General features: G+C 42.6%; 2 protein-coding genes across 3 annotated transcripts in view; both read right to left on the reverse strand.

The window, feature by feature from the left end:
• Positions 1 to 13,329: 13,329 nt before the first annotated feature.
• LOC109900319 (cGMP-dependent protein kinase 1-like) lies at positions 13,330 to 57,843 on the reverse strand. Of its 2 annotated transcripts, XM_031837543.1 has the most exons (22): positions 57,540 to 57,843; positions 57,179 to 57,190; positions 47,946 to 48,035; positions 47,766 to 47,828; positions 47,505 to 47,637; positions 47,230 to 47,396; positions 46,974 to 47,087; positions 46,722 to 46,827; positions 46,550 to 46,613; positions 46,377 to 46,454; positions 39,565 to 39,653; positions 39,370 to 39,435; positions 39,231 to 39,278; positions 38,966 to 39,125; positions 21,787 to 21,923; positions 21,470 to 21,559; positions 20,643 to 20,784; positions 20,222 to 20,385; positions 19,985 to 20,101; positions 19,813 to 19,875; positions 19,635 to 19,710; positions 13,330 to 14,404 (listed from the first exon to the last, which is right to left on the reverse strand). In XM_031837543.1, the coding sequence occupies exons 3-22, from the start codon at positions 48,031 to 48,033 to the stop codon at positions 14,318 to 14,320; spliced, it is 2,052 nt and encodes a 683-aa protein (XP_031693403.1). In that variant the 5' UTR covers positions 48,034 to 48,035; positions 57,179 to 57,190; positions 57,540 to 57,843; the 3' UTR covers positions 13,330 to 14,317. The 2 variants fall into 2 exon arrangements, with proteins under 2 accessions (XP_031693403.1, XP_020351600.2); XM_020496011.2 differs by lacking the exon at positions 57,179 to 57,190.
• Positions 57,844 to 66,051: 8,208 nt separating this feature from the next.
• The window catches only part of LOC109900320 (estrogen receptor-like), an 18,170-nt gene continuing 12,132 nt past the window's right edge, over positions 66,052 to 72,089 (reverse strand). The window contains exons 7-9 of the mRNA XM_020496012.1: positions 69,580 to 69,713; positions 66,746 to 66,929; positions 66,052 to 66,425 (exon numbers count right to left, since the gene is read on the reverse strand). Coding sequence (XP_020351601.1) covers positions 66,158 to 66,425; positions 66,746 to 66,929; positions 69,580 to 69,713 — 586 coding nt within the window. The 3' untranslated portion in view covers positions 66,052 to 66,157. The remainder of the gene's footprint in view (positions 66,426 to 66,745; positions 66,930 to 69,579; positions 69,714 to 72,089) is intronic.

A 72,089-nucleotide genomic window follows, 5' to 3' on the forward strand; every position in this document is an offset into this window, starting at 1 on the left:
GTACTGGGAGATGGTCTGGACCATGAGCATCCTCTGCTGCATCAAGTGACCCAACATTATAGGGACCTCCACCCTCTGAGAGAGAGAGACCATACTTGTGTTATGATATAGAATTCATGATGTATCAGTGTAGTAACAGTTTGGAGAGTAACAGTGACCCACCCCAGTAAAAACATTAATCTCAGTGGCAGAATACCCCGTACCTCGTTGTGCTCAAGGCAGCTGATCATGAGTTTGTTGAGGATAAAGACCCCGGTGCAGGCAACGCCAGCTCTACAGTGGACCACCACAGGGGTGTTAAGGCTCTTGGAGGTGTCCAGCATGCTGTTAGTGTGTCTCCTCAGTGACTGGATCTCCTCCAGGTATGCTGGGGGAGGGACGGGGGTTAGTGTCATCCTGTATCAATCAGAGGAGGCTGGTTGGAGGAGCTAAAGGAGGATGGGCTCAACGTAATAGCTGGAATGGAATAAACCCCGTTTGACTCTGATCCATTAATAGCGTTCCAGCTATTACAATGAGCATATCCTCCTAAAGCTCCCCCATCAGCCTCCTCTGGTATCAAATTTGAGGCATATTAATTCATACAGCTCCCTCATTTAGTTGACAGCAACAATGCACATTAATCAACATTCACATCAATATTCTAATTTAAGTTAGTTAAGTACTTTGGGCCACTACACAGGGCAGAAGCCTTATTTTCTACCCCATTATCTTTGTGGAATTAACTACACAAAGTAAATCTACAGTTATTCAACACTTTTAAATACCAATTAAAGGCATTTAGGTGTGACTCACAGAAGAACACGTGAACGTATTTGGGGCAGCCGTGGTCGGGCCTGTCTGTGTACTGCAGGTGCCATACAGCGCCCTCCTGGCCCGACAGCAGGTGTTTTACCTTTAACTCTGTGATGGAATATGTTCAGGGATTTAGCCGATAACATTTTGGAGTTACAGCATCAGTCACCAGATTCATTAAGTGCATCGACAACGTCATCCCCACAGTGACCGTACGTACCCCAACCAGAAGCCATGGATTACAGGCAACATCCACACTGAACTAAAGGCTAGAGCTGCCACTTTCAAGGAGCGGGACTCTAATCTGGACACTTAAAAGAAAATCCCACTATGCTCTCTGACGAGTCATCAAACAGGTAAAGCTTCAATACAGGACTAAGATCGAATCCTCCTATGCCGGCTCTGACGCCCGGTGGAAGTGTCAGGACTTGCAAACTATCACAGATTACAAAGGGAAACCAAGCCGCCAACAGCCCAGCGACACAAGCAAACTAGACCAGCTAAACTGAACCATGTATGAGAGCACCAGCTGTTCCAAACGACTGTCTGATCTCGCTCTCCGTGGCCGACGTGAGTAAGACCTTTAAACAGGTTAACATTCACATGCCCGCAGGGCCAGATGGAATACCAGGATGTGTACTCAGAGCATGCACTTACCAGCTGGAATGTGTCTTTACTGACATTTTCAACCTATCCCTGACCCGATCTGTAATACTAACTTGTTTCAAGCAGACCACCATAGTCCCCATGCCCAAGAATGCCAAGGTAACCTGGCCAAATCATATTTCACATCTATAGCCATCTTTTTGACCACCATCTTTTTGCAATCGACATTCCTTTTCATTTAATTCCATTGTCCTCCATGTGTTGCTGAATCTCCTCTCCACTTCAGTTTATCACCAGAAAGCGCATCCTCCTCAGATCCCCTAAGTGTTTCCCCCCACGTTGGTTCAACATAATTTAATAAAAATTACGTGGAAACGATGATTCAACCAGTGTGTGCCCAGTGGGTTTGCTTTATCTCCTGCAGATTACTTCTCTCTCTGTCTCTCCTGAGATAAGGCTAGTGTTCTGAGTGAGTAGACACATGAATAGAGCAGGCACCGTGCTGCTGTATTCGCTAGGCAGCAGGCTGGGATCTGACAGGGCAGTCACGTACAAAGACTACTGAGTGCCCAGTCACACCTAACACACAGTTATCACATAAACACACCACCACGGAGTGGAATGCCAACCGACCACCTGGACCAGACTAATATGCGAATATGCCCAACTGCTGTTTTCTCTGTCACAATTATTCATGATTACCAATTTGTGTGACTTGATTTGTGTCTTTAGAAGTGGCCAGATGAGATAGGTGTCTAAGAAACCAGTTCAAATCTACACCTTGACTTATTCCATATGTTGTTGTGTTACAGCCTGAATTCAAAATGGATCTTGCATCTACACACAACACTCCATCATGACAAAGTGAAAACATGTTTTTAGAAATGTTACAGCTGTGTCTTTTCTAGATAAGTCTCTAAGAGCTTTCCACACCTGGCTTGTGCAACATTTGCCTATTATTATTTTCTCAATACTTAAAGCTCTGTGAAATTGGTTGTTGATCAATGCTAGACAACCATTTTCAGGTCTTGCCATAGATTTTAAAGTTGATTTAAATCAAAACTGTAGCAAGGCCACTCAGGAACATTCACTATTGTATTGGTAAGCAACTCCAGTGTAGACTTGGCCTTGTGGTTTATCTTATTGTCCTGCTGACAGGTGAATACCCATAAGCATACCCATAACATGATGCAGCTACCACTATGCTTGAAAATATGGAGAGTTGTACTCAGTAATGTGTTGTATTGGATTTGCCCTAAACATAACACTTTGTATTCGAGACAAAAAGTGAATTGATTTGCCGCATTTCTTGCAATGTTTACTTTAGTGCTTTGTTGCAAACAGGATGCATGTTTTGGAATATTTGTATTCTGTAAAGGCTTCCATCTTTACACTCTGTCAAATAGGTTAGTATTGTGGAGGTACTGCACTCCAATGTTGTTGATCCATCCTCAGTTTTCTCCTATCACAGCCATTAAACTCAGTAACTGTTTTAAAGTCACCATTGGCTTCTTTCTCTCGGGCAACTGAGTTAGGAAGGACACCTCTATCTTTGTAGTGACTGGGTGTGTTGATACACCATCCAACGTGAAATTAATAACTTCACCATGACTAAAGGGATATTCAGTCTGCTTTTTAAAAATTCTACCAATAGGCGCCCTTCTTTGCAAGGCGTTGTTTAAACTGTGTTTGACATTCACTGGTCAACGGAGGGACTTTACAGCAATTTGTATGTGTGGTTGTACAGATATGAGGTAGTCATAAATTATTGAACACAGAATGAGGCTTATTATGTGACTTGTTAAGTATTTTTCTCCTAAACTTATTTAGGCTTGCCATAACAAAGGGGTTGAATACTTATTAACTCAAGACATTTATTAAATGTAATTCCATTTTGACATTATGGGGTACTGTGTGTAGGCCAGTGAAAAAAAATCTAAATGTAATGATTTATAATTTCAGGCTGTAACACAACAAAATGTGGAAAAAGTCAAGGGGTGTTCTCACGCCCTGAAATCTATGTCTATATTTATTTGTTGGCCGAGTATGGTTCCCAATCAGAGGCAGTTCGTCTATCGTTGTCTCTGATTGGGGATCATACTTAGGCAGCCCTTTTTCCCACCTTCTGTTGTGGGATCTTGTCTTTGTGTGTTGCATGTGTTGCACTCCTAGCTTTACGTTCATTGAGTTGTTTATTGTTTTTTGGTGGAACATTTCAAATGAAAGAAAATGTACACCTACCACGCTGCACCTTGGTCTTCATTTAACTACGGACGTAACAGAAGATCCCACCACCAATGGACCAAGCAGCGTGGTCAGGAGGACTGGACCTGGGAGAGAATCCTGGAGGGAGCAGGACCCTGGACAAAGGCCGGGGAGTATCGCTGTCCGAAGGAGGAGATAGAGGCAGCGGAAAGGCGACAATACGAGGAGATAGCTCAACGAAGCAAGCACGAGAGGCAGCCCAAAAAATGGTTTGGGGTGGGGCAATCGGGGAGATTGGCGGAGTCAGGGTTCAGACCTGAGCCAACTCCCCATGCTTACCGTGGGGAGCGTGTGACTGGTCAGGCACTGTGTTATGCGGTGATGCGCACGGTGTCTCCAGTGAGCATTCACAGGCCGGTGCGCTCTGTGCCAGCTCCCCGCATTTGCCGGGCAGAAGTTGGCATCCAGCCAGGAAGGGTTGTGCCAGCTCTACGCTCGAGACCTCCAGTGCGCCTCCACGGCCTAGTGTATCCGGTGCCTGCTCCACGCACTAGGCTTCCAGTGCATCTCCCCAGTCTGATGAGACCTGTTCCGGTTCCACGGACCAGGCCTCCAGTATGTCTCCCCAGCATAGTAAGCCCTGTGGCAGCTCCACGCACCAGGCTTCCAGTATGTCTCCTCAGTCCGGTGAGACCTGTTAGGGCTCCACGTACGAAGCCTATAGGGATGATCCATGGCACGAAGCCTCCAGTGATGATCCATGGCCCGGAGCCTGTAGTGATGATCCATGGCACGAAGCCTCCAGTGATAATCCATTGCCCAGAGCCTACAGTGATAATCCATGGCACAAAGCATGTAGTGATGATCCATGGTCCGGAGCCTGTAGTGATGATCCATGACCAGAAGCCTCCAGTGATGATTCATGGCCCGGAGCCTGAAGTGAAAATCCAGGGTACGGATCCTCCGGCGACGATCTGCAGTCCGGAGCCTCCAGCGGTGGTTCCCAGTTCAGAGCCTCTGGCGATGATCCACGGTCCGGTTCCACAGAAGCTGAAGGATTAGCATAGGGAGCGGGGGCTACGTCCCGAACCGGAGCCGTCCCAGAGGGTAGATGCCAACCCGGACCCTCCGCTATAGGTTCAGGTTTGCTGCAGGGAGTCCTCACCTTTGGGGGGATGGGGGGGTACTGTCACGCCCTGTCCTTAGAGGTCCTTTAAATTCTCTATTTGGTATGTCAGGGTGTGACTAGGGTGGGAAATCTATGTTTATATTTCTTTGTTGGCCGAGTATGGTTCCCAATCAGAGGCAGCTGTCTATAGTTGTCTCTGATTGGGGATCATACTTAGGCAGACCTTTTTCCCACCTTCTGTTGTGGGATCTTGTCTTTGTGTGTTGCATGTGTTGCACTCCTAGCTTTAAGTTCGTTGAGTTGTTTATTATCTTTTGGTGGAACATTTAAAATTAAAGAAAATGTACGCCTACCACCCTGCACCTTGGTCTTCATTTAACGGCGGACGTAACAGGTGTGAATACTTTCTGAAGGCACTACTACCGATAGACTATGTACAGCTGCAGCGATCGGTTAGCTGCTCAGATAGCAGATGTTTGAAGTTGGTGAGGGAGATAAAAGTCTCCAACTTCAGCGATTTTTGCAATTCGTTCCAGTCACAGGCAGCAGAGAACTGGAACGAAAGGCGGCCAAATGAGGTGTTGGCTTTAGGGATGATCAGTGAGATACACCTGCTGGAGCGCGTGCTACGGGTGGGTGTTGCCATCGTGACCAGTGAACTGGGTGGGTGTGGTTATATCCTTCCTGTTTGGCCCTGTCCGGGGGTGTCATATCTGTTTGTTATATCTGGAGTATTTCTCCTGTCCTATCCGGTGTCCTGTGTGAAATGAAGAATGCTCTCTCTAATTCTCTCTTTCTTTCTCTCTCTCGGAGGACCTGAGCCCTAGGACCATGCCTCAGGACTACCTGGCATGATGACTCCTTGCTGTCCCCAGTCCACCTGGCCGTGCTGCTGCTCCAGTTTCAACTGTTCTGCCTGTGATTATTATTATTTGACCATGCTGGTCATTTATGAACATTTGAACATCTTGGCCATGTTCTGTTATAATCTCCACCCAGCACAGCCAGAAGAGGACTGGCCACCCCACATAGCCTGGTTCCTCTCTAGGTTTCTTCCTAGGTTTTGGCCTTTCTAGGGAGTTTTTCCTAGCCACCGTGCTTCTACACCTGCATTGCTTGCTGTTTGGGGTTTTAGGCTGGGTTTCTGTACAGCACTTTGAGATATCAGCTGATGTAAGAAGGGCTATATAATTTTTTTATTTGATAGAGGCGCAAGATCAGAAAGCATACTTGAGTTTGTTGTCTTCCTGTATTGAACACAGATCATCCCATTTTCAATTTTATTGATTATTTACGTTTAAAAATAGATATTTTATAGTGACGTTGGTCAAGTTGGAACCAGTGTTTTTCTGGATCAAACGCGCCAAATACAGTGGGGCAAAAAAGTATTTAGTCAGCCAACAATTGTGCAATTCTCCAACTTAAAAAGATAAGAGAGGCCTGTAATTGTCATCATACAGTGCCTTGCGAAAGTATTCGGCCCCCTTGAACTTTGCGACCTTTTGCCACATTTCAGGCTTCAAACATAAAGATATAAAACTGTATTTTTTTGTGAAGAATCAACAACAAGTGGGACACAATCATGAAGTGGAACAATATTTATTGGATATTTCAAACTTTTTTAACAAATCAAAAACTGAAAAATTGGGCGTGCAAAATTATTCAGCCCCCTTAAGTTAATACTTTGTAGCGCCACCTTTTGCTGCGATTACAGCGTAAGTCGCTAGGGGTATGTCTCTATCAGTTTTGCACATCGAGAGACTGAAATTTTTTCCCATTCCTCCTTGCAAAACAGCTCGAGCTCAGTGAGGTTGGATGGAGAGCATTTGTGAACAGCAGTTTTCAGTTCTTTCCACAGATTCTCGATTGGATTCAGGTCTGGACTTTGACTTGGCCATTCTAACACCTGGATATGTTTATTTTTGAACCATTCCATTGTAGATTTTGCTTTATGTTTTGGATCATTGTCTTGTTGGAAGACAAATCTCCGTCCCAGTCTCAGGTCTTTTGCAGACTCTATCAGGTTTTCTTCCAGAATGGTCCTGTATTTGGCTCCATCCATCTTCCCATCAATTTTAACCATCTTCCCTGTCCCTGCTGAAGAAAAGCAGTCCCAAACCATGATGCTGCCACCACCATGTTTGACAGTGGGGATGGTGTGTTCTGGGTGATGAGCTGTGTTGCTTTTACGCCAAACATAACGTTTTGCATTGTTGCCAAAAAGTTCAATTTTGGTTTCATCTGACCAGACCACCTTCTTCCACATGTTTGGTGTGTCTCCCAGGTGGCTTGTGGCAAACTTTAAACGACACTTTTTATGGATATCTTTAAGAAATGGCTTTCTTCTTGCCACTCTTCCATAAAGGCCAGATTTGTGCAATATACGACTGATTGTTGTCCTATGGACAGAGTCTCCCACCTCAGCTGTAGATCTCTGCAGTTCATCCAGAGTGATCATGGGCCTCTTGGCTGCATCTCTGATCAGTCTTCTCCTTGTATGAGCTGAAAGTTTAGAGGGACGGCAAGGTCTTGGTAGATTTGCAGTGGTCTGATACTCCTTCCATTTCAATATTATCGCTTGCACAGTGCTCCATGGGATGTTTAAAGCTTGGGAAATCTTTTTGTATCCAAATCCGGCTTTAAACTTCTTCACAACAGTATCTCGGACCTGCCTGGTGTGTTCCTTGTTCTTCATGATGCTCTCTGCGCTTTTAACGGACCTCTGAGACTATCACAGTGCAGGTGCATTTATACGGAGACTTGATTACACACAGGTGGATTGTATTTATCATCATTAGTCATTTAGGTCAACATTGGATCATTCAGAGATCCTCACTGAACTTCTGGAGAGAGTTTGCTGCACTGAAAGTAAAGGGGCTGAATAATTTTGCCCGCCCAATTTTTCAGTTTTGATTTGTTTAAAAAGTTTGAAATATCCAATAAATGTCGTTCCACTTCATGATTGTGTCCCACTTGTTGTTGATTCTTCACAAAAAAATACAGTTTTATATCTTTATGTTTGAAGCCTGAAATGTGGCAAAAGGTCGCAAAGTTCAAGGGGGCCGAATACTTTCGCAAGGCACTGTAGATACTTGCATGCTCAGTCAGATTATATGCAACGCAGGACATGCTAGATAATATCTAGTAATATCATCAACCATGTGTAGTTAACTAGTGATTATGATGTATTGTTTTTTATAAGATAAGTTTAATGCTAGCTAGCAACTTACCATGGCTTACTGCATTCGTGTAACAGGCAGTCTCCTTGTGGAGTGCAATGAGAGAGGCCGGTTGTTATTGCGTTGGACTAGTTAATTGTAAGGTTGCAAGATTGAATCCCCCGAGCTGACAATGTGAAAATCTGTCGTTCTGCCCCTGAACAAGGCAGTTAACCCACTGTTCCTAGGCCGTCATTGAAAATAAGAATGTGTTCTTAACTGACTTGCCTAGTTAAATAAAGGTATAAAAAATATATATATATTTTTTTAAATCGGCAAATCGGCGCACAAAAATACCGATTTCCGATTGTTATGTAAACTTGAAATCGGCCCTAATTAAATCGGCCTTTCCGATTAATCGGTCGATCTCTACTCAGGACATATGGTTTCCAGTTTGCATGAAGTCCAGTGAAGTTCCTTGAGGGCCGTCATGGTATTGGCTTGAGGGGGATATATACGACTGTGACAATGACAGGAGAATTCTGTCATGTTGTTACAGGAGTTGTTGTATGGTGTTACAATTACACCATGAGTCTTGAAACATACACCCTCACCCCTCTTCTTCCCAGAGAGATGTTTATACCTGTCGGCACAATTTACAAAGAATCCAGGTGGCTGTACCGACTCCAACAGCATATCCAGAGAGAGCCATGTTTCCGTGAAACAGAGTATTTTACAATCCCTCTGGAAAGCAACCCTTCTCCTAATGTCGTAGACCTTGTTATCTAACCAGCCCTAGTGAGGACCATGAGCCTCCTAGGTTTTGAATAAAAGTCCATTTACACAGAAGAGGACAGAAAATAGCTTTCCTCTGGCTACACCATGGTACACCACAAAGAGTGCTGTTGACTGTAGACATTCATTGTAAAACAAATCAAATCAAATCAAAGTTTATTTGTCACATGTGCCGAATACAACAGACCTTACAGTGAAATGCTTACTTACAGGCTCTAACTAATAGTGTAAAAAAGGTGTTAGGTGAACAATAGGTAATTAAATAAATAAAACAACAGTAAAAAGACAGGCTATATACAGTAGCGAGGCTATAAAGGTTGCGAAGCTACATACAGACACCGGATAGTCAGGCTGATTGAGGTAGTATGTACATGTAGATATGGTTAAAGTGACAATGCATATATGATGAACAGAGAGTTTTTCCCCTCTGGTTGCACATTTAACATGTGCAACATGAAATTTGGTAGAACTGATTTAAGTTTCCCTGCATTAATGTCTCTGGCCACTAGGAGCACCGCCTCTGGGTGAGTGGTTTCCTGTTTGCTTATTTCCTTATACAGCTGACAGAGTGTGGTCTTCGTGACAGCATCTGTCTGTGGTGGTAAATAAAAAGCCATGAAAAGTATAGCTGAAAACTCTCTAGGCAAGTAGCGTGGCTTACAATTTATCACAATATACTCTACTTCGGACACGCAAAATCTAAAGACTTCCTTAGACTGTGTGTTTTAATCAGTTATTTTGTGATGTGAATATATACTACATGATACTAATGTATGTGGATACCTGCTTGTCAAACATCTCATTCCAAAATGATGGGCCAAATATGGATTTGGTCCCCCCTTTGCTGCTATAACAACCTCCAGTCTTATGGGAAGGCTTTCCACTCAATGTTGGAAAATTTTTGAGGGGACTTACTTCCATTCAGTCACAACAGCATTAGTGAGGTCGGGCACTGATGTTGGGCGATTAGGCCTCGCTCGCAGTTGCCATTCCAATTCATCCCAAAGGTAATTTATGGGGTTGAGGTCAGGGCTCTGTGTAGGACAGTCAAGTTCTTCCACATCTATCTTGACAAACCATTTCTGGATGGACCTCGCTTTGTGCACAGGGGCATTGTCATGCTGAAAGAGGAACGGGCCTTCCCCAAACTGTTGCCACAAAGGTGGAAGCATAGAACTGTCTAGAATGTCAAGTATGCCGTGGTGTTAAGATCTCCCTTCACTGAAACTAAGGGGCCTAGCCCGAACCATTAAAGACAGCCTCAGATGATTATTCCTCCTCCACCAAACGTTACAGTTGGCACTATGCATTGGAGCAGGTAGTGTTCTCATGGCATCTGCCAAACCCAGATTTGTCTATTGGACTGCCAGATGGTGAAGTGTGATTCATCACTCCAAAAGAGTTTGTATACTCATACCTTGCTAATTTAAAATAAAGACCATAAAATATATTCTGTGTATATATATATTTTTATTGAGGAGTTACAATAATTCACCAACAATAAACATTTATCCCTTTGATATTTCTGAAGAAATTAGTGTTTTTGAGTGTTCAAAGTTTCCACGAGCACAGTGGTCTCCATCATTGGGAAATTGAAAAAATCTGGAACAACCCAGACTCTGTCTAGAGCTGGCTGTCTGAACAAACTGAGCAACCAGGCAAGATGGACCTTGGATCAGGGAGGGGACCAAGAACCCAATGACCAGTCTGACAGAAGTACAGAGTTTATTGGCTGAGATGAGATAAACTGCCAGACAGACAACAGTCTCTACAGTGCTTCACGGATCTGGGCTTTATGGGAGAGTGGCCTCTCGGAAGCCTCTGCTGACAAACAGGCTAATGACAGAATGGCTGGAGTTTGCAAAAAAAGGCATGTGAAAGACTCTGAGATCATAGGGCAAAATATTATGTGGTCTGATGAGACAAAAATTTGGCCTGAATGCAAAGCACTATGTCTGGAGAAAACCAGGCACAGCTCATCACCCATCTAACACCATCCTTACCGTGGTGCATGGTGGTGGCAGTTTCATGCTATCGGGATGCTCTTCGCTGGGAGACTGTTAAGGATAGAGGGAAGAATGAATGGAGTCAAATAAATGCAACTCATTGAAGAGAACCTGATTTGACCTTAGACTCGGGTGAAGATTTATGTTCAAACAAGACAATGACCTCAAGCATATAGCCATAGCCCAAACTGGGCTACATTCCAAACACTTAGAAGCCACACCCTCTCCCCTCAGCTCTCAAATTAAGTGGACATTTCTGATGACGTATCATGATGTTTGACAAGTTGACACTTGCAGGGCAAGGGAAGAATGAATACATTTTATATTGACCGCTCTTGCCCGGAAATGTGTCACTAATCCCACGGTTGTGTTTTCAGTCATCATGGAACTGTTGTGTGTGCCTTACATCCTACTATATCAAGTAAATTGAAAATGACAATGTATAAGTGTGATGTCAGGGAAAGCTATGTGCACAAGCTAATGTTTCCAAAAGCTAACCAAACAAACACATAATCACTTTTATGAGACGTCATGTGCATTAGTAGCACAATTTCTAACTTATCTACATTCGTTTTTACTTACACTTGTATAACTTGCTTTCTTCTCAAAATGATAGTTGGTTTTCATTTTGGGAGTTTTCTTAGCGGTTGTACAATCCTCGTGAATTGAATTATGGGGTATTTCAGGCTCCAGAGTGAACATAATTGTACCCTCGCAAACTCAATCAAAAATGGGGGCTGAGAGGCTTACATTGCCAACTTCCCTTGCTTGGCTAATAATTTGGACAAATTTGGACAAATTTGGACAAAGATGGCTGCGGGGATTCCCCCTAGGGCATATGGTGAGGGTAAGAGGAGGAGGGTGTGTTTTTTTTATAAGTTTGAAACGCAGCCCTGGAATGTCTTGAGAACAAGAATGTGAGTCGCCCAGCAAAAGCACAGATTTGAATCCTTTTGAAAATCTGTGGAAAGACTTGAACATTGCTGTTCACCACCGCTCCCGATTTAACGTTAAGGTAAATCGGGAGTGGTGGTTCACAGCAATCTTCAAGTCTTTCCACAAAATAAAAAATTTGCAAGGAGTAATTGGAGAAAATCCCCAAATCCAGATGTGCAAAGCTCATATAGACATACATAAAATGACTCAAAGCTGTAATCAGCGCCAAAGGTGCTTCTAAAAGTATTGACAAAGGCATGTAAATAATTATGTAAATGAGATATTTCTGTATTTCATTTTCCAAAAATGTGCAAACATGTTTCACTTTGTCATTATAGGGTATTGTGTGTAGACAGGTGAGAGAGAAAAAATATATTTAATCCATTTTGAATGCAGGCTGTAACAAAACAAAATGTGGAATTAAGTCAAGTGGTATGAATACATTCTGAACGCACTGTATTTATTTATTTAACGTTTTTCTATATGCATAGTCACTTTAACCATATCTACATGTACATACTACCTCAATCAGCCTGACTAAACGGTGTCTGTACGTAGCCTCGCTACTTTTATAGCCTCGCTACTGTATATAGGCTGTCTTTTTACTGTTGTTTTATTTCTTTACTTACCACCTTTTTTGCACTATTGGTTAGAGCCTGTAAGTAAGCATTTCACTGTAAGGTCTGTTGTATTCAGCGCACGTGACAAATCAACTTTGATTTGATTTGATTTAACCAGGTGAGTCTTAAGAACAAATTGTTATTTATACTAAATAAAAATATAAATGCAACATGCAACAATTTCAAAGGTTTTACTGAGTTACAGTTCATATAAGGAAATCAGTCAATTGAAATAAATTAATTAGGCCCTAATCTATGGATTTCACGTGACTGAATACAGATATGCATCTGTTGGTCACAGATACATTAAAAAAAGGTAGGGATGTGGATCAGAAAACACGTCAGTATCTGGTGTGACCAACATTTCCCTCATGCAGTGTGACACATCTCCTTTGCATAGAATTGATCAGGCTGTTGATTGTGGCCTGTGGAATGTTGTCCCACTCTTCTTCAACGGCTATGCGAAGTTGCTGGATATTGGTCGATCCAGAGCATCCCAAACATGCTCAATGGGTGACATGTCTTGTGAGTATACAGGCCATGGAAGAACTGGGACACTTTCAGCTTTCAGGAATTGTGTAAAGATCCTTGTGACATGGGGCTGTGTATTATCATGCTGAAACATGAGGTGATTGAGGCGGATGAATGGCTAGACAATGGGCCTCAGGATCTCATCACGGTATCTCTTTGCATTCAAATTGCCATCAGCAAACCGCTCGCCCACACGACCCAATACACGTGGTCTGCGGTTGTGAGGCCAGTTGGACATACTGCCAAATTCCCTAAAACAACATTGGAGGCAGTTTATGGTAGACAAATTAATATTCAGTTCTCTGGCAACAGCTCTGGTAGAATTCCTGCAGTCAGCATGCCAATTGCACTCTCCCTCAAAACTTGAGACATCTTTGGCATTGTGTTCTGTGACAAAACTGCACATTTTAGAATGGCCTTTTATTGTTCCCAGCACAAGGTGCACCTTTGTAATTATCATGCTGTTTAATTAGCTTTGTGCCTCACCTGTCAGGTGGATGGACTTTCTTGGCAAAGGAGAAATACTCACTAGTAGGGATGTAAACAAATGTGTGTATTGAAAATATCTGGGATCTTTTATTTCAGTTCATGAAACATGAAACCAACACTGTTTCATTTATATTTTGTTCAGTATACAAAGATGGCCTGGAAGATATACACAAATCAAAAACAGTAGTAACAAACACTGGAAGCTGTCCTTGGCAGCATATACAACATATTTTTAATCATAATAGTAGTATTGTCAATGGCAATTTGTACTCCACTTGTACCAAACATGTTGATCAATCATCCAGTTCGTTTTTAATCCAACATAAATCAGATGTACTTCAGACTACCATCACAGATTAGGCATATTGATTTGTTGTTTTGTTATTCCCTCCTGATAAGAGTTGTTTGTCCTTAGAGGTCTAATGACTTGATTGATTCACCACAGTCAAGTAAAATAGCTTAAGTCAAGCTAACAGACACTGAGGAAGTGTGTAATGATGTTCAAATACTATATAGTACTTGACGTCATACCAAACCTGTGCTCTGTACCAAACCACAGTATAGGATTCTATTTAGAACAGACTGCATTCCTGTTCAGCCTCCACCCAGCAGTGTTGACATGTACTGAAGCACTTTTTCTCCTCTATGTATACATTTAAGGGTCATTGGTGACGTATACATTTATTTTAATGTGAAACACATACATTGAGTATTCTATACAGACAGTATATGTTACAAGCAACAGAGACTAACAATAATGCCATCCTAAATTACAAAGTACAATGAGGGTCAACGGTAAAACCATATCTTTGTCCAGCATGAGACATTACATCCAAACTTTTTTTAAATTAATTCATCTTTCTTTTGGGCACAACACACACATACAGCTTTCAATGAGCACACGTGTCCCTACCCCTACATTGCGTTCAGAGTCTTAAAGGTAAGGGGTAAACCAATGTCACCAAGAAGTAGTCTGATCTGGGTAAATCTATCAGTGAACCCGTGACCTCTGAACTCTGACTCACTTGGACTGGTTCAGGTTCTGGTTCAGAGATTTTTGTCCCAGCCGGAGAACTCCTCATCAGCCAGAGCCTGGTCGAAGGGGAAGCGATCAAAGTTGATGTAGCACGGACCCTGGAGGAAAAGATGGGGGGAGGGGAGCTCATATCATTGGCTGCCTGGGAATGACAGTCACACTGGATATGACAGTTAATAAATGGCAGCTACTTAAGGGCAAAACACATTTACTGAGGTCCAAAATAGGGGAGGATAATCAAACATATTTTTTTTGCTTTGGGGAAGGTTGTGTTTTTTTTTATTGGGCACAGGGGAGTGTGTGTCTTTTCCCTGGTTTACATTAGCTCTTTTGTGGATTTCTTATATACTTTCTTCCATCCTAGCCAAATTTCCTCATCTGCTTGCATGCACCTCCCATATATTAATGTGCACTATGCTTTTCCACACGCTAACTTTTACTATACCATAATATTGTCAACCAGTCTAACTGTCTATCCTGCCCTCTATCCACCATTTGCAGTGTCACACCTTGATCTGTTTCAACTGTCTTTGTGCTTGTCTCCAACCCCTCCAAGTGTCACCTATCTTCCCCATTATCCCCAGTGTATTTATACCTGTGCTCTCTGTCTGTTGCCAGTTAGTTTTGTTCGTCAAGCCTACCAGCAGTTTTCCCCTTGCTCCTGTCTTTTTCTAGTTTTCACGGTTTTGACCATTATGCCTGCCCTGACCCTGAGCCTGCCTGCCATTCTGTACCTTTTGGACTCTGATCTGAATTACTGATCTATTCCTGCCCTTGACCTGTCGTTTTGCCAGCCCCCTGTTCTATTAATAAACTTCTGTTACTTCGACACTGTCTGCATCTGTGTCTTCTCCTGAAACTTGATACATAGTGACAATAGTGGTAGGTGGATCATTTGTCCAGATCTGCAGTAGGCTAACTAGCAATCATACCACGCATAAAAGCATTCAAAGCTGCATCAATTATCATTATGAATCCACAAGAACAAATAGGAATAGCTGATATGCGGCCAGGTGCATCAATATATGCATAAAAGAACAGTGAAGACATGATACATGCAGCTCAAAAAGCTCCCCTATTGATCTTGTACAATTATCCTGCCTAGACTAGCCTTCCACACCAAAATGCTATGAATTATTGCATTATTGTTTTCAAATGAGTACAAAATTCTACTCTTGGTTGCAGTGAAAATGCCCTAGCACCATGGCCTGATGACTCCTGGCTGTCCCCATCCCCAGTCTAACTGGTCCATCTGGTCGTGCTGCTGATCCAGTTTCTGCACTTCTGCCATTGGCTATAAAAGCCTGACCTGTTTCTGTCTAGGTTTCTTCCTAGGTTGCTGCCTTTCTAGGAAATGTTTTCTAGCCACTGTTCTCCTACATCTGCATTGCAGAATGTGTGTATATGCATTTTTTAGGACAAATAAAATCTATCAATCCAAACTGTGTAACGGCCATTTGATGAATGGAAAGAGACATCTGTTACAAAATAACAAAAAGTTTAATGACATTCAGAGATTGTCAACCCAAGTCTTGGATACTAGGTAGGCCTACAAATACAAAGTATTTTCTGTTTGTCGAGATTTACATAGTCTATTTCAAATCAAATCAGATTTTACTTGTCACATACACATGGTTAGCAGATGTTAATGTGAGTGAAGCGAAATGCTTGTGCTTCTAGTTCCGACAGTGCAGAAATATCTAACAAGAAATCTAACTATTCCCCAACAACAACCTAATACACACATCTAAATGGGTGAATGAGAATATTAACATATATGGATAAGCGATGGCCGAGCGGCATAGGCAAGGTGCAATAGATGGTATAAAATACAATATATGCATGTGATATGCGTAATGTAAGATATGTAAACATTATTAAAGTGTCATTGTTTAGAGTGGCATTGTATGAAGTGACTAGCGATCCATTTATTAAAGTTGCATTGTTTGGGTCACAATATAGGCAGCAGCCTCTCTGAGTTTGTGAATGCTGTTTAGCAGTCTGATGGCCTTGAGATAGAAGCTGTTTTTCAGTCTCTCGGTCCCAGCTTTGATGCACCTGTACTGACCTAGCCTTCTGGATGGTAGCGGTGTGAACAGGCAGTAGCTTGGGTGGTTGATGTCCTTGATCTTTTTGGCCTTCCTGTGATATCGGGTGCTGTAGGTGTCATGGAGGGCAGGTAGTTTGCCCCCGGTGATGCGTTGTGCAGACAGCACCACCCTCTGGAGAGCCTTGCGGTTGAGGGCGGTGCAGTTGCCGTACCAGCCTGACAGGATGCTCTCGATTGTGCATCTCTAAAAGTTGGCAGGGTATTGGGGGACAATCCAAATTTCTTCAGCCTCCTGAGGTTGAAGAGGTGCAGGTGCACCTTCTTCACCACACTGTCTGTGTGGGTGGACAATTTCAGTTTGTCTGTAATGTGTACACTTAGGAACTTAAACTTTTCCACCTTCTCCACTGCTGTCCCGTCGATGTGGATAGGAAGGGTGCTCCCTCTGCTGTTTTCTGAAGTCCACGATTGATTTAAAATGTTTTACTCACATCAGCCACGGCTGTATTATCCTCAAAGTGGGCAAAGAAGGTGTTTAGTTTGTCTGGAAGTGTGACGTTGGTGTCCGTGACATGGCTGGTTTTCTTTTTGTTGTCCTTGATTTCCTGTAGACCCTGCCACATGCGTCTTCGTGTCCGAGCAGTTGAATTGCAAATCCACCTTGTTCCTGTACTGGCATTTCGCTTGTTTGATTGCCTTGTGGAGGGAATAACTATACTGTTTATATTTAGTCATATTTCCAGACCTCTTTCCATGGTTAAAAGTGGTGGATCGCGCTTTCAGTTTTGCGCGAATGCTGCCATCCATCCACGGTTTCTGTTTAGGGTAGGTTTTAATAGTCACAGTGGGTACATCTCCAATGCACTTCCTTATAAAAGCACTCACCGAGTCAGCGTACAGTTCGATGGAAAAGCACGGTGGTGGAGCCGATTCCGACAACATATCCCGAGAGAGCCATTTTTCCGTGAAGCAGAGAATGTTACAATCTCTGATATCTCTATGGAAGGCAACCCTTGCTCGAATTTGTGGTGTTGAAAACACAAACCAATATTAAAGTGCTCGAAGACGGTATGCTTAGTTTATTGTTTGTGCATTGGCACAGAAATCTGTTGGTGAAAAATTCATTGCATTATTTTATATAATTATAAACATGGCATCAGAATCATTGTCTGCTGCCAGCTCTGATCGTAGTGTAATGAAACAGGCAGGAGAGTGAGCCCGTCCGTGGTCGGTGAACCCTCATCTTTCTGGCCCGTAGCCCTGCATGGCATCAACTGTGCCACAAAAGCTTGCTGTGGCAAAGTCAATATCCACATTTATAAACACAGGGTCGCTACAGTTATTTGTATTAGTGGTCCCCACCCCCACCAGTACATTTCTGACTGTCCCTTACCACTCAATCTGTAACATGAATGTCACTTGATCTTTATAAAGTGTGAAAACCTATTGCTGGAAAAATGTGTTCAGCTGTTGAAAATACATTTGGGTTGACTCGCGGCTTTTGGGAAACTGTAGGGGTAAGAGTCCGCTGTGGTGTTCATATGTCGCTGCATCAAAACCTTTCTTGCGGTGGTGGACGGCTGTGTTATAGGGGCAAAAACTCCTGGTTCAAATCCAGCCGGTATCACAACCGGCCGTGATTGGGAGTCCCATAGGGAGGTGCACAATAGGCCCAATGTTGGCCATTGTAGGCCATAAGAATGTGTTCTTAACTGACTTGCCTAGTAAAATAAAGGTTACATTTAAATATATATATATAAATACAAATTGTAGATTCTTCTAGCCCCTTCATATTAATGGTATCTGTTGCTTTTATATAAGTCTTACTTACCCTGGCCATAGAGAGGCTTTTATTCTCTATTTTGGTTAGGCCAGGGTGTGACTAGGGTGGGAATTCTAGTTTCTTTATTTCTATGTTTTCTGTTTCTATGTTTTGGCCGGGTATGGTTCTCAGGGACAGCTGTCTATCGTTGTCTCTGATTGGGAATCATACTTAGACAGCCTGCTTTCCACCTTAATAGTGGGTAGTTGACTTTGTTAGTGGCCTGTATAGCCCTAGTAAGCTTCACGTTAGTTTTTGTTCTTTCTTGTTTTTGTTGGCGACATTCAAAATCAAAATAAATGTACGCTCACAGCGCTGCACCTTGGTCCGGTCATTTCCCTGACGACGTTCGTGACAGAACTACCCACCACAAATGGACCACGCAGCGTGGCTAGGAGAGCAGCATTTTCTGGAGGAATGGACATGGGAGGAGATCTTGGAAGGTAAGGGACCCTGGGCATAGGCTGGAGAGTATCAGTGGCCAAGGGAGGAGATAGAGGCGGCGAAAGCAGAGCGGCGACAATACGAGGAGGTGGCACAGCGGAGCAGGCACGAGAGGCAGCCCCCCAAAAAAATTTGGGGGAGGCACACAAGGAGATTGGCTAAGTCAGGTTGGAGACCTGAGCTAACTCCTCGTGCTTACCGTAGGGAGCGTGGTACTGCGCTACATTCCAGCTCGCCGCATCGGCAAGGCTAGAGTGGGCATCCAGCCAGGACGGATGGTGCGGCACATCTGGCCTCCAGTGCGTCTCTACGGCCCAGGATATCCTGCCTCCTGTATGTCTCCCCAGCCTGGTGATGATGGTGTAGTACTAGTACTACCAGTAGAGTTGGTATCTTTCTCTATATAGGCAGGCCTTACTTTTTTGGACCATTTATCCAGAATGAGCAGCATCTACGTTTGGCTACATACAGACCGTTATTGGAATTCCCATGAGAGAGTAACAGTTAATGTTTTAACCTTTATTTAACTAGGCAAGCAATTCTTATTTTCAACGACAGCCTAGAAACAGTGGGTTAACTGCCTTGTTCAGGGGCTGAACAGCAGGTTTTTACCTTGTCAGCTTGGGGATTTGAACTTGCAACCTTTCGGTTACTAGTCCAACGATCTAACCACTAGGCTACCCTGCCGCAATGTGATTGGATGTTAATTACTTGACTAGGCTACATATTTGACCTAGGTGGTTTAATTTGAATTTTTTGGGGCAGTGAAACGAGGCTACTCAGGCGAGAAAAACAAATCTGAATTGACTATTTGAAAATTGACTATTTGAAAATATCAACCACATTTTTATTTGGCATACCCCGGCGGATTGTGCTTACTTACACCTGGGGGTACACATACCCCAGTTTGGGAATAGCCGTTATAGACCATAGAGTGTACAAACTAATGTCCCTAAAAATGATAAAGTATTCATACCCATTTATAAATCCAACCTGCTGTGGCTAGACTGACCTTGCGTATGAGTCTGATTGTAGGAGCCTCCACCTGGCCCACACGCAGCTTGTGCCAGTTCATACTGCTGAACCACCTAGAGTGGAACACAGGAAATGGGGAGCGGGTGAGAGTCCTCAGAGAGAGAGAGACCAAATAATGGGTCATACACACTGGACGGTTGGGTCATCATTGTTACCTGTGGTGGCGTACATCTTTAATCCCATTCTTGGTGTTTCCCAGCCTCTGACCCGGTCGAGGCCTATGGGCCATAACACAACATCAATAACCAATCAAAACACTTACACTTAACTGAGACATAGTTAGAACAGCACTTAACACCCCAGAACATAGGGTGGCCCATCTCTCACCTGCACAGTTTACTGATGAGGGACTTGGCCCCCTCGCCCATGTAAGGTGGGAACTTGAGCACACCGTCCAAAATTTTAGGGTAGATCTTCGCGGGCTCAGAACTGGAGAATGGAGGGCTGAAAGGTAAAACAGTCTGAGGGTAAAACAGTATTTTAGATAACAATTCTTCATTTTTGTAAACTATTAACTGAAATATCTAGCTGCTTTAAATCTTTCTGTGTGGATGTGTACAGTACCTCCCCACCAGCAGCTCATAGACTAGGATGCCCAGGGACCAGAAGTCAGCAGCAAAGTCATGTCCCTGGTTCTGGATGATTTCTGGGGCCATGTATTCCGGAGTACCACAGAATGAGTAGGTCTTATTACCGTGCACTAACTCCTTAGCAAAGCCAAAGTCCACCTAGGTGTAAAAACACACACATTCAAACCCCCACACATATCCAAACACAGAGTTATGAGTGCATTAACTATTTGGCGTCGCAAGTACATAGTCTCTTGTGATATACATTAACGTTCATAGCTGGACAGTTCACATCCAAGCAAGATTTACTTCTGGATGCCGAGATTAGAAGGCACGTACACAGAAACATGTGACAAGAGATAAAAAGTACAAGAGATTGAAGCAATGAAAGAGGGAAAGCGTAATGTAGCACTTACCAGTTTAACGTAGCCCTTGGCATCCAGCATCAGATTCTCAGGCTTGAGGTCTCTGTACATGATGCCCTTTTTATGGAGGTAGGCGTAGGCCTCCACTACACAGGCAGCGCAGAATACAGCAATGGGCTCATCAAATCGTCCACTGTAAAAAACAGAGACAATGCAGACAATACAATTTTGATCTTAATTAAATGTCTTGAAGAATCCACAACCTCAGTTGTGTTTATCTGAATGAGAAGACTTAGGGGGATTTCACTCCAAAATGGTTTGGTTGTTTTTTTTCCAAGCTCTGATGCATTTACCCCCTTAGTTCGGCACTTGGGAGCGCACTAAACAGTGCATCATGGTTCATTCAAAAACGGTGGTCTCGGTCCAATTTAATTCGTACCGTGGTGTGGTTCGGACCAAACACAGGAAAAGAACCAGTCGCACATTATTATTGGTTGTTGAACTCCTAGCATCTTATGAAATGCACACAGCATCATAACTTCAGATCTCTGAAACATTATGTGAGTAGCAACGCTACTGAGTGTATCCGATGCTCCCGAAATTTGTTGGAACACCAAAGCGAAAGTAATATGAAGATTGGGACACACAAGTGACACTTCATTATAATCATAAATGGAGAAATGTGAGAATGTTTGTCAAATAGCTAATTACTTGCATGGACATGTGGTTTTGTTTAGACATTTTTGTTCATTTGACATTTGGCAATGTGAAACCAATGGAATCAAATGAAAAAAAATACAATGTAACAAAATAGTCAAACTCTGATTCTATAGCTCAAAACTGTGTGAAAATGCCCTTAGTCAGCCATGTTTCCTCACACTTCTTTGAGCTTGGTCCAGATCTCCCCTCCTACACAGAACTCCATAATCATGTAGATGTAGCGAGTGTCTTTGAAGGCAGAATGGAGCCTGAACATCAAGAGAGAGAAAACAGGGTTAAAGTTGGTACAGTATCCTCAGTCCTCCTGGAACTTTGAGGGCTACAGCAGTGTCTGTTGATTTTTCTTTATATTTCATAGTACTTTAAGTGACCAATGAAAGCCATCGATTGACAAGGGAAGAAAGAGGTTTTAAGTGCGAGCTTAAATAATGATGCTTGGATGTTAATTAAAGGTTAGAGGTCACCCCACAATCACCTGACAATGAAGTCACTCTTGATGGCTTTGAGGATCCTCTTCTCAAACAGGACGTGCTCCTCCTGTCGCTTGGCAACAATGTGTTTCTTACTGACCCGCTTCATGGCAAAGTACTTTCCATGATGCAGAGTGGTCACCTGCGGAAAACAAAAATAACAACAACAAACAACAGTTATAAACTTTTGATCTAAAAAGAGTCATTTAACATTGAATGTAGCTTTCTAGCACGTTAAAGGGAACAGTAAGCTTTCATCAGTTGATAATACGAAGATTGTATGATCTGTTTTATTAGACTTCAGTGCAAGTATTGAGATAAACTTTTGTTATTGTCCAAATACTTATTTTCCACCATAATTTGCAAATAAATTCATAAAAAATCCTACAATGTGATTTTCTGGATTTTGTCTGTCATAGTTGAAGTGTACCTATGATGAAAATTACAAGCCTCTCTCATCTTTTTAAGTGGGAGAACTTGCACAATTGGTGGCTGACTAAATACTTTTTTGCCCCACTGTAATTGTCAGATTAGGATCCAAAACTCTCAAAATATTGTCTGTGAGTATAACAGAACTGATATTGCAGGCAAAAACCTGAGGAAAATCCAACTAGGAAGTGCCTCTTATTTTGAAAGCTCCCTGTTCCATTGCATGCCTTCCCTCCTTCCCGCTTACACATGGTGTGAAAAGTCTTTAGACATATTTTCAGGCTTTTATTTTGAAGAATTTGTGAGAAAGATCACATCGCATCATTGGATGGCTGGATGCCAGCAGTGTTTTGCATGCGCAACAGCTTGGAGCAGACATTTTCTCTCTCTCTCCTATTGAAGAAGCCACAGTCCAGGTGAAATATTATAAATTATTTATTGTTAAAACAACCTGAGGATTGATTATAAAAAACATTTTACATGTTTCTATGAACTTTACGGGATACAATTTGGAATTTTCGTCTGCCCAGTCGTGATCGATCAAGCCTGTTGATTTCTGAACATAACGCGCCAACCAAATTGAGGTTTTTGGATATAAAAATAATCTTTATCAAACAAAAGGAACATTTATTGTGTAACTGGGAGTCTCGTGAGTGCAAACATCCGAAGATCATCAAAAGTAAGCAATTCATTTTATTGCTTTTCTGACTTTTGTGACCAATCTACTTGGCTGCTAGCTGTTTGTAATGTTTTGTCTGCTGAGAGAGATGTCCTTACATAAACACTTGGTAGACTTTCGCCGAAAGTTTTTTTTAAAATCTGACACGCCAGGTGGATTAACAACAAGCTAAGCTGTGTTTTGCTATATTGCACTTGTGATTTCATGAAATTAAATATTTTTAGTAATTTAATTTGAATTTGGCGCTCTGCAATTCAGCGGATGTTGACGAAAATGATCCCGCTAACGGGATGCGTGCATCAAGAAGTGAATTCTCTATTTGGTTAGGTCAGGGTGTGACTAGGGTGAGCAATCTATGTTTTCTATTTCTTTGTTGGCCGGGTATGGTTCTGATTGGGGATCATACTTAGGCAGCCTTTTTCCACCTGTAGTTTGTGGGATCCTGTTTTTGGTACTGTGCTGTTTATCCCTACTAGACGTTAAGTTTCGTTTTGGTGTTTTTTCAGTGTTCATTTAATAACTTAAAATGTACGCCTACCTCGCTGCACCTTGGTCCGATTCTTCCATTGACGAACGTAACAATATCCACAATTTTTCTTCCTCATGATGCCATCTATCTTGTGAAGTGCACCAGTCCCTCCTGCAGCAAAGCATCCCCAACAACATGATGCTGCCACCCCCATTCTTCACTGTTGGGATGGAGTTTTACGGCTTGCAAGCCTCCCCCTTTTTCCTCCAAACACAACAATGGTGATTATGGCCAAACAGTTCTTCCAAACATCCAACTTCAACTGTATGTCATCAACCCAGGATATGGCATATCTCCTTGGCCCTGGGGTCATCCTCTCCTCTCAGGTGGGGATGAAGACCAGGACAAATCCCCATTCTTTGACCGGAATGTAACAACCTCAGCAGGGCCCTCTTCCTCATCAATGGATTGTTCCACATCGGTTGTCTCTTGGTCTAGATCATATTCTTCAACTTCTGACACTTCCTACTCTAATGAATCTTCACTGTCAGTTTCCTGGCCTCTCTCCTCCTCACCAGTCATGATCAAGAGCCTCACATACAGTATATCGTTTGGTTATTGTGCTGCCAGAGGATGAATTGTGAGCAAGGCCTCAAAAAAGCTTTACATACCAGAACTGCGAGAAAAGTATGTAAGTATGCCAACAGGTGTGGTTCCGGTGGGGGAAAGATTCTATTGGGGAAAGGTTGCTATGGAAGCCAAGAAGGGGAGTGAGGTAGGTGTGTGTGTGTGTGTGTGTGCTGAAACACACATGCATGTGGGGGTCTGGGGGAGGAAGTGTGTCCATCTGATGAATGTGCCTGAACTCAATTTTAAACGCTAATTGTCGCCTCACCCATTCATTTCTAATGACCAGTCATTTTTGGCCAGGAACACCACAGGTGTACAAAAGTTCAATAAAACACCCAAAATGTAATGAAAATCATGAAAATGTATTTTGTGTGTTCAAATGCCCTGTATGGACAAAGTCATGGAACCTTATGACAATCAGATTAAATGAAATACATATTTCAGAGAAAAAAACTTGTAAATCGGTACGACCGGAACACAGCAGGAGGGTTAACATGGAGGTTCAGTCGGTATTAGAATGAGTAACTAGCAATAACCTGGTGCTACAGTGCCTTCCGAAAATATACATATCCCTTGAAACATATTTTTTTCATTCTCAAAGGAGAGGTACAGGGGACATGTTTGGTGGTTACAGTGATCCAAAACTAGGAAAGTTGCGACAAACAAATGGCTGCTACAAAGTCACAATGGGAGCTCTTTCTAGAGCACCCAGTTAAATTGTGCTTAAGAATTTATTTTAAATTTCTTAATGGTTAAACTAGTAAGAAATATGTTATTATTGGAGAAATCTGAGTTTACTACATTTACGGTCATCCTAAATTAAGATATTATATACATTTTCTATATCTAATTAATTTATATTATGCTACTTTCCATGATGTGGACAGTATGTGCTACTACATTGCAAAAGCTGACCCCATCGAATTGGGGGGAATTACACATCCTTTTTAACTGAGATTGAGAATGTGAAAAGTTTATAGTAAACATGATGACAAGATCAATTGCTTAAAACAGATCAATACCTTCGGTTTTGTACTGTTAATTTTGTCATAAGCGCTGGGGTCGCAGGACTTAGAACGCTATACATTTCTTTCTCAAATGGCATGAATAATTAGTTGCGGCCTCTCTATAAAAGTTGCTGGCCACACACCAATACACAGATTTGACCGTCAAACTATCACTTAAACAGTAGCCAACCGTTGTCATTGTTGACATGCTATGGTGGATCGTGATTCATTGAAGTTACCTAACAGAAAAAGTGGTTGTTCCCTTTTCTGTATTGGCGGCCTCCCAAAATCGTCATCCGCAATTCCAATATATAGTATATTTAATTTTTATTTAATCATGTGAGTTGACTGAGAATACCTTCTATTTTTTTGATATATATTTTTATTTCACCTTTTTTAACAAGGTAAGCCAGTTGGGAACAAGTTCTCATTTACAACTGCGACCAGGCCAAGATAAAGCAAAGCAGTGCGACAAAAACAACAAAACAGAGTTACACATGGGATAAACAAACGTACAGTCAATAACACAATAGAATAATCTATATACGGTGTGTGCAAATGTAGTAAGATTAGGGAGGTAAGGCAATAAATAGGCCATAGTGGTGAAATAATTACAATTTAGCATTAACAAACCTCCAGACGAGCTTCAATGCCATACAACACTTCTTCCGTGGCCTCCAACTGCTCTTAAATGCTAGTAAAACTAAATGCATGCTCTGCAACCGATCGCTGCCCGCACCCGCCACGACTAGGATCACTACTCTGGACGGTTCTGACTTAGAATATGTGGACAACTACAAATACCTAGGTGTCTGGTTAGACTGTAAACGCTCCTTCCAGACTCACATTAAGCATCTCCAATCCAAATCTCCAATCCATTAAATCTAGAATCAGATTCCTATATCACAACAAAGCCTCCTTCACTCATGCTGCTAAACATACCCTCTTAAAACGGACTATCCTACCAATCCTTGACTTCGGCGATGTCATTTACAAAATAGCCTCCAACACTCTACTCAGCAAATTAGATGTAGTCTATCACAGTGCCATCCGTTTTGTCACCAAAGCCCCATATACTACCCACCACTGCGACCTTTATGCTCTCGTGGACTGGCCCTCACTTCATATTTGTCGCCAAACCCACTGGCTCCAGGTCATCTATAAGTCTTTGTGTCACGACTTCGGCTGAGGTCGGCTCCTCTCCTTGTTCGGGCGGCGTTCGGCGGTCAACGTCACCGGCTTTCTAGTCATCACCGATCCATTTTTCCTTTTGTTTTGTCTTGATTACGCACACCTGATTTCTATTCCCTTATTATGTTCCTTATTTAACCTCTCGTCTACCTTTCTGTTTTGTCCATGATTGTTTTGTGTTACCGTGTGTTGGAGGGTTTTCTCATGACGTGATGTTTCCTTGTTGGAGATATTCCGTTTTTGTATTAATATTTTGAGTAAAGACTTTTGTGTTTTTCCTCAAACCTGTGTCCTGCGCCTGACTCACAACAAACCTAGACACTGTTACACTTTGCTAGGTAAAGCCCGGCCTTATCTCAGCTCACTGGTCACCATAGCAACACCCAGCCGTAGCGTGCGCTCCAACAGGTATATTTCAATGGTCATCCCCAAAGCTGACTCCTGCTTTGGCTGCCTTTCCTTCCAGTTTTCTGCTGCCAATGACTGGAACGAATTGCAAAAATTACTGAAGCTGGAGACTTATATCTCCCTCACTAACTTTAAGCATCAGCTGTCAGAGCAGCTTACTGATCACTGCACCTGTACAGAGCCCATCTGTAAATTGCCCACTCAACTACCACATCCCCATATTGTTTTTTATTTTTGCTCTTTTGCACCCCAGTATCTCTACCTGCACATCTATCACTCCAGTGTTAACACAGTGTCCAAAGAAGGGCCGGAATTGTACAGAATGGTTTCAGAGAATCACCAGCCGCAAGAGCGACATCATTGATATATACTGAGAAAAGAGTTGGCCCGAGAATTGAACCTTGTGGCACCCCCATTGACTCACTGAACCCTATCTGAGAAGCAGTTGGTGAACCAGGTGAGGCAGTTATTTGAGAAACCAAGGGTGTTGAGTCTACGATAAGAATGCGGGGATTGACAGAGTTGAAAGCCTTGGCCAGGTCGATGAAGACTGCTGCACAGTACTGTCTTTTATTGTCCATTGTTATGATATCGTTTAGGACCTTGAGCGTGGCTGAGGTGCACCCATGACCAGCTCAGAAACCAAAGGAAAAGGTACATTGGGATTCGAAATGGTCTGTGATCTGTTTGTTAACTTAGTGCTCAAACGGCAGGGCAGGTGGAAATAGTTCTAGAACAGTTTGGGTCTAGTGTGTCTCCCCCTTTGAAGAAGGGGGTGGCCGTGGCAGCTTTCCAATCTTTAGGGATCTCAGACGACACGAAAGAGAGGTTGAACAGGCTAGTAATAGGGGTTGCAACAATTGTGGCAGATAAGTTTAGAAAGAGATGGTCCAGATTGTCTAGCCCAGCTGATTTGTGGGGGTCCAGATTTTGCAACTCTTTCAGAACATCAGCTATCTGGATTTGGGTGAAGGAGAAGCGGTGCTGCGGGGGGTGCAGAGCTGTTGGCCGGGATAAGGGTAGCCAGGTGGAAAGCATGGCCAGTCATAGAAAAATGCTTGTTGAAATTATCATCTATCGTGGATTTATCGGTGGTGACAGTGTTTCCTAGCCCCAGTGCAGTCGGCAGCTGTGAGGAGGTACTCTTATTCCCCATGGACTTTACAGTGTCCCAAAACATTTGGAATTTGTGCCACAGGACGCAAATTTCTGTTTGAAAAAGCTAGCCTCTGCTTTTCTAACTTACTGTGTCTATTGGTTCTTAACTTCCCTGAAAGGTTGCATATCACAGGGGCTATTCGTTGCTAATGCAATAGGCCAGAGGATGTTTTGTGCTGGTCAAGAGCAGTCAAGTCTGAAGTGAACCAAGGGCTATATCTGTTCTTAGTTCTACATTTTTTGAATGTGGCATGCTTATTTGAGATGGTGAGGAAAGCACTTTTAAAGACTAACCAGGCATCCACTACTGACGGAATGAGGTCAGTATCCTTCCAGGATACAGTGGCCAGGTAGATTATAAAGTCCTGCTCGCTGAAGTGTTTTAGGGAGCATTTGACAGTGATTAGGGTTAGTCATTTGACCGCGGACCCATTACGGACGCAGTCAATGAGGCAGTGATCACTGAGATCCTGGTTGAAGACAGCAGAGGTGTATTTAGAGGGCAGGTTGGTCAGGATGATATCTATGAGCGTGCCCGTGTTTCCGGATTTGGGGTTGTACCTGGTAGATTCCTTGATAATTTGTGTGAGATTGAGGGCATCTAGCTTAGATTGTAGGATGGTCGGGGTGTTAAGCATATCCCAGTTTAGGTCACCTAACAGTACGAACTCTGAAGATAGATGGGGGGCAATTAATTCACAATTTTCTGCAACGACCTAAGGAAAGTTAAAAAAAAACATAGGCCTAGTTACATACAAAATACCAGGAAGCAAAAAATACAACACAAAAAAAAAACATAAGATCAGTCATATAATCATAAAAATCAAACACATTCTTCCAAACACACAACTACTCATTCAAGGGTTTTCTTTAGCTTGACTATGTTCTACATTGTAGAATAATAGTGAAGACATCCAAACTATGAAATAACACATATGGAATCATGTAGTAACCAAAAAAGTGTTAAACAAATCAAAATAATGTTTATATGTGTGGTTCCCACCGTGACGCATGGAGGGGGAGGTGTGGGTGTTTTTCTGGTGACACTGTCAGTGGTTTATTTAGAATTCAAGGCACACTTAACCAGCATGGCTACCACAGCATTCTACAGTGATACGCCATCCCGTCTGATTTGAGCCTATAATTTGTTGTTCATGGGCTATTTGACCAAGGAGAGTGATGGAGTGCTGCATCAGATGACCTGGCCTCCACGACCACCCGACCTCAACTAGGGCTGTGGCGGTCACAAAATTTTGTCAGCCGGTGATTGTCAAGCAAATAACTGTCGGTTTCACAATAATTGATCGGTAATTAACATAAACACATTTAGCATCTCCTGGTTTCCCTACATAGCCTACAAGCAATTTTAAAAGTCATGTAAATCATAAATAAATAAAAATCCATTTAAATTACATGTTGTATTGCAACAAAATAGTAAAAACACCAAGGGGATGAATACTTATATACAGTGCCTTTTAAAAGTATTCATCCCCTTGGTGTTTTTACTATTTTGTTGCAATACAACATGTAATTTAAATGGATTTTTATTTGCATTTCATGTAATAGACATACACAAAATATTCCAAAATTGTGAATTGAAATGGAGAAAAAAAACTTGTTTAAAGAAAATTCAAAACTGAGAAGTGGTCTGTGCATATGTATTCACCCCCTTTGCTACGAAGCCCTTAAATAAGATCTGGTGCAACTAATTATCTTCAGAAGTCACATAATTAGTTAAATAAAGTCCACCTATGTACATTCTAAGTGTCACATGATCTCAGTATATATATATACATACACCTGTTCTGAAAGGCCCCAGAGTCTGCAACACCACTAAGCAAGGGGCACCACCAAGCAAGTGGCACCATGAAGACCAAGGAGCTCTCCAAACAGGTCAGGGACAAAGTTGTTGAGAAGAACAGATCAGGGTTGAGTTATAAACAAAATATCAGAAACATTGAACATCCCACAGAGCACCATTGAATCCATTATTAAAAATTGGAAAGAATATGGCACCACAACAAACCTGCCAAGAGAGGGCCGCCCACCAAAACTCACAGACCAGGCAAGGAGGGCATTAATCTGAGGCAACAAAGAGACCAAAGATAACCCTGAAGGAGCTACAAAACTCCACAGCGGAGATTGGAGTATCTGTCCATGGGACCACTTTAAGCCATACACTCCACAGAACTGGGCTTTATGGAAGAGTGGCCATAAAACATTTCTTAAAGAAAAAAAATAAGCAAACCCGTTTGGTGTTCACCAAAAGGCATATGGGAGACTCCCCAAATTAATGGAAGAAGGTACTCTGGTCAGATGAGACTAAAATTGAGCTTTTTCACCATCAAGGAAAACGCCATGTATGGTGCAAACCCAACACCTCGCGTCACCCCGAGTATACCATCCCCAAAACATCCCCACAGCATCATGCTGCCATCACTATGCTTCACTGTGAGAATGTTTTTCATCGGCAGGGACTTGGGCACTGATCAGAATTGAAGGAATGATGGACTGCGATAAAAAAAGGGAAATTCTTGAGGGAAATCTGTTTCAATCTTCCAGAGAATTGAGACTGGGACGGAGGTTCAACTTCGAGCAGGACAATGACCCTAAGCATACTGCTAAAGCAACACCCGAGTGGTTTAAGGGGAAACATTTAAATGTCTTGCAATGGCCTAGGTAAATCAAATTATGTTGTGTTGTGTAAATCAAATTATACAACCCCTCCCCCCCCCAAACAAAAAATTACATTCCAGGTTGTAAAGGCAACAAAATAGGAAAAATGCAAAGGGGGGATACTTTCGCAAGCCACTGTAGTCTACACCTTCACAATAAATCCACTATTTATTTTAGACAGGTCTGAAGAAGCGGTCTAAAATATATTTCAGAAGAAATTAATAGCATAATCTGAGTTGTCTTTGTTAAGTGCTGATGTGGCTATGCCAAATGACACTAGTTCATTTAGCAGACAAGATTTGCTTATAATTCCATGGCATTATTGTATATTATTTTATTGTTAGAATACAATTGAACAAAGCTGAAGAATACATACCGTGGGGAGAACAAGTATTTGATACACTGCCGATTTTACAGGTTTTCCTACTTAGAAAGCATGTAGAGGTCTGTAATTTTTATCATAGGTACACTTCAACTGTGAGAGATGGAATCTAAAACAAAAATCCAGAAAATCACTGTATGATTTTTAAGTAATTAATTAGCATTTTATTGCATGACATAAGTATTTGATCACCTACCAACCAGTAAGAATTCCGGCTCTCACAGATCTGTTAGCTTTTCTTTAGTTTATTATAGTACAAGGGGCAGGCAAAAGGTAAGTCAAGGCAGGCAAAGAATCAAAAAACCAAATCAGAGTCAGGCAGGCACAGGACGGCAGGCAATCGGTAGGTCAAGGCAGGCAAAGAGTCGCAATCCAAATCAGAGTCAGGCTGGTACAGGACAGCAGGCAGGATCAGGGTCAGGACAGGCAGAAAGGTCAGAACTGGGAAGACTAGTTAAAACAAATACTAGAGAGGAGGGAGAGGGGTGGGCCTGGAAACAGGAGACAAAAGGCTGTGAGACAGATGTTTAACCTCTCTTGGGTAGGGGGCAGTATTTTGACGTTCGGGGGGGAAAAGGGTTCCCAAAGTAAACTGCCTGTTACTCAGGCCCAGAAGCTGGGATATGCATATAATTGGTAGATCTGGATAGAAAACATTATAATGTTTCTACAACTGTCCAAATTACATCTGTGAGTATGACAGAACTGATATAGCAGGCGAAACCCCGAGGACAAACCACCCCCAGTCTACCACTATTTTTAATGGCTATCACTTTTATTATAAGGCCAAGACCTCCCAGATTTCAGTTCTTAGGGCTTCCACTAGAAGTCTTTAGAAAGAGTTTCGGGCTTATTTTTGGAAAAATGAGCCATACATTGTAGTTTTTCTAGGTGGCTCCCATTTCAGCTGTAGTGTTTTCAAGCACGTGGAAGAGAGCCCGTTCATTGGAATTCTTCGCCGGTAATGACAATAACGATTCTCCTTCTTAAATGTTTTCGTTTATTTTAGTATTAGGGTACCTAAGGTTTGATTATAAACGTTGTTTGACTTGTTTGGAAAAGTTTATTAGTAACGTTTGGGATTCATTTTGTATGCATTTTGAAGGAGGGAAACTGGGTGGATTATTGACAAAAGCTTGTCAGCTAAAATTATTTTTTATGGAGATAAAGAAGGACATTATCGAACAAAAGGACAATTTGTGATGTAACTGGGACCTTTTGGAGTTCCAACAGAAGATGATCATCAAAGGTAAGACTTTTTTTATATCGCTATTTCTGACTTTTGTGTCGCACCGGCCTGGTTGAAATATGTTTTTCATGTGTTTGTATGCGGGGCGCTGTCCTCAGATAATTGCATGGTGTGCTTTCGCCGTAAAGTATTTTTGAAATCTGACAGCTGGATTAACAAGAAGTTAAGCTTTATTGTGATGTATTACACTTGTGATTTTCTGAAAGTTAAATATATATAATACTGTAGTTAGAATTTTGTGCACTGCAATTTCACCGGATGTTGGTAATAACAAGTTAATCCTAGACACATGAAAAGTGGGATGTATACAGACGGTGTGGGGCAACAGAAGACGAACAGCAGAGGGGCTAAGGATTTTTGAGATGGGGAAAGGACCGATGAAACGGGGGGAAGATTACAGGACTCCACCCGGAGGGGCAGGTCCCGAGTGGAAAGCCATACACTCTGCTCGTGCCAACAGCGGGGAGCAGGGATCCGGTGGCGATCAGCCTGTGGCTGATACCTGAATGTGGTCTTCAGAAGAGCGGCCCGGGCTCTCTTCCAGGTACGGCGATAGCGGTGGACGAACATCTCGGCAGAGGGTATGCTAACTTCTTCTTGCTCAGGGAAGAGCAGGGGATCATTCGAAGAGCAAGAGACCAGTGGCCGAGCCGGGAAGTGTGTTACGGGCGTCCGGCTGCACAATATGGACCAGGCTCTCTATACCACAGACGAGTGCAGTCGCTAGACAGGAGGTAAGGAGGATGGTCTCAGAGTCAGACGGAGTAGTAGCGGGGCTAAACAAATGTGAAAGTGCGTCAGGTTTCACATTCTTGGATCCCGGGTGGTAGAAGAAAGTGAAATTGAAACGGGTAAATAACAGGGCCCAACGAGCCTGCCTAGGGTTGAGTAGAATGGCGGTGCGGAGATATTCCAGGTTGTTATGGTCAGTCCACAGTAAGAATGGGTGTTCCGCCCCCTCCAACCAGTGCCTCCACTCCTCCAACGTCACCTTGACAGCGAGCAGTTCTCTATTCCCCACATCATAGTTCCTTTCAGCAGGTGTAAGACTATTGTAGAGAAAAGTGCTGGGGTGCAGCTTTTGATCCTGGGTAGAACACTGGCACAGGACAGCCCCCACTTCAACATCCCAGGCTTCGACCTCCACCACAAACTGACGGGAGGGGTCTGGATGAATTAAGATGGGGCTGTAGTGAATTGATGTTTGAGGTCAGAGAACGCCTGGTCAGCTGCTTGAGACCACATGAACGGAGACTTGGGAGAAGTGAGTGCTGAGAGGGGGAAAGCTAGGGTGCTGTAACCCCAGATGAAGTAGCAGTAGAAGTGAGCAAATCCAAGGAAACGTTTCAGTTGCATTCTGGATGTGGGTTGAGTTCAATCGACCACAGCTCTCACCTTGTCGGGATCCATCTGTATATGTCCTACAGTGATGACGTATCCTAGGAAGGAGTTGATGAAGCGATGGAATTCACACTTCTCCGCTTTAATGAAGAGCTGCTTCTCCAGGAGTCGCTGAAGGATCTGTCGGACGTGCTCTTGAGCTTAATGGGGAAAGACAAGGATATCGTCGAGGTAGACAAACAAAAAATGGTTCAGCATGTCCCGAAGCATATCGTTGACCAGGGCCTGGAACATAGCGGGAGTGTTGGTCAGTCCCGAAAGGCATAACCAAGTACTCATAGTGCCCGCCAGCCGTGTTAAAGGCTGTCTTCCAGCCGCCAACGTGCGATCATCCACCGCGTAGTCTGCCACACTATGTGTGAGTCTTGATGTAGTTGGAGAAGTGTACGAGCAGCCTCTCTCCTGGACAATGGAGAATCTAACACTTTTCGTACCTCCGCCACATACTCCTCCAGACTGAGGCAAACAGTGGACTGTTGCTCCCAAACCGCCGTAGCCCAGGCGAGTGCCATCCCGGACATCAACGTTATGAGGTACGCTATTTTTGAGCGGTTCGAGGGGAACGAAAAAGGCTGCAGCTCGAAGATGAGGGACACTGGAAGAGAAAAGCCTGGCAGGATCCAGTATCTTCAGCGTAGCAATCCAGAGGTGGTAAGTGAGGTTCTCGGGACACCGAGGTAGGCTTGGAAGAAGCGTTGCTGGTGGCAGGGTTGCTGAGAGTCTGGGGGATTACGGTTGTGGCTTGCTGCCTAGTAAGGAATCCGCGGAATTGCTCCAGGAATGTATTGCATGCATGGTCATGTCATTCTGCCCTCCATAAGGCTTTGCAGTAACTCCTCATGTCTTCCAATGGTGGCTTCTTGGGAGGAGACAGCATTGCGGAGCTGGTCCGATTCTGCTGGGTCAGTCATGGCCAGTTCGTACTATCACAGCTCAGGCTAAGACCCAGCTGCAGACACAGGAGGCGGATAGGACGAGTCTCAGAGTTTATTATAGTACAAGGGACAGGCAAAAGGTAAGTCAAGGCAGGCAAAGAGTCGTAATCCAAATCAGATTCAGGCAGGTACAGGACGGCAGGCAGGATCAGGGTCAGGATAGGCAGAAAGGTCAGACCTGGGAAGACTAGGAAAGACTAAAACTAGAGCACAGGAGACACAGGAACATGCTGGTAGGACTTGATGGGACAAGATGAACTGGCAACAGACAACCAAAAATGCAGGTATAAATACACAGGGGACAATGAGGGGAGATTGGAGACACCTGGTGGGGGATGGAGACAAGTACGAATACAAGTGAAACAGATCAAGGGTGTGACAAATACTTTGTCCTGCATCAGACTAATGATGATTTGAAAAAAGTTGCTTGAAAAGGCATGAGCTCCGCTTAGTTTTTTTTTGCGCAGGCTTTACACACTCCAATAGTCTCTAGATAGCAATAGATAATGCCTCAAATTTCACAGCGGCATACCCTTTGTGGCAGTAATGCACCCTAAAAAAATCCATGCCTTTTACAGCCCGGAGTGCTGCGTGGTGCCCTTCTCCCTGAGTGTGAGTCGCAATATGAAGCGTCTCTCACTCACATGCCTCTCTGTCACAAGTCTTTCTCACAGGCTACAAGTTAAGACAGACACATCGGGGATGCACCTGCATGCGTCCTTATCCATTTCCGAGGTGCATATTGAAGATATTGGAAGAAACTTTCACATTTACTTTGTCAGCCAACAAGAAGAGTATGCCTAACAAACAGAAAAAACACTATCCTATGTCAATCTACAATCCCCCATAGTACTATTCAGTGCGAGAAATAAAATAAAAACATTTATCTTCTCCATACTTGAAACTCACACGCTACGAATATATGCCAGTTAGACTCTACACCCTTTGTAAAGCGGATTAATGTGCTTAATTTTAAGTTATTTGGACACTTTTGTTGTGATAAAAACCTTATTAAAACATATAGGCCTATGGGCTAGGCTACATAAGGTGTGTGACTATGATTGAAAAGGCATTGTTTCTTATGCTGGACATCATTCACAAGTGATATATAATTCACAAGTGATAGGTTAATATTGTCACCCATCAGACTATTCTTGACTTAATCTTGTCTTTACATATACTCAATAATATGGTGACATTTGTTTTGATTTAGAATGGACCATTATCATGCACCTGTATCGAAACAGGGTCAGCGGGAAATAATTACATGTCATCTATGAAATTAAATAGCGACAGGAGGATGCTTTTCCCTGTGGTTTATTTTCATGCCAGCCAGGTAGGCTATGTGCTTAAAATGAGGAAAGTTGAGAAAGAAATATGGTAGGCCTAGCCTATAGAAAGCTAATGTGATCCTCCTATTTTTATTAGCATCACTCTGCATAGCCTATAGAAATGTTGTGCAACATGGGCTCTCATGGAGTGTTTGATTGGGTTTTCGAATACATTTGCATTGATGTCACAGTGATTAGAGGGACAATAGAGTGCTGAATTCCAGGCAGTTAGTAGGTTTGGTATGCTACTACTAACCGGCAGCAGAATCACAGCTGGAGAAGCCTAATTACCATGACTAAACCGTCATGTGGAATTTGACTGCCTTCATGACTCGTGACCGTCGGTGTCGCGGTAATATGGTCACCGCAACAGCCCTAACCTCAACCCAATTGAGATGGTTTGCGATGATTTGGACCACAGAGTGAAGAAAAATCTGCCAACAAGTCCTCAGTATATGTGGAACTCCTTCAAGACTTTTGGAAAAGCATTCCTAATGAAGCTGGTTCAGAGAATGCCAAGAGTGTGCAAAGCTGTCATCAAGGCAAAGGGTGGCTACTTTGAAGAATCTGTTTAAAGAATTTGTTTAACATGTTTTTTTAACATGTTTTTCATTATTCCATATGTGCTATTTCATAGTTTTAATGTCTTCACTATTATGCTACAATGTAGAAAATAGTAAAAATAAAGAAAAACTCTGGAATGAGTAGGTGTGTCCAAACTTTTGACTGGTACTGTAAGTATTCACAACCCTGAGTGAGTACATGTTAGAATCACATTTGGCAGCAACAGCAGCTGTGGGTCTTTCTGGGTCAGTGTCTGGGTCAGTGTCTAAGAGATTTGCACACCTATATTGTACAATCTTTGCCCATTATTATTTTCAAAATTATTCAAGCTCTGTCAAATTGGTTGCTGATCATTGCTAGACAACCATTTCCAAATCTTGCCATACATTTCAAGCAGATTTAAGTCAGAACTGTAACTGAGCAATTCCAGTATGGATTTAGCCTTGTGTTTTAGGTTATTGTCTTGCTGAAAGTTTAATTAATCTCCCAGTGTCTGGTGGAAAGCAGACTGAACCAGGTTTTCTAGGATTTTGCCTGTGCTTAGCTCCATTCTGTTTATTTTTTATCGTCAAACTCCTCTGTCCTTAACGATAACTAGCATACCCATAACATGATGCAGCCACCACTATGCTTGTAAAATAGAGAGTGGTACTCAGTAATGTGTTGTATTTGCCCTAAACGCAAGACTTTGTATTCAGTAGAAAAAGTGAATTGCTTTGCCACATTTTCTTTTGCTTTATGCCTTGTTGCAAACAGGGTGCATTTCTTTGAATTTTTTTATTCTGTACAGGCTTTCTTCTTTTCACTCTGTCAATTAGGTTAGTATTGTGGAGTAATAGCCATTCAACTCTGTAACTGTTTTAAAGTCAGCACTGGCCTCATGGTGAAATCCCTGAGCGTTTTCCTTCTTCTCTAGCAATTGAGTTAGCAAGGACTCCTGTATCTTTGTATTGACTGGGTGTATTGATGTCACGCCTACTCCCACTCCCCTTCTCCAGCGCACGTCATCGCCGATCTACTAACCACCAGCCCTGGCAACCATTACTACACACCTGCTCCCCATCATTACACACACCTGGACTTCATCCTCACCTTGATTTACCTCTCCTTTATTTAGCCCTCAGTAGCCTCAGTCTTCAGGCAGAATTGGTTTGTTTTGATTCACGGTCTGGACGCTTGTCATGTTTTGTTTATCTGCATTTATCATTAGTGAAATCACCTTCTGCACCTGCTTCCTGACGTATACGGAACAATTTATACATGATTCAAGTGTAATTAACTTAGTTAGGCTTGCCATAAGAAAGAGGATGAATACTTATTGACATTTCAGCTTTTCATTTTTTATTACTTAGTAAAAATTCAGAAAACATAATTCCACTTGGACATTATGGGATATTGTTTGTAGGCCAGTGACAAAAATCGCAATTTTATCCATTTTAAGTTCAGGCTACAAAATGTGGGAAAAAAATTGTGAAAACTTTATGAAGGCGCTTTGAATATCTCCAAACCTAAAAGCATAATATTTGGGAGAATTAACCCTACATCTCATCTGGATCTATTATTGAATAATGTGGCTATTGAGCAAGTTGAAGAAACTAAACTGCTGGGTGTCACCCTAGATAGCAAGCTATCATGGTCAAAACAAACTCAATGTCACTAAAATGGGAAGAGGTCTGTCCGTGATCAGGCGTTGCTCGGATTTCTTGATAACTCAGTCAACCAGACAGGTCCTACAGTCCAGTAAAGGGGGCTTTATTATTCTTATGTAGTGGGTTTTGTGATGAACAAGCCATCTGAGTTTGCCATTTTGACCAACATTTTATTTAAGGTGCTCCAAAGCTTTTTACTATCATTCTTTATATCATTTATCTTTGCTTTAATATTAGAGTTTCTTCTTTTTATTCACATGATTTCTCAATTTGCAGTACGTTTGCTAATCGGTTGTGCTGCCAGATATATTTGCCATACCTTTTGCCTCATCCCCCTCAACCATACAATTTTTCCCCCCATCATCAATCCATGTGGATTTACCCGTTTTTACAGTCATTTTCTTAATGGGTGCAGACCACCAAATATTCTTTACATCATCAACATAAGAATCACCTACAAAACGTATTGTACTGTATGACCGCTTCTACATGTGTTGAAAATACCGAACTGTCTGTTCAAGGAGTTGGCACACAGCTCGGACAATCATCGATATCACACAAGACATGCAACCAGAGGTCTATTCACAGTCCCCAGGTCCAGAATAGAGCCTGGGAAACACACATTATTAAATAGAGCCATGACTAAATGTAACTCTGCAACCCCAGGTAACTCATGCTAGCAATAAAACCAGATAGAAGAACACCTTACGGCACGACAGGGACTGTGAAGAGACACAGGCATGTTGTATTGTATTATGTATCGACTATCTTAAGATGAATTGACTAGATGTGGGTCGCTCTGGACGGGCGTGTCTGATGAATGGCTACATTGAAATGTAAATGTAGTGCTATGTATTTATATATATTATGTATTTAATGTTGGGTTTCCTGTTTGGACCCCAGGAAGAGTAGCCACTGCATCGGTAGCAGCAAATTGGGGATCCTAATAAATATTAAACACTTAATCAGTTGGTTTCAGCCTCTAACTTGCCAAACACAACTACAACACCAAACTCACACACATACCAGTTCAACTCGACCAAACCCTCCCACTCCGAGAGTGACAGGTTCTCCCTGGTAACGCCCCTCCTGGTACAGTACGGGGATCAGGTCCTTCAGTCTCAGATAGGAACTAGGACTGGTCTTCTCTGGAGCATCTGGCTCCTCCAAAACCTTAGAGCTGATGCTGGGACACAGACAACAGTTACACAGCTTGACTAGACTAAAGTGGTGAACATAGAACTAGGAGGAGAAGGGCACTGCTAAAAGGGGCAAGTGTGTCTGTACTCACTCATCATGGAGCTCCAGGTGTTCAATGGGGATTGTCTCCTCAAACACCCTGGAAGTGTAAAACGTGTCAGACCATTGGTCATTCAATCAATCGATAAACCAATCGATTAAGAAATGTAATGTTACTTGTTCAGACTCACTCCTTATCGATGGAGAAGCAGGTCACAGGGCCAACAGCAGTACATGTTGCAGTCCTCAGGATTTCACTGCGGGTTACATACAGATCCACACTTATGAGCAGCCACATTAACTAATAGCTACTGCACACCGAGGTCATTTTAATGAACAACATGAAGTCTATTCATAGCCTTAGCTACTAATGTATCCATGGTTACCGTATCAGGGCCAATTCCCCGAAATGCTCCCCTTTGCCCATCTTGCGAATCTGTTTCTCCTGCCCATTCAACTTCTTAGTCACCTTGACCTGAGGGCAGACACACACACGTGCCCACATGCACGTACACACATCCACACACACACATAGGCAGGCATTATTAGCAGGCACACATACACACACATTTTTGTCATTAGTAAACACATGGGTTGGTAAGCACAGGCAGGAGTATTGTAGACTCCAATCCTCCACTAGTGTAGTAAGTCGTTGTTCACTATGATCATCAAACAAAGGATGTAAAAAAACTGTGGAGTCTTACTTGCAAACATAAGCACACAGTTAAAGTTAAACAGCTTCTCACGCTGGAAATGTGTAATCACCCAATTAATATAGTTGATGTACTTGCATGTGACCAAACGCTAAATTGTAGCTGTTCCCATCAGATAACATGATATGGAACAAGTTAGCTCTATGCTAACCTCACCAGGTGGCAGTGATTACATCCTGGCACAAATTCTGCTTCCAGCCCATCAAAGATCTTAGATTTTCAAGAAATAGGTCAACCTTAGCCACTAGAGAGAGATTTTAAATTTACAAACTCAAGGTTTACTTGTTCTGTAACAAAATGTGACGTGAAATATTGCACTGGTGAATCCTTGACCATACAAATAGCTACTACTAACATTAGGCAACATTTAAAAATGTTTGCATATATGACAAAATCCACATGTTTGTGTATCTGTTTCAAACACCCCCGTGTGCTCTTTTAGAAAAAATATAAATGAGGTCCTTACAAGAAAGTTTGTTGTACATTGTTTGAAAAAACAACAGTTATGTAGGCTATAGCTGTCATTATCACTTCTAGGTGCCACATACTGCTAAAGCGATTGACTTATAATTGATAGTGTTTTTTAATCTCAGGTTCGAGCCCAGTTCGCATCAATTTTTGTTGTTGTTGAGGAAAACATTTAAGTGGATAATTATAATACATTTGTATTAATTTAATCTAAAAAATTTTAGAGAAGGCTGTTGCGCAGCAACTCACTGCCTTCCTGAAGACAAACAATGTATACGAAATGCTTCAGTCTGGTTTTAGACCCCATCATAGCACTGAGACGGCACTTGTGAAGGTGGTAAATGACATTTTAATGGCATCGGACCGAGGCTCTGCATCTGTCCTCGTGCTCCTAGACCTTAGTGCTGCTTTTGATACCATCGATCACCACATTCTTTTGGAGAGATTGGAAACCCAAATTGGTCTACACGGACATGTTCTGGCCTGGTTTAGATCTTATCTGTCGGAAAGATATCAGTTTGTCTCTGTGAATGGTTTGTCCTCTGACAAATCAACTGTAAATTTCGGTGTTCCTCAAGGTTCCGTTTTAGGACCACTATTGTTTTCACTATATATTTTACCTCTTTGGGATGTTATTCGAAAACATAATGTAAACTTTCACTGCTATGCGGATGACACACAGCTGTACATTTCAATGAAACATGGTGAAGCCCCAAAATTGCCCTCGCTAGAAGCATGTGTTTCAGACATAAGGAAGTGGATGGCTGCAAACTTTATACTATAAAACTCGGACAAAACAGAGATGCTTGTTCTATGTCCCAAGAAACAAAGAGATCTTCTGTTGAATCTGACAATTAATCTTAATGGTTGTACAGTCGTCTCAAATAAAACTGTGAAGGACCTCGGCGTTACTCTGGACCCTGATCTCTCTTTTGAAGAACATATCAAGACCATTTCGAGGACAGATTTTTTCCATCTACGTAACATTGCAAAAATCAGAAACTTTCTGTCCAAAAATGATGCAGAAAAATTAATCCATGCTTTTGTCACTTCTAGGTTAGACTACTGCAATGCTCTATTTTCCGGCTACCCGGATAAAGCACTAAATAAACTTCAGTTAGTGCTAAATACGGCTGCTAGAATCCTGACTAGAACCCAAAAAATTGATCATATTACTCCAGTGCTAGCCTCTCTACACTGGCTTCCTGTCAAAGCAAGGGCTGATTTCAAGGTTTTACTGCTAACCTACAAAGCATTACATGGGCTTGCTCCTACCTAATCTCTCTGATTTGGTCCTGCCGTACATACCTACACGTACGCTACGGTCACAAGACGCAGGCCTCCTAATTGTCCCTAGAATTTCTAAGCAAACAGCTGGAGGCAGGGCTTTCTCCTATAGAGCTCCATTTTTATGGAACGGTCTGCCTACCCATGTCAGAGACGCAAACTCGGTCTCAACCTTTAAGTCTTTACTGAAGACTCATCTCTTCAGTGGGTCATATGATTGAGTGTAGTCTGGCCCAGGAGTGGGAAGGTGAACGGAAAGGCTCTGGAGCAACGAACCGCCCTTGCTGTCTCTGCCTGGCCGGTTCCCCTCTTTCCACTGGGATTCTCTGCCTCTAACCCTATTACAGGGGCTGAGTCACTGGCTTGCTGGGGCTCTCTCATGCCGTCCCTGGAGGGGGTGCGTCACCTGAGTGGGTTGATTCACTGTTGTGGTCATCCTGTCTGGGTTGGCGCCCCCCCCTTGGGTTGTGCCGTGGCGGAGATCTTTGTGGGCTATACTCAGCCTTGTCTCAGGATGGTAAGTTGGTGGTTGAAGATATCCCTCTAGTGGTGTGGGGGCTGTGCTTTGGCAAAGTGGGTGGGGTTATATCCTTCCTGTTTGGCCCTGTCCGGGGGTGTCCTCGGATGGGGCCACAGTGTCTCCTGACCCCTCCTGTCTCAGCCTCCAGTATTTATGCTGCAGTAGTTTATGTGTCGGGGGGCTGGGGTCAGTTTGTTATATCTGGAGTACTTCTCCTGTCCTATTCGGTGTCCTGTGTGAATCTAAGTGTGCGTTCTCGAATTCTCTCCTTCTCTCTTTCTTTCTCTCTCTCGGAGGACCTGAGCCCTAGGACCATGCCCCAGGACTACCTGACATGATGACTCCTTGCTGTCCGCAGTCCACCTGGCCATGCTGCTGCTCCAGTTTCAACTTCCACCTGACTGTGCTGCTGCTCCAGTTTCAACTGTTCTGCCTTATTATTATTCGACCATGCTGGTCATTTATGAACATTTGAACATCTTGGCCATGTTCTGTTATAATCTCCACCCGGCACACCCAGAAGAGGACTGGCCACCCCACATAGCCTGGTTCCTCTCTAGGTTTCTTCCTAGGTATTGGCCTTTCTAGGGAATTTTTCCTAGCCACCGTGCTTCTACACCTGCATTGCTTGCGGTTTGGGGTTTTAGGCTGGGTTTCTGTACAGCACTTTGAGATATCAGCTGATGTACGAAGGGCTATATAAATAAATTTGATTTGATATTAATACATTTGTATTATGTAAGCCATAACACATACATTTTTCCAGCAGCAGACTACGATCGATAATGTCAAAAGCCACACTAAAGTCTAACGAAACAGCCCCCACAATCATTTTATCATCAATTTCTCTGAGTCAACCATCAGTCATTAGTGCTGTGTTTGTTTAATGTCCTTCCCTATAAGCATCCTGAAAGTCTGTTGTACATTCTTTTTACTGTAAAATAGCATTGTATCTGGTCAGACACAATTTTTTCAAAAACTTTACTTAGGATTGTTAACAGGCTGATTGGTCGGCTATTTGAGCCGGTAAAGGGGGCTTTACTATTCCTAGGGAGAGGTAGTGGAATGGCTTTTTCTTCCCTACAGGCCTGTGTACACACTTTCTAGTAGGCTTAAATTGAAGATGTGGCAAATGGAAGTGGCAATATCATCCTCTATTATCCTCTGTAAATTTCCATCTAAGTTGTCAGACCGTTGTGGCTTGTCATTGTTGATAGGCAACAACAAACAAAAAATTCAATGTTAGCGTTTCATCATTTGGTCAGATATACTTTGATGTGTAGTGTCAGTGTTTTATGCTTGCAAAAAAAATTCACTTTACGGAATTCAAACTACAATTCTTGTTTTTCATAGTTTAGTCAGATAAACACTACCGTTCAAAAGTTTGGGGTCACTTAGAAATATCCTTGTTTTTGAAAGAAAAGCAAATTTTTTGTTTATTAAAATAACATCAAATTCAACAAAAATACAGTGTAGACATTATTAATGTTGTAAATTGTAGCTGGAAATGGCAGATTTTTCATGGAATATCTATAATGCCTTGCAAAAGTATTCATCCCCTTGGAGTTTTTCCTATTTTATTGCATTACAACATGTAATTTGAATGGATTTTTATTTGGATTTCATGTAATTGACAAAATAGTCCAATTTGGTGAAGTGAAAAAAATAAAAATACATGTTTCAAAAAATTCTAAAACAAAAATATACACACACCTGTTCTGAAAGGGCCCAGAGTCTGCAACACCACAAAGCAAGCGGCACCATCAAGCAAGCGGCACCATGAAGACCAAGGAGCTCTCCAAACAGGTCAGGAACAAAGTTGTGGAGAAGTACAGATCAGGTTTGGGATATTAAAAAAATCTGAAACTTTGAACATCCGCAGAGCACCATTAAATCCATTATTAAAAAATGGAAAGAATATGGCACCACAACAAACCTGACAAGAGAGGGCCACCCACCAAACTCACAGACCAGGCAAGGAGGGCATTAATCTGAGAGGCAACAAACAGACCAAAGGTAACCCTGAAGGAGCTGCAAAGCTCCACAGCGGAGATCGGAGTATCTGTCCATAGGACCACTTTAAGCCGTACACTCCACAGAGCTGGACTTTACGGAAGTGGGCATAAAAAAAGCCATTGCTTAAAGAAATAAATAAGCAAACACGTTTTGTGTTCGCCAAAATGCATGTGGGAGACTCTCCAAACATATGGAAGAAAGTACTCTGGTCAGATGAGACTAAAATTGAACTTTTTGGCCAACTAGGAAAACACTATCTGGCGCAAATCCAACACCTCGCCTCACCCCGATAACACCACCACAGCATGATGCTGCCACCACCATGCTTCACTGTGGGGATGTTTTTCATCGGCAGGGACTGGGAAACTGGTCAGAATTTAAGGAATGATGAATGGCATTAAATACAGGGAAATTCGAGGGAAACCTGTTTCAATCTTCCAGAGATTTGAGACTGGGACGGAGGTTCACCTTCCTGCAGCATACTGCTAAAGCACCACTCGAGTGGTTTAAGGGGAAACATTTAAATGTCTTGGAATGGCCTAGTCAAAGCCCAGACATGAATCCAATTGAGAATCTGTGGTTTGACTTAAAGATTGCTGTACACCAGCAGAACCCATCCAACTTGAAGGAGTGAGAGCAGTTTTGCCTTGAAAAATGGGCAAAAATCCCAGTGGCTAGATGTGCCAAGCTTATAGAGACATACCCCAAGACACTTGCAGCTGTAGTTGCTGCAAAAGATGGCTTTAGGAGTGTTATGCACGCTCAAGTCTTATTCCTTGTTTGTTTCACAATAAAACATATTTTGCATCTTCAAAGTGGTAGGCATGTTTTGTAAATAAAATGATACAAACCCTCCAAAAATATATTTTAATTCCAGGTTGTAAGGCAACAAAATAGGAAAAATGCAAAAAAGGTCAAAAAGCATTAAACATTTATGGAAATATAGCTTGCAGTTGCTAGCTAATGTATCATATTTAGCTAGCTTGTTTGTTTTGAGATATGAACATTGAGTTGTTATTTTACCTGAAATGCGCAAGGTCCTCTACTCCGACAATTAATCCACACATAAAACAGTCAACCGAATCGTTTCTAGTCATCTCTCCTGCTTCCAAACATTTTCTTCTTTGGACTTTATATAGCGATTGGCATTTAACTTTCATAGTTACCATGACGATGACTGACCTCAGTTCGTCTTTCAATCACCCACCTGAGAATAACCAATGGGGAGATGGCATGTGGGTATCTGCTATCATAAATCAATGAGGAGATGGGAGAGGCAGGAATTGCAGCACGTTCTGAGCCACAAATAGAAGCAATTTCTATTTTAGCGCCTGGCAATGCAGACACTCTATTTTAGTGCCTGGCAAGGCAACGCAAGCGTTATGGTCAGCATGTCAGTCCTGCGACCCCAGCGCTTATGACAAAATCAACAGCACAAAATTGAAGATGTTTGAAACAATTTATATTTTGTTATTATGTTTACTACATAGCCCATCTGTAAATAGCCCATCCAACTACCTCATCTCCATACTGTATTTATTTAGCTCCTTTGCATCCCAGTATCTCTACTTGCACATTCATCTTCTGCACATTCTACCATTCTAGTGTTTAATTGCTCAATTGTAGTTACTTCACCACCATGGCCTATTTATTGCCTTACCTCCCTTAGCCTGCCTCATTTGCACTCCCTCTATATAGACTTTCCTACTGTATTGATTGTACATTTGTTTATTCCATGTGTAACTCTGGTTGTTGTACAGTATGTGTCGAACTGCTTTGCTTAATCTTGGCCAGGTCGCAGTTGCAAATGAGAACTTGTTCTCAACTAACCTACCTGGTTAAATAAAGTGAAATAAAATAAAACTATACTTTTTTTACATCCCCAATCTGAGGTAAAAATGATGTGTAATTCCCCCCCAATTCGATGGGGTCAGCTTTTGTAATGTAGTAACAAATACTTTCCACATTATGGAAAGTAACTTAATATAAATTAATATAATATCTTACTTTAGGATGACAGTAAATTAAGAAAACTCAGATTTTTCCCACTAGTTTAACTCTAAAATAAATTATTCAACACAATGTAACTGGGTGCTCTAGAAAGAGCTCCCATAGTGACTGTGTAGCAGCCCATTTGTGTGTCATAACTTTCCTAGTTTTGGATCACTGTAACCGCCAAACATGTCCCCCGTACCTCTCCTTTGAGAATGATGTAGAACGTGTTGCCCTCCGCCCCCTCACGTACAATGACGTCATTGTTCTGGTACTTCACCTACAAGAAGGAACAGATTTCATATGGATTTGGATGTTAATGCTCTGGAAAATGTATCTAGTATGGGGAGGTGTGTCAAATGGCTGAGTACAAACCTCCTCCATGGAGTCAATTATCTTAGAGAGCTGACTGTCATTTAGGGCCTTCAGAGTCTGAGACCTGATACGTAAGCATATCAGAGCAGAATTAGCAGAGTGTGCGGGTGGGTGGGTGCATGTGTGTGCGACCAAGAGAGTGCAAGTTGTAAGGTTAAGTGTGTAAACTCACGTTTTTAGGAAGCCCATTAGCTGTTCACGTTTCTTCTTGGACTTGTTGGTCATGATGGTTCTATACATCTGTCTCTCCATAAACCACAGACGCACCACTGTCTTGGCTACGACGATGGGAGTGAGGGGGACAATTAATTCATAACAAGCAATATTCGGTACAGCACATGCATAACACAGAATGTAGGAAGGTACACAGTTAGTTACCATATTGTGTACTTCTCAATATCCACATTTTATAATAGCATCTCACCTTTGACTGTGGCTGTGCGTTTGCAGTTATACAGAATAGCCAACTCTCCAAAAACATCCCCACAGGTCAGGGTTCGAAGGCTACAATCTGCTTGACTGACAAGGAGCTCACCCGCTAAAGGGAGAGATAGAGGGGGGACATTGAGAGGTGAGAGGTGAGCAATCATTTTATTGGAAATAGTAAGCAGACATAGCAACCCTTATTTGTGAAATGTTCGTTGTGTTTCTCCGTATATGGTTGAGAAATTCACACATACCTGCTACGATGTACATGCTGTCTCCCTCAGTGCCCTCCTTGATTACATCATTTCCTGGTTTGAAGTCGATGGCCACCAGGAGCTCCACCATCATGGTTATCTGCTCATCGTCAAGGCGACTCAGGAAGTCATTCCTCTGGATGGCCTTGATGATCAGACTCGTCTCACTGTGGAAAGAGACATTCTGTATGTATTCACACCAGCATACTCTACTGATGTCACATAACACATGATACTGTACATATGATGCTGCATGCATAGCGCTAGCCAATCACCTGACGGTCTTCTTGACTTTAGTCTTTATGATCTCCTGCTGATCCTCTGGGATTGGCTCAGGGGCCATGACAGCCACTCTGCTCTTCCTGACCACAAGTCCCCCTTCATTACTGATCCTCTGATCAGGGAACTCTGGAATAGATACACACCACACACAGGACATGGGGTTAATATACATGCTGCACTTTGGTTAGTGATCTGACACAAATGGCTACCGTTCGTCACACAGGGGGTTGCCATAGTCACATTTAGCCCTTTACCCAGGTCATGGTAATGACTCTGAAGCTCCTGCAGCAACTTCTCCGTCTCCTGCAGTCTTCTTTCTAGAGGTGAAAGGAGACCATTGGTTGTGATAGTTGTGGTTTAGATCATGGTTTATTTTATGGCTGTAGACTTGGTTGTGATCATAATCATGGTCAGGGTCGTGATTGTGGTTGTACCCAGGTCCTTGTTGTGTTTCTGCAGCTCCTGGTTGACTAGGGTCTGTTTCTCCAGCTGCTGCCTCAGCTCCTCCACCTGGCACTCCATGGCTGAGGGGAGGGGTAGAGGATGTGTGAGGAGTCAGAGGATGGGAAAACAAATTAACATGTAGGCTTACACACAAAATGTAAGTGCTTATGCACACATGTACTCATACAAGTTGCATAAAACATGCACCCACCCACACATACGCACGCACTCGCGCGCACACACACCACTGCCTCATCTGTCATTAAACTGGCACACAGCCAGCATTCAGCGAGAGATCTCTACACTGTCATCATGAATAATGCACATAACTGATGGCCTACCAACAGGAGGTACTGTAAATACCATCACACCCTGGGAAGACAACGCATATAGAAACTGTTTTCACTAAGGTAAAGTCCTATCCTAATTATATGGTCATGTTGTGTTTATATTCACTTAAACACTTGTGACTCTAATATTTGTGTACCTATTGGCAGTCTCATAAATCAGATAATTGTTTCCGAAATCAAAGCTACTGTAACAGTTTTCTTTAGGTGAAGTAGAGGCGGACCAAAATGCAGCGTGGTTGTTATTCATTGTACTTTAATAAAGAAATTGTACACGAATAAACTAACAAAACAAACGTGCGAGAACCTAAAATAGTCCTATCTGGTGCAAAACACAGAGACAGGAACAATCACCCACAAACACACAGTGAAACCCAGGCTACCTAAATATGGTTCCCAATCAGAGACAATGACTAACAACTGCCTCTGATTGAGAACCATATCAGGCCAGACATAGAAATAGACAAACAAGACATCCAACATAGAATGCCCACTCAGATCATAGAATGCCCACCTGACCAACCAAAACATAGAAACATACAAAGCAAACTATGGTCAGGGTGTGACAGCTACCTTTTGGTGTGTGCAGGAATAATTGGCTGGTGCATGTTTTAAACACAAACCCACTCTCTCATGGGAGCACTAATTGTTTGTGTTTTCTTGAATGTGTTTGTGCATATACAGTACATCTCCCTGGGCCATTCATGTGTATGAGTATGCATGCACACGCTAGCAGGGACACACACACACAGCTGTGAACAAAAAATCCTACCCAAATACACTGACCAGTTCACAATTGCACTGATTGCGAGGGCTAATTTAGTAGTCAATAAAAAACTGCTTTGGTCTCTGTTGACAGAGCATACATTTAGCATCCATGCAAACAAATCACAGGGTTAGCCTAGCACACACATCCCCATCAAATCAAATCTAGTTTTATCTGTCACATGCGCCGAATACAACAGATGTAGACCAGTGGAGAATCCAGAGGAAGAAGGGGAGGACCATTCTCCTCAGTGAAATTTCCTAAAAATATAAACATTTGAAAGATTAAAAAAGTTCTAATTTTTAGATACAACTATACTAAATATATTCATATGTCACCAAATAATTGAGTAAAATACACAGTTTTGCATTGAAAGTCTACAGTAACTTCAACAGCACTGTGTGGGGTAGCATCATGGTGTAGCCAGAGGACAGCTTGAAGAACCCCTTTCATTCTCTGGGTTACACAGAAAAGGGGCGTATTAAAAGTGAATGTCGCAGTGATGCCAACTTAGCAATTTTGTTGCTAGATTTAGCAACTTTTCAGACTACCCTGGCAACTTCTTTTTTTAACAGCACTTAGCAACACATTTAGGTACTTAGTAACTTTTGAAACGTGACTCAAACGATAAAATGCACGTATTTTCCTTCTAAATGACACAAAAACGATTTTCTCTGTCACGCACTCAGTCACAACACACGTGCCTGGCTGCAAAAGTGCATTGTGAGTGACATCAGCAGCAGGCACTCAGCTCGTGCATAGGCAGTAGCAGGCAGCAAGCAATTTCTGCAAATTGCAAATCATTGTTGGTTCGACGAGCCAAACTCAATAAATATAGTTGGTCGCGAATGTTTGATCTTGAACAGAACTTACAACATCAATCAACATGTCTCAATCAAAATTGTACAGCCAGAAGTACAGAAAACAGTGGGAGTCTGTACCTGAACAAATGTCAAATCATATTTTTTGCTGAGATGGCCAGTCAATTTGAGTAACATTATTGTGTATTCTACGTAATGACGCAGCTTTACGTTATCATGCAATGACATCACAATGTATTTTAGCAACAAATCAACCTGCCTCTAGCAACTTACTCTGAAAATGAGTTTGGCAACACTGGAGGGTCGACCTCTGCCTGAGATCAGTTTCATGAAGAAGGATGAAAATGTGAGGGTGTTCAATATCAACTGGTATCAATAGTAAAGCTGGTTAACAGGGAGCCTTTCATCAAGCCACCTGTATTGCTGGCCTTGTCTGCTTTTTGGAAAGTCTGAGCCTTAGTCGAAAGGTGTGTACAGTGACCTGAAGAACATCGTTTGTTCAGCTAAATGGCAAAACAAAAGCAGGGAGCGTATGAATGCCCACATATTGAACTTGTGACTGTCTTTTCCGAATGATTTGATAGCGTCCATCGCATCATGCATGAAAATGTGGATTAAAGAGAGAGGTTGACACAGCACATTTTTTCACGTTTGCTTAAGTAGGCTTTCCACTTTCCTCCAGTATTTATTTAGCTAAGATGACACATAATCACTCCGGACAGACCCAAGCAAAAACTCTACACCTAAACATCAGAAATCTGACATGCTGTATGGGATGAAATTTAGACTATTTTTCAGCATAACATTCCATCAGGAGAGGGTAAACTAATTGGTAACGTTAAGTATTTATAGTCCATTTCTGTGTCAGGAGAAAATGTGAATGTGATCAAATGTAGTTTATATTCAAATTGGGCTGGCTAGGCTGCCTATATGTTTTCAATCCAAAATTAATCAGTCAACATAATCGTGATGACAGATGTGAGTAAATGTTTTATAAGGCCAACAGTTGCATAGGCCTGCATTATGCAAACATGCATTAAGCAAGCTCAGCCCTGTGAGTTCTGTTGTCTATGTGTCTGGGTAGAGGAAATCCCCCTCCTAATCCGATCTAAATATGATTTATATGAACAAATATAAGGAAGCTGCAGTGACCTGATTAGGAAAAACTGGTCCAATCACAGCCCATATGAAACTTTTTTACAACTGATTAATCACTGTCATACCTTAAAGGGTTCAGAGTTTTCCTAGTTAGGTTAACTTATAAGGAACAACTCCAGGACCTAGGGGGTAAAAATTGCCCCACCACTCTGGGTCCTATGGTGCCACCAGTCTGCTTGCAGTTGTCTGTTATCGTCAGGTATGTGGATAATCAGGGCTTTATTCAGGAACGTTTCTTGGCCTATTTTGAAGTGGGTGAGATGCTCAGGCTGTGTTTGACTTCATAGAGAAATGTGTTGTCCAAACCTATGATGGCATAGCTATAATGGAATGTATCTGCTACTTCATTAACAGCCAAGTCCCTTCCTGTTCCTTGATTAAGAGGCGATGACCACTTCACTCCACTACCATTGTCAACTCTCTCATTACCTGAATTTAAGCCATGTCTCACGTGCCAGCTCATCCACTGGCACATTGAATGTTTCCTCTCCAAGCACTTTGAGTAGCCTTATCAATTTTAGCTCATTGTATGTAGTCAATCACATACACAAAAACAATCGCATTATTAAACATCAATGATTTTACTCCTTGCTTGGACTAACTCATTCTTAGCTCTTTTGTCTTACTCTGTAGTGTGTTATTGTTTTTTGTTTTCCCAGTCAAATCCTGTTCTGTACTGGTCAAGCCTCTGAACACCTCAACTCATGCATCATACCCTCATTAAATCCCTGCTGTGATCTCTGTCCAACACTGTGTAAGTAGCCCTCTCATTCCTATTCCCCATAATATTGTACTATAAATGTCTTTATTAAATGCTTTAGGTTAAAATAATTGGTCTTTGACGATTTTTGAAACACACTTTGTTGTCTCCCATCCTCCTCAATGTTTCAATTCACCCATCTCCGCTGGTCTGGACCTTATAGTGAAATACTTACTTACAAGCCCTTAACCAACAATACAGTTTTAGAAAAATAATTGTGAAGAAAGTATTTACTTAAAGTTAAATATAAAGTTGAAAATAGAAAAATAACAAATAATTAAAGTGAAACAATAAAATAACAGTAGCGAGGCTATATACAGGGGGTACCAGTACAGAGTCAATGTGCGGGGGCTCAGGCTAGTCGAGGTAATTGAGGTAATATGTACAAGTAGGTAGAGGTAAAGTGACTATGCATAGATAATAAACAGTGACGAGCAGCAGCGTAAAATAGTCCGGGGAGCAATTTGATTAGCTGTTCAGGAGTCTTATGGTTTGGGAGTAGCAGCTGTTGAGGAGCCTTTTGGTCCAAGACTTGGCGCTCCGGTACCACTTAATGTGTGGTAGCGGAGAAAACAGTCTATAACTTAGGTAACTGGAGTCTCTGATAATTTTATGGGCTTTCCTCTGACACCGCCTGTTGTAGAGGTCTTGGATGGCAGGAAGCTTGGCCCCAGTGATGTACTGGGCCGTATGGACTACCCTCTGTAGTGCTTTGCGGTCGGAGGCCGAGCAGTTGCCATACCAGGCGGTAATGTAACCAGTGCTGTCAATGGTGCAGCTGTAGAACCTATTGAGGATCTGAGGACCCTTGCCAAATCTTTTCAGTCTCCTGATGGGTTTTAGGCGTTGTCATGCCCTCTTCACGACTGTCTTGGTATGTTTGGACCATGATAGTTTTTTTGGCTGTGGACACCAAGAAACTTGAAGCTCTCACCCTGCTCTACTACAGCCCCGTCGATGAGAATGGGGGCCTGCTCGGTCATCCTTTTCCTGTAGTCCACAATCATCTTGTTTGTCTTGATCACGTTGAAGCAGAGGTTGTTGTCCTGGCACCACACGGCCAGGTCTCTGACCTCCTCTCTATAGGCTGTCTCATCGTTGTCAAACTTAATAATGATGGTGTTGAAGTCGTGCTTGGCCATGCATTCATGGGTGAACAGAGAGTATAGGGGGGACTAAGCACACCACCGTGATCCAGTATCAGAGGGTGGGGTTTAGTCCCAGGGTCCTTAGCTTAGTGCTGAGCTTTGAGGGCACTATGGTGTTGAATGCTGAGCCATGACCAGCCTTTCAAAGCATTTCATTGCTACAGACGCGAGTGCTACGGGTTGTTAGTCATTTAGGCAGGTTACCTTAGTGTTCTTGAGCAGAGGGACTATGTTGGTCTGCTTGAAACATGTTGGTTTTACAGACTCGTTCAGGGAGAGGTTGAAAATGTCAGCGAATACACTTGCCAGTTTGTCAGCGCATGCTCGGAGTACATGTCCCGTTAATCTGTCTGGCCCTGCGGCCTTGTGTATGTTGACCTGTTTAAAGCTCTTACTCCCATCGGCTATGGAGAGCGAGATCACACAGTCGTCCTAAACAGCTGATGTTCTCATGCAGGCTTCAGTGTTGCTTGCCTCGAAGCGAGCATAGAAGTAATTGTGCTCGCCTGGTAGGCTCATGTCACTGGGCAGCTTACGGCTGTGCTTCCCATTGTAGTCCTTAATAGTTTGCAAGCCCTACCACATCCAACGAGCATCAGAGCCAGTGTTGTACGATTCAATCTTAGTCCTGTATTGGCGCTTTGCCTGTTTAAGGGCAGTCTGAGGGCATAGTGGGATTTCTTATAAGCATCCGGGTTAGAGTCCCGCTCCTTAAAAGCGGCAGCTCTACCCTTTAGCTCAGTGCGGATGTTGCCTGTAATCCATGGTTTCTGGTTGTGCTATGTACTTATGGTAACTGTGGGGATGACATCATCGATGCACTTATTGATGAAGCCAGTGACAGATGTTGTGTACTCGTCAATGCCATCAGAAGATTCCCAGAACATTTTCTGGGTCTGTGCTAGCAAAATAGACCTGTAGCTTAGCATCTGTGTCAACTGACCACTTCCGTATTGAGCAAGTCACTGGTTACTTCCAGCTTGATGGTGGCACTGGAGGGGAAGGCTGCCGTCTTTTCGGCTCTTAACCAATCATGCTACTTTGATGGGTTTTTCGCTTTGTTCATAACTTGTTTTATACATAATGTTGCTGCTACCGTCTCTTATGACCGAAAAGAGCTTCCGGACATCAGAACTGCCATTGCTCACCTCAAACTGGACGAAGAGTAGTTATTTAATGAGTCGGACAAGACGGAAATAATGCAGATATCCGACCAGGCCCAGATCCCAGTTATTCAATGGAGAAGGAAATGGAAATTTCACGAAAGAGATCAGGGTGCCTTGTGAGGTTAAGGCAATGAGTGGCTAGTCTGCCCTTGCCTTCCGTCCTGCTAGCTAATGTTCAATCGCTTGCAAATAAATGGGATGAACTGAAAGCACATTTATCCTACCAACGGAACATTAAAAACTGTAATATCTTATGTTTCACGGAGTATTGGCTGAACAACGGCATAAATAACATACAGCTGGAGGGTAATAAACTCTAAGGCAGGACAGAACAGTAGCCTCTGGTAAGACACGGGGCGGAGGCCAATGCATTTAAACAACAGCTGGTGCACGATATCTAAGGTATCTAAGTCTTGAGGTTTAGCTCGCCTGAGTTAGTGTGGTCTCCAGCTTATCATAAGATACTCTATCTTCCTCGAGAGTTCATCTTTTTCGTCACTGTGGACACACCACCACAGACCGATGCTGGCACTAAAACCACACTCAATGAGCTGTATACCGCCATAAGCAAACAGGCAAACCATCCAGAGGCAGCGATCCTTGTGGCCGGGGACTTTAATGCACTTTAAATCAATTTGACCTCATTTCTTTCAGCATGTTAAATGTACAAACATTTAAACGAAATGTACAAACAATTCTAGACCACCTTTACTCTGCACAAAGCTCTCCTTCACCCTCCATTTGGCAAGTCTAACCATAATTCCATCCTCCTGATTCCTGCTTACAAGCATAAATTAAAGCAGGAAGCACCAGTGACTCGGTCTATAAAAACGTGGTCAGATGAAGCAGATGCTAACCTATAGGACTGTTTTGCTAGCACAGAGTGGAATATGTTTCGGGATTCTTCCAATGGCATTGAGGAGTACATCCCATCAGTCACTGACTTTATTAACAAGTGCATCGAGGATGTCGTCCCCACAGTGACTGTACGTACATACCCCAACCAGAACCCATGGATTATAGGCAACATTCACAATGAGCTAAAGGGTAGAGCTGCGGTTTTCAAGGAGCGGGAATCTGACCTGGGAAGCTTATAAGGAATCCCGCTATGCCCTCCGAAGAATCGTCAAACAGGTAAAGTGCCAATACAGGACGTGTGTCTTTACTGACATTTCCAACCTCTCCCTGTCTGAGTCTGTAATACCAACATGTTTCAAGCAGACCACCCAGTCCCTGTGCTCAAGAACACTAAGGTAACATGCTTAAATGACTACCGACCCGTAGCACTCATGTCTGTAGCAATGAAATGCTTTGAAAGAATGGTCATGGCTCACAACAGCATCCTCCTGGATACCCTAGACCCACATACCGTCCCAACAGATCCAATGTCTCTCCTTTTTTTCAAGTTTTCCACTCCGCTAGCAAGCACCTTTTGTAAATAGGTGTGCATTTATTTTTCCTCTACATGGTTCACATCAAACACCATTATCAAAGAAACCCTAGACCCACTCCAATTTGCATACTGCACCAACAGATCCACTGATTATGCAATCGCTATTGCACTCTACACTGCCTTTTCACACCTGGACGAAAGGAACACTTATGTGAGAATGCTATTCATTGACTATAGCTCATCTTTCAACACCATAGTGCCCATACAGCTCATCACTAAGCTAAGGACCCTGGGACGAAACACCTCCCTATGCAACTGGATCCTGGACTTCCTGACGGACCGCCCCCAGGTGGTAAGAGTAGGTAACAACACATCTGCCACGCTGACCCTCAACACGGTAGCCCCTCAGGGGTGCATGCTCAGTCCCCTCATGTACGCCCTGTTCACTTATGACTGCACGGCCAGGCAGAACTCCAACACCATCATTACGTAGGCCTGATCACTGACAACCATGAGACAGCTCCCCGCCCCCTCTGGAACACTGGTGCTACTCTCTGCTGTTATCTATGGATAGTCACTTTAATAACTCTCCCTACATGTACATATTACCTCAACACCGGTGCCCACGCACATTGACTCTGTACCGATACCCCCTGTATATAGCACTGCTATAGTTATTTAGTGCTGCTCTTTAATAAGAATAATAAATGATCTCTTCATTCTTTTTTTATATTTTCTTAGCTGCATTGTTGGTTAAGGGCTTGCAAGTAAGCATTTCACTGTAAGGTCTGCACCTGTTGTATTCAGCGCGTGTGACAAATACAATTTGATTTAGTTTTTGATTGTAAGCAGGAATCGGGAGGATAAAGTTATTGTCAGATTTGCCAAATGGAGGGCGAGGGAGATCTTGTGTGGATTTATTGTGGTCTAGAGTTATTTTTCCTCTGGTTGTGCACGTAATATGCTGGTGGACTTGAGTTAAAACGGATTAAAATATTCTCTACCTCAGCCGAGCAAAACCTTGAGACTTCCTTAATTAATATTAGACTTCGTGCACCAGCTGTTATTGACAAATAGACAGACCTCCACCCCTTGTCTTCCCAGAGGCAGCTGTTCTATCTTGCCCAATGCACTGAAAACCCAGCCCGCTGTATGTTATCCATGTCATTGTTCAGCCACGACTCAGTGAAACATAAGATATTACTGTTTTTTAATGTCCCGTTGGTAGGATAGTCTTGATCGGAGCTCATCCACTTATTATCCAATGTTTGCACATTGGCAAATAGGACTGAGGGTGGAGGCGGATTACCCACTCGCTGTCGGATCCTTACAAGGCACCCCGACTTACATCCCCAATATATCTGTCTCTTGCGAAATGAAGGTGATTTGGGCCTTGTCGGGTGTCTGAGTAAATCCTTTCGTTCCGACTCCTTAAAGAACAAATCTTTGTCCAGTACGAGGTGAGTAATCGCTGTACTGATATCCAGGAGCTCTTTTCGGTCAAAGGAGACGGTAGCAGAAACATTATGTACAAAATAAGTTATAAATAATGCGACAAAGCACACACAATAGCACAATTGGTTCAGAGCCCGTCAAATAACAGCCATCTCCTCCGATGCCATCTCGCACTGCCTAGCGCCCGCTCTTCACGTGACCCCAATTACCTTTACTTCACCCTGAACATTGGACAGGGCAGAGATTAGACATGGTATTACAGTGATTGTAAAGTCACCCAGCAAACAACTAACCATAATAAAGTAGATAAAGAGACTACATTTTCCACTCTGTAATTATAGACAAAACTATTTAATTTCTAAATGGAAAATATGAATTCATTGGTGTGAAGTGTATGTCAGTCATGTTTAAAAAGTATACTGGCCCCCAAGCCAGTCACTACAGTCACAACCTGAGCTCATTAAAACTAGATGCATTTAGTTGCAACTGGGTTCTGATGTTGCGCCAACAGATCTAATTTTGGCACAAATACATTGATGCTACAGGGGAAAAGACTAAAGTTAGACTCACCTGTAGTCTATGAAGAGAGGAGGGGTAGGACGGAGGTCTGTGTAGCTAGGGTGACCACATGGATCTTCACATGAGGTTCAAGACCTTCCTCCAGCACTCTAAATCCAGCTAAGGATAAGGGTTGTGTTGGTCCTGTATCAGGCTTTCTCCACCTGTAGCTTGAAGGGAAATCCTATTCAGAGTCCACTCACCTGTACAGGCACTAACACGCTGACTACTATCACCTAATCCTTTATCTTTCCTCTCCCTCACTCTCCTCTCTCTGATCTCACCTGGCTCTTGCTCTTACTTCTCTCTCCCTTTCTTCCACTCCCCCTGTCTTTCCTTATCTGTCTGTCTGCTCAGCAGCTCCAGTGTTGGATCATTAACCAGACCCCAGAGGAACCTCCTATCACACCAGGTAGAGGAAGACAGGGTAGAACCGAGTAGGAGGGATGGGGAGGGAGGGAGGGAGGTTGAAGTAGAGGGGGCTAGGAAGAAAATAAGAGATGGGGGGAATTAATGGGAGGGCAGAGGAGCGTGGAACAAGGGAATGAAGAATGAGTGGGAGGGAAAAGGAATACTCCTCATACTCTGTCTTGATCTCCATTTGTAAGAAACAAAACACATATGAATACACAGGCCTTTTGACACAGGGGAAGAGAGAGAGCGGTAAAAACAAAGATCAATACAGACCGACATTGTATTAGCACTAAATTGTGCCAGAGCAGGTTCAAAAGATAGGAATGAAAGAAGTGAGAGTCAACGGTAAATAGCACCTTGCAAAACACATAATCACCAGAGACATTCAACCACTGGTTTCAATCAGCGGAAACTAGCATTAATCCTACAATAATGTGATATACGCTGGAGGTGGAAACAAGGTGGAAAAAGCTGCTGCTACTTTATCATGTGCTGTTTTTCCACAGAAAGCCACAGTGAAATCATTGGATCTTTTCCAGCCCAGCATCCTTTAAGGAATGTAAATGAGACTGAAGGGTTCGCATTGTGACAGAGGATGTGGGGATTTTTATTGTCTTCAGTTAATTATTGATACCGTTTCTGTTAATCAATACCCAACGACATTAACAACCAGATGAAAGAGGTTTAGACCTGGAGCACTAAATGACAAGCAGTACTGTTTTACCACTGAGACATCAACACAGTGATATAATAAAACAATCCAAAAGATGGATGTGCTCTTACTTGTGGTAAACACAGCAGTGATAAGTTATAAACTGAAAAACAGAATATTGACAGACGTAACATTAACAACTATTTTATACTGTTACTTAGTTTATTTTATTGAGGAATACAATTTCAATGTCTTAATTAATGTTATGGTAACAGATAGAAATGGACAATGGAAGGTCTAAATTACTTTAGATTGTTATTGCCATCGCAGTGCAGCTGGTATAGTGGTCAGTCAGTGGTGTCAGGTGGTGTCATAACTCTCAGATTACAGGGGGGTCCGCTCTACACCATGCTCTCTCTCTCATAGAAGGGGAGAGCAGGAAGTCATAAAATACGCTGCCCCTATTCTCTGTTGTGTTTGAGATTAGAATGTAAACTGTGGAACACAGAGACCCTTGGACATCAAACATTTGAATAATTAAACAATGTATCTACTTTTGAGAATGTGGGACTGGTCCGTGGACACTTAATAGACAGTCATGATGAATGTTTCATTTGGTGATCTCATGAAGGACAGGAAAAACACAACTGTATCTCTTAAAGTGTACATTTCCCAACTGTCAGGTTGATGTCTAAATATTGTGAAATGAGTGTGATTAAAGATGTAATGTGATGTTAACCTTCTAAATGAGAGTATGAATTTTCATATAAAGATTACCTAGTCAGTGGCCACACCCCCGTGAGCCCAGACATCACATTAGGCATCATAGAACCGCCCTTTCGTCCACAGAGTATAAAACTCACTTCCTACAAAATATACATTAAGTCAGAGAACGCCGGGACAGAGTCTCCACGTTGGAATGGCTACAATTCTATAGGCCACAGAGACCATACAGCTGTAGTTTTGGCTACACAGCTGGAAATGGTTAAACTCTGAGACTGTCGATCACTACAGAATAAGATAAAATCTGAGACGTATAATTACTAGTCTGCAGCTAGAAATTACGTAAGTCTAGTACTAGAATACCAACAACCGCGGAAACATCTATTCTATGCAACGTCCATCTTCAGGCCTGACGGAGAAAGCTACAACCACAAAGGACATTGTGACTTCTGGGGAAATTAACCAGAGACTCTCTGATGAACTGAATCTCCAGCAGACAGACAGGCGATTCCAACAGAGAAGACAACAACAACATGCGGGCACGTATATATACATTGCAATTATTCTCAAAAGAGCGGCCATTCATGTGCAAAGGATTACGGATGTGCAAAGCATTATACAATTATCAACTGTGTGTAGTGAATCCATTTTGTCTTTCCCACTTTTTCTCAGTCACAGCCGGTGGCAGTGAAGGCAGACGCACAGAACTAAGTAATAGCCGGAGCAGTTTAATTTAAAAACCAACGGCATAAAGAAATAACCTACATGGGTACAAAACCCGACGCGCACCAGTAAACATGTGCACAAGCACTTACAACAAACAATTCCACACAAAGACATGGGGGGAACAGAGGGTTAAAAACACAACACTTAATGAGGGAAATGAGAACCAGGTGTGTAGGAAAACAAGACAAAACAAATGGAAAATGAAAAGTGGATCGACAATGGCTAGAAAATCGGTGACGCCGACCGCCCTGCCCGAACAAGGAGAGGAACTGACTTCAATGGAAGTCGAGACAGTACTCCACCCTTGACGCGTGGCTCCAGCAGTGCGCCGACACCGGCCTCGAGGATGACCCAGAGGGCGAGGTGCAGGGCGATCCGGACGGAGACAGTGGAACTCCCGCAGCATTGAAGGGTCCAACAGGTCCTCCACCGGAACCCTGCAGCTCTCCTCCGGACCGTACCCATCCCAGTCCTCGAGGTACTGAAGGCCCCTTGCTTGACGCCTCAAATTCAGTATGGATCAAAAGGAGTACGCCGGGGCACCCTCAATGTCCAGAGGGGGCGGAGGAACCTCCCGCACCTCAGACTCCTGGAGCGGGCCAGCCACCTCCGGCATGAGGAGAGACACATGGAACGAGGGGATAATACGGTAATTGGGGTAATCTGTAACTCACCTCGTTCAGTCTCCTCAGGACTTTAAAATGGTCCCACAAACTGCGGACCCAGCTTCCGACAGGGCAGGCGGAGGGGCAGGTTTCGGGTCGAGAGCCAGACCCGGCCTCACTGCGGTGACTGTCTGCGCTGGCTTTCTGGCACAGCACGGCGCGCTTAAGGTGAACATGAGCGGCGTCCCATGTGTCCTCCGCAGAAGCCTCGGTCTGACTCTGATGCCAAGGATCCAGAACCGGCTGATACCCCAGTACACACTGGAAGGGGGAGAGGTTAGTGGAGGAGTGGCGGAGCGAGTTCTGGGCCATCTCTACCCAGGGCACAAACGCTGCTCACTCGCCCGGCCGGTCCTGGCAATAAGACCTCAGAAACCTACCCACATCCTGGTTAACTCTCTCCACATGCCGGTTACACTCGGGGTGAAAACCCGAGGTAAGGCTGATTGAGACCACCAGACGTTCCATAAACACCCTCCAGAACCTCGAAGTGAACTGGGGACCCCGATCAAACACGATATCCTCAGGCACCCCGTAGTGCCGGAAGACGTGTGTAAACAAGGCCTCCACAGTCTGTAGGGCCGTAGGAAGACCGGGCAGAGGAAGGGGACGACAGGACTTAGAGAAACGATCCACAACAACCAGGATCATGGTGTTTCCCTGTGATGGGGGATATCGGTCAGGAAATCGATCGACAAGTGCGACTATGGCCGTTGTGGAACAGGTAAGGGGTGTAGCTTACCTCTGGGAAGGTGCCTAGGAGCCTTACACTGAGCGCACACCGAGCAAGAGGAAACATTAACCCTCACGTCCATGGCTAAAGTGGGCCACCAGTAATTCCCACTCAGACATCGCACTGTCCGATCGATGCCTGGATGACCAGAAGAAGGGGACGTGTGGGCCCAATAGATCAGCCGATCACGGACAGCAGACGGAATGTACAGACACACAATGGGACACTGGAGGGGAGCGGGCTCTGCACGTAACGCCTGCTCAATTTCCGCGTCCAGCTCCCACACTCCTGGTGCCACCAGGCAGGAGGCCGGGAGTATGGGGGTGGGATCATGGGACGCTCCTCTGTGTCATACAGCCGGGACAGTGCGTCTGCCTTCATGTTCTGGGAACCTGGTCTGTAAGAAAGTGTGAAAACAAAATGGGTGAAAAACATGGCCCAAATTGCCTGGCGATGGTTCAGTCTCCATGCCGCCCGGATGTACCCCAGATTGCGGTGGTCAGTCCAGATGAGAAAAGGGTGTTTAGCCCTCAAGCCAATGTCTCCACGCCTTCAGAGCCTTGACGACAGGCAACAGCTCCCGGTCCCCCACATCATAGGTTCGCTCCGACGGCTCGAGCTTTCTCGAGAAAAGGCACAGGGGCAGAGCTTCGGTGCCGTACGCGAGCGCTGAGAGAGAACAACTCCTATCCCAGCCTCTGACGTGTCACCTCCATTATGAATGCCAAAGAAGGATCCGGATGGGCCAGCCCGTGAGCCGAGGTAAACAGAGCCCTCAGGTGACCAAAAAGCCCTGTCCGCCTCAGCCGACCACTGCAAATGTCAGCCGCTACTAAATATCTGAGGACAGTGCCCTGCACACAAACACATGAAAAACATTTTTTTACCAGGCCGGTGCGACACAAAAGTCAGAAATAGCGATATAATAAATGCCTTACCTTATGAAGATCTTCTTTTGGCACTCCAAAAGGTCCCAGTTACATCACAAATGGTCCTTGTGTTCGATAAAGTCCTTCTTTATATCCATAAAAACTCAGTTTAACTGGTGCCCTTCATACAGTAATCCACCAGTTTCCCTCCTTCAAAATGCATACAAAATTAATCCCAAACATTACCAATAAACTTCTCCAAACAACGTTTATAATCAAACCTCAGGTACCCTAATACGTCAATAAACTATAACATTTAAGACAGAGAATAGTATGTTCATTACCAGAGATAAATAACAAAGAACAAAGAACTTCTACCAAACACCAGCCTGAAACATATTCTAAAGACTGTTGACATCTAGTGGAAGCCCTAGGAACTGCAATCTGGTAGAACTTCTGTCACGTTCATTGTACGGAGGATACCAAGGCGCAGCGTGATATGAATTAATTTTAATGAAGACGAAGAACACTTAAACTATACAAAAACAACAAACCGAACGTGAAGCTATATAATACTAGTGCAGACACAGGCAACTAGACATCGAAGTAGATAATAACCCATGAAATACCCAAAGATGTCTACCTAAATATGGTTCCCAATCAGAGACAACGATAAACAGCTGCCCCTAATTGAGAACCAATCTAGGCAACCATAGACATACATAAACACCTAGATGGTAAACAACCCCATAAACCTACAAAACCCCTAGATAGTACAAAAACACATACATCACCCATGTCACACCCTGACCTAACCAAAACAATTAAGAAAACAAAGAATACTAAGGTCAGGGCGTGACAACTTCGCCTCATAATAAACATGAAACAGTGGTAGGCTGATTTTTTTTTAAAATGTTGTCCTCTGGGTTTCACCTGCCATATCAGTTCTTTTATACTCACTGACATTATCTTAACAGTTCTAGAAACGGTAGCGTGTTTTCTATCCAACTCTACCAATTATATGCATATCCTAGCTTTTGGGCCTGAGTAACAGGCAGTTTACTCTGGGCACGATTTTCACCCGGACGTGAAAATACCCAAGAGAGGTTAAAATAAAGTGGTGATCCTAACTGACCTAAGACAGGGAATTTTTACTAGGATTAAATGTCAGGAATTGTGAAAAAAATAGTTAAAATTATTTGGCTAAGGTGTACGTAAACTTCCAACTTCAACTGTACATGTCTTAAGCTGAAGTGTACTGTTAGCTAGATAGCTAACGTTAGCTGGCTGGCTCCCTAGCTGGCATTTGCTTTGCTAATTAGAGCCTAATGTTAGCTAGCTAACATTGAACCTGGGTGGTTAGCTCCCAGCACTGTGGCATTGTTGGTAATGTTCATTGTTGTTTAACTAGCTAACGTTAGCTGGCTGGCTTGTTAGCTAGCGTTCCGTGTTTACAGCATCTGTTGAATATGGCCGGTGTCAGTAAACATCTGCAAAAAGCCAGCAGAGCTTGTTAGGCTGTTTTTATGTTTCCAATCATCGGCCAGAGTGTCAAGTGTGCCCCCCGAGAGCAAAACGAGACGGGTGGGGCTAAAGCTAAAGAGGGTGTGAACGATGCTGAATGGAAGTAGACAAAGAGATCTTCACAAGATATCAAAACATTCAAAGGCCATTTTCTCAAAAGTGAGTTTACAACATTAAAAGCAGAATTACTTTCCCATTGTTCCTCAAATGAAATGTATGTAATACCATTTTGTAGCTCTGAGTCTCTACTTTTATCCAATGTAAAGAACATAATTTAAAATGTTGATACACAAGAACGAATCCAGGTGGTGAGTCACAGTGTGCTTTGTGGGCTGTTGAAAAATGAAACTGTATAAACTATTAAATATTAACATTTATACTTATGTAATGATCTATGTATTTAGTTGGGTAATGCTGACCTAATAAATAGTCTTTGCATATAATAAAGTACACATTAAATATTAGTTCCCTGTGTTTTTGTATTCCTTTGAGTTTGCATTGCTTAATTAACAAAATGCCAGACAGTAATTTATATATAATAATGAAACATATCTACCCCATTTATTAAAGTCTTATCCTTGGTCTATTCACAGCAATACATGATAGTCAGTTGAAAAGTGTGCACTTGATGACCGAAGCATCCAAGTCAATGTCTACATTTATTGTATATGTGGTGGGTGTAGACTTCCGTAGAGCAGACTAAGTAATTAGCAGTGGCTCTCATATCTGGTAGAACAAATTAATGATCTACGTATTTAATCTTCAGAAACAAGCATGTCATTTCTCTATCTCGCTCTCTCATTTCCACAAACATTACACAATTAGATTAAATTAACACAACAATCTGTTAGAGTAAGCAATTACATATTCACAGAACAGCTGCAAAAAAAAGGCTAAATAGAGTACCACAGTATGAGTCATAATACCCATAAAACATAGTGGACAAACAGGGAAACAGTTCCAATAGTTTTTCCACCATACATTTGTCCCATATGGGATTTTAGAATCACTTAAAAGAAGGGCTCTGTTCCGAGTAGGCTTACCCTGGCGTGACTATTGATAACCTTGTAAATCTCTCTAGGACAAGGTAACTTATCAATATATTTGCCTGTATTTACCTCCCAAAAATGCAATGCAAATTACCTGCTAATGTGCCTATCATGAAGAACTACCAATGCCATGATGATCTGAACGTTTACTGCCAAACTGAGGCAAAGGAAAGAATCTCTGGATTAACTATCTAATGTTGGCTAAATGTAGTAATGAATAAATTGGCCACATTTCTTTAAAATGGACAATTCTGGGAACTGTCTTTATTTTAAGTGTTTCTAAAATCCCCTATGGGAAAAATTAATGGTGTAAAAAACAGTTAGAAGCATTTCCCTGTTTGGCCGCTAGGTTTTATGGGTGTTATGACACTATAGGGCGCTATTACATGACTTCTGTTTTTGAACCATATCAAATGGTCCATAAAACATTATTTGCTGTCCATGAACTGAAATGCTGTAAGAGTTCTGTACAATATAAATTATGAATGGAGTAATAGATTACCTTAAATATCCAATTTTGTCAATTGTTTCAAAACATTAATGGAAGTATATATGGAGATAGTTTAGTGCTGAAAATAAGGGGATAAATACATGGAAAAAATTGGACAGACACTTCAGTACAAACTTCCTTTCGGATTTTTAAGGCGTACTATCTGTTGTTCCATGTAGTGAATCTGTTATTCAATGCATTTCTGTTGGCTAATAGCAGTAATGCCAAATTCAATGTTTCATCCAATATTTCTTTATCTATTTTTTGATACTTTAAGGGGGTTCTAAAATTCAAAATCAAATAGCTAAATGATCCTTGGTATGGTCATCTTAAAACAATTCCATATGTTAGCTTAGCTTACAGGGAAATTTGGTCAAGGCACACAAAGCTCATGTTCCCAGAGTATAATGCATTGATCAACATTGACTAGCTGCTCTCTATCAAGCTCTATGCTGCTAAAGCCACAGAAAACACTTCACTCAAAAGTTTCTAAATGTTGTGAAAAGCAACATCTGGTGAGACGGAGCACATTGCAGTCCGTCGTGAGCCAGTACAAAATGCGAACGTTTCTAAACATTCAACGGATCTCTGCTAAATCATTTTAACTATCTATTAAATGATTCACATAACTTATAAACAAATATTACAAATAACAAATTCATGTATATATATTTTTTTATCTACTCTCACCTCCACAAATGTCAAAATATTTCTTTACATATACTAGATCGCATGGAAGGACTTTTACATCTTCCATATCTACAAATACCTATTTCTATATCTCATCATGGAATGGGGCTCCGGTCAGAGCATGGAGTGCCATACTCGAGTACCCCAGGACCGGGGCTTCTGAGCTGGGTATCTTGGTTGCCTTGCTTGGGTCCTATGCTGGAGCATTTGGTAGAGAGGGGCTCCCCCTTGGCCTGTCCCCAGGCTTGGGCCACCTTGCCTGGGGAGTGGATCCTGTGAGCGTCCAGCATCTCCAGGAGCAGGTCGTACAGAGGCACTTTGTTCTTACACTTCATGCTGTACAAGTGCTGCATGCCTTTGTTGCTACAGAGAGGAGAGAAGAGGAGTGAGAGGGGATATTTATAACCACAGAAATATAATCTATGGGTATAACCAAATAAATGATGATCATACTGTATATAACTGACAGATAATATGAACATTCCCTTCGCCTAGGTCTAAAGTGAGCCTCGACTTTCAGAATCTGAATTTACATCATCAGGAGCATGTGTCCCCTCGTGTAGTTTGAACTCCTCATATAATGTGTCTGATTTGTGGGAAAAACAGCAGTCTCCTAACCACACTCCCCTTACCACCCCCCACCCCTCTCCTTAGTGCTCCTCCACTAGATAGAGTGCCCTCACCTCATATGTCTGATGTGTGAGAGCAGGAGCAGGAGCTGGGCCTGCCGTCTGGACTGCTGCTGCACCGAGGCTCCCGATTGGCTGATGTGGTGGATGAGGGCGTCAGTGATGTTGTCCAACATGCTTTGCACCTCCGGGCTGTTGTGGAGGGACTCCACAGAGTAATAACAGAAGGAGAAGGCACCTAGAGGGAATGAGGAGAGAGACAGAGGAGAGGTTATTGTACCTACAAGGGATTTTGTAAGGGTTTTAAGTAAAGAAAAAAAGAGACAAAGACAGGGAAAAGGGAAGAGCCTGATGTTCTCAATGCAGCAACTGCTAACTCAGCAATTAATAAGATCAGAAACCTGCAACAACACCCATTGCTAAGGTATTTCTGTCTCTTACATATTAGTCAGTCTCAAAACAAACACAGAATTTTCTCTCAGTCAACAGCATAGAACAGCTGGCCCAGTTGTCATGGTAACAGTTATGGGGTACATTGAGAAAGAACGAATTCTGTTCACAGCAAATGCTCTTGAGTGGCATAAAAACAGAGTTCATCCTTTTACTAAAGGGCAACAGAATGCATTAGTTCTACACCATGTTCAGAAAGTGGCCGATTCAGACTTCAGCCATTCTTACGCACTTATGAGTAGTTGCTATTCAGACATTTAAGCAGGCTTTGCAGGTGTGGTTCCCTTGCACATGCTGAATTAATGTAATTCACCTAACCTACTGAAAACCCTTCCACTTGCTGGCCCACAGATTTTATAGTGGAGTTTTCATTCAATAGCATTTTCAGTACATTTATCTAAAGCCAACCATTTAAATTTGGTGTACCGTTAGAATGTTCTTTACTGACTCATTAGAGTATATGGACAAAAACAGTTCAGAATATTAGGGATCAATGAAATAAAGTCATGTAGACCTAAATACAGACATTCGTCTCCTTTTCAGCACCAATTGGTAGATTTAAAAATATTCTGATCTTGTATATAATTTGGGGTTAGGAAAGTACTTATAAATAATGAAGGGGGAAAAAAATGGTGTTTGCAGTCTTTAAGCACAAAATATTGGTGAACCAAAAATACAGTGGCTTGATTCATCCTGAAAGTTGCCATAGTCAATTGTTCAATCCATTAAATATTGGAAGATGACAAAAGTTTACAATTGAACAGTAGTCCCACAAATCTACCCTAATAATCCTCACTAATCATAGAACTGTGATAACATTCCAGTTGTCGTGAACTGTGCGCCAGGCTCCAGGTTTAAACTGCTACCTATGGCCTGTGTTCCATAATGATAAAAATAGGCTATGTGTCCCAAATTATAATATGTTAGCTTAATATGATGTAAGGGGTGCGTACTGGCAGCAGGGAAGTCAGGCGCAGGAGAGCAAAAACTGGGTTTACAACGGAGCAGTTTAATACATAAAACCATCGGCATCCAGAACAAACAATCAATGGGTACAAACCCCGTCGCGCACCAGAATAACGTGCACATGCACTTACAATAAAACAATTCCGGACAAGGACATGGGGGGGAACAGAGGGTTAAATACACGACATATATTGAGGGAATTGAAACCAGGTGTGTGGGAAGAAAAAACAAATGGAAAATGAAAAGTGGATCGATGATGGCTAGAAGACGCCGACTGCCGCCGACCGCCGAACACAGACCGAACAAGGAGAGAAACCGACTTTGGCGGAAGTCATGACATATCATCCACTATTGCCAGCGATCCTCAGGACAAACACACAAATGTGACAGAGGAAAGAAAGGTAAACTATGTAATTGAATGATGTAAAATGTAAGGAAACACTAAAGTGACAGTTATGTAGGCCTATGTGGGTATACTGCCCTACCAAGCAAAAAGGCAGTAACTGCTCATTTGGTAAAAAATGAGTTGGTCATTTTTGCTACATGAAATACATGCTTAATCATGTGGACAAGTATCCTGCCTCTATTGTATTGTGTTTTGGAGAAAATGGGGGTCATGTAAGCAGTAACTGCATAAAGTTACTGTGATTTTTGTCAGTTCCACACTATGAGCAGTTACTGCCTTTTTGCTTGGTGGGGCAGTATAACTGAAGGTGACTAATATTTAACAAGATACAAATGGTAAGAAATAGAGTGAAATCATTTTTCAACTCAGTAGGTTTGGCGCTATACTGTCATTTGCGCATGGCTACAGGAGCCTATAGGTTGGGTCTCCAAATGTCATCCTTGTAAGGCCAGCATTTCATAAACTTCACTGTAAAAAAATACTGTCTTCCCATTTGTCTACAGTGGTCGTACGGTAAAATATATCTAAAAACAATTGTCATTTATACAATCCCCTTATCCAAATGGCTTACTCATTTACCTAGTTCTTCTTAATTTGTAAAATACAGTGCATGGAGGATGGTGTTATTTATATCTGAGAAAGGAAATTCGATGTTGTTCCACTTGGAACCGACAGGTTGCTCGACCTTATTCATTGTTTCGTCACCAGTAAAGATGGTGGAATTATGAGGGAATTAAGTCAAGGTCAGAATACGGAGTATCTGTAGACACCACCACATCTTAGTTTCTTTGATCTCCACCCCAAATGAATAGCGGGTGAATAGCATGCTATTCTCATGCTTAAATTCAAGGTCAGAATACGCAAAGAGAGAAATGTGCATAAATAGGGAATTTCGTTCCATTTACGTGCGCTTAACTCGGTTCGGAATCTCCCTCAAACAGAAAAAACATTTGTGATTGGACAAAAAAAATCTTAATGGAGCTGTTTTTCTATCATACACACTTAATGTTCAATCACAGCCAAGGCTAACCCAGAATTGAACTCAGGCTTAGAATAACACACTCACCAGAGTTAAGCAAGATGATGGCTTTGAGACACACAAACTCCTCAGGCTTTAGTTTGAGCATGCGGAAGCGAGACACAGTGGCCAGGAGCATGTCAAAGATCTCAGCCATGCCCTCCACACAGTCCCCTTCACTCCTGGAGGTCAAAGATCCCCCATATGGAAAAGATACAGAATAATTGAAGAAGATTCCTGTATGTTCCACCTAGAACTTGTAAGTAATACATATGGCAGCAAATACACATACAAGATTCATATTAGATTCTTGTAATATCTGACTTATAAGGATGGGTAACATTTAGACATAAAATACATGTTCCAGTTGTATAATAACATACAAAAGACATGTAAGTTAAGACTTCTAAGGTCTCACATACATGAGATACACACATTTCAAAGCAATTGCATAGCACTGTCTGAAGTGAGTCGCACGCAACGTTACACTTATTGAAGAAAGAAGCCAAGTCTGCCACGAGGAGGAGCAGGAGGAAAGGGTGAAAGCAGAAGGAGGAAGAAGGGGAGGAGGAGGAGAGGGGGATGCAAAGGAGGAGGGAGAAGGATAGGAACACCTTCGATAGAAGCAGTGAATCTCTTTCATTATTAAGTGGAGATCCCTCAACAGTCATTCACACGATAGCACATTGGTAATAGTAAGTGACGAATATCAAAGCTAAACAGGGCTTGGTTAAAACCCTGGATGGGAGACCAAAGGCACAGTTGTAGATAAATCCACATGCCATAACAATGGATATTCATTACTGAAAATGTATATACAAATATAGTAATTGTCATGTTTATTTTGTTATACGTTGACTTATAAAAAACAATACCTATAAGAAAAGCATGTATTTTGTAGAGGTTACATTGTCAGAACATACACTTTCCTTATACACTGAACAAAATATCAATGCTACATGTAAAGTGTTGGTCCTGTGTTTCATGAGCTGGAATAAAAGTTCCCAGATTATGCTCCATATGCACAAAAAGCTTAATTTTCTCAAATGATGTGCACAAATTTGTTTACATCCCTGTTAGTGAGCATTTATCCTTTGCCAAGATAATCCATCCACCTGACAGGTGTGGCATATTAAGAAGCTGATTAAACATTATGATCAATACACAGGTGCACCTTGTGCTAGAGATAATAAAAGGCCACTCTAAAATGTGCAGTTTTGTCACAACACAATGCCACAGATGTCTGAAGTTTTGAGGGACAGTGCAATTGGCATTCTGACCGCAGGAATGTCCAACAGAGCTGTTGCCAGAGAATTGAGCCGCCATAAGCCTCCTCCAGCGTTGTTTTAGAGAATTTGGCAGACCATGTGTATGGCTTTGTGTTGGCAAACAGTTTGCTGATGTGGTGGCGGTGGGGTTATGGTATGGGCAGGCATAAACTACGGACAACGAACACAATTGCATTTTAAAATGGCGAGATCCTGAGGCCCATTGTCATGCCATTCATCCGCCACCATCACCTCATGTTTCAGCATGGTTGTGCACGGCCCCATGACACAAGGATCTGTACACAATTCCTGGATGGTGAAAATCATGTAGTGTATTGTGTATGTCATATAAGGCATATGCACCGAGTATAGCAAACATTAGGATCACCTTCCTAATATTGCGTTGCCCCCTCCCCACTCAGAACAAATTCAATTCATCGGGGCATGGACTCTACAAGGTGTCGAAAGCGTTCCAATGCTTCCCACAGTTGTGTCAAGTTGGCTGGATGTCCTTTTGGTGGTGGACAATTCTTGAAACACAAGGGAAACTTTAGTTTCACACAAACCAGTGCGCCTAGCTCCATACCCTGTTTAATGGTACTTAAATGTTTTGTCTTGCCCATTCACGCTCTGAATGGCACACATACACAATCCATGTCTCAATTGTCTCGAGGCTTAAGAATCATTCTTTTGGCCTCCTGAGTGGTTGTGTCCACCGTCGTCTGGGTTATGGGAGGGCACAGCGTCTTCTGGGTTAAGGGAGGGTTTGGCTCCTGTGGGGGGCCGGGTGCATGCACGCAGACTTCGGTCGCCAGCTGTACGGTGTTTCCTCCTACACATTGGTGCGGCTGGCTTCCAGGTTGAGCAAGTATCGTGTCAAGAAGCAGTGCGGCTTGGCAGGGTCGTGTTTCGGGGGACGCATGGCTCTCGACCTTCACCTCTCCCGTGTCCGTACGGGAGTTGCAGCGATGGGACAAGACTATAACTACCAATTGGATATCATGAAAATGGGTAAAACTAATGAAACATTCCTTCTTTAACCGGTCTTCTCCCTTTCATCTACACTGTTTGAAGTGGATGTACCAAGTGAAATCAATAAGGGATCATAGCTTTCACCTGATCAGTCTTATGGAAAGAGCAGGTGTTCCTAATGTTTTGTATACTCAGTGTAAGTTAACACATATACAAATACATTACTGACATACAAGGTAAAACATTAAACATCTTATCAGATAGGCTCCTAATTAGATTACTTATCAGATTTCTGTACAAGTAATCTTCATTTTTAAT

This window comes from Oncorhynchus kisutch, linkage group LG12 (genome assembly GCF_002021735.2).
Source record: "Oncorhynchus kisutch isolate 150728-3 linkage group LG12, Okis_V2, whole genome shotgun sequence".
In the NCBI taxonomy this organism is placed as follows: Eukaryota; Metazoa; Chordata; class Actinopteri; order Salmoniformes; family Salmonidae; genus Oncorhynchus; species Oncorhynchus kisutch.

Bases quoted from the DNA above. Each gene is read 5' to 3' on its own strand.
- LOC109900319 (XM_020496011.2), bottom strand. From the start codon at position 48,033: ATGGAGTGCCAGGTGGAGGAGCTGAGGCAGCAGCTGGAGAAACAGACC. The intron at 47,638-47,765 runs GTAAAGGGCTAA...TATCTATTCCAG, and splicing joins GAGTCATTACCATGACCTGG to AGTTCCCTGATCAGAGGATC. The intron at 47,088-47,229 runs GTATGTGTGAAT...CTCTCCCTTTAG, and splicing joins CAGCATGTACATCGTAGCAG to CGGGTGAGCTCCTTGTCAGT.